At 34.0% G+C, this 72,089-nt stretch overlaps 3 protein-coding genes and 3 pseudogenes across 4 annotated transcripts; 3 read left to right on the top strand and 3 right to left on the bottom strand.

Moving 5' to 3' along the window:
* Positions 1 to 11,891: 11,891 nt before the first annotated feature.
* Positions 11,892 to 18,301, top strand: LOC120115578 (annotated as a pseudogene).
* Positions 15,060 to 25,189, bottom strand: LOC120115577. Of its 2 annotated transcripts, none has more exons than XM_039136246.1 (3): positions 23,389 to 25,181; positions 22,634 to 22,806; positions 15,060 to 15,070 (listed from the first exon to the last, which is right to left on the bottom strand). In XM_039136246.1, the coding sequence occupies exons 1-3, from the start codon at positions 24,805 to 24,807 to the stop codon at positions 15,067 to 15,069; spliced, it is 1,596 nt and encodes a 531-aa protein (XP_038992177.1). In that variant the 5' UTR covers positions 24,808 to 25,181; the 3' UTR covers positions 15,060 to 15,066. The 2 variants fall into 2 exon arrangements, with proteins under 2 accessions (XP_038992177.1, XP_038992176.1); XM_039136245.1 differs by lacking the exon at positions 15,060 to 15,070 and adding an exon at positions 22,103 to 22,512 and having other exon boundaries at positions 22,695 to 22,806; positions 23,389 to 25,189.
* LOC120115579 lies at positions 19,354 to 20,074 on the bottom strand (annotated as a pseudogene).
* A 1,438-nt stretch (positions 25,190 to 26,627) lies between the features above and the next one.
* Positions 26,628 to 28,397, bottom strand: LOC120115581 (copper transport protein ATX1-like). Its single transcript, XM_039136247.1, has 3 exons — positions 28,217 to 28,397; positions 27,619 to 27,694; positions 26,628 to 26,928 (listed from the first exon to the last, which is right to left on the bottom strand). The coding sequence occupies exons 1-3, from the start codon at positions 28,223 to 28,225 to the stop codon at positions 26,780 to 26,782; spliced, it is 234 nt and encodes a 77-aa protein (XP_038992178.1). The 5' UTR covers positions 28,226 to 28,397; the 3' UTR covers positions 26,628 to 26,779.
* A 14,727-nt stretch (positions 28,398 to 43,124) lies between these two features.
* LOC120115576 (deubiquitinase OTUD6B-like) lies at positions 43,125 to 45,065 on the top strand. The gene is made up of 5 exons (XM_039136244.1): positions 43,125 to 43,717; positions 43,818 to 43,939; positions 44,095 to 44,135; positions 44,238 to 44,336; positions 44,684 to 45,065. Exons 1-5 carry the CDS (start codon positions 43,201 to 43,203, stop codon positions 44,853 to 44,855), a joined length of 951 nt encoding a protein of 316 aa, XP_038992175.1. The 5' UTR covers positions 43,125 to 43,200; the 3' UTR covers positions 44,856 to 45,065.
* A 10,600-nt stretch (positions 45,066 to 55,665) lies between these two features.
* On the top strand, positions 55,666 to 60,331 carry LOC120115535 (annotated as a pseudogene).
* The last annotated feature ends 11,758 nt before the right edge of the window (positions 60,332 to 72,089 follow it).

The following is a 72,089-nucleotide window of genomic DNA, read 5'->3' as shown; positions in this document are numbered from 1 at the left end:
TAAAAGTAAAAAATAAAAATATGGCACATATCACTTAATGGATTTTTTTTAATGATAAACACCTAAAAATGCAACAGATAAAACATTAAACACCTATTTAGAGACTAAAAATTAACTTTAAATATAATTTGGACATTTATCTTTACTTCCGTTTTAAAAAAAACACATATGGCATTAAATTATTTACTCCACCATAGAATTTAATTATACTAAATATAATATTTTAATTTTTTATTAATTTTTAAAAATTTAACTTGATCAAATATATTTAATTAAAATTTATTTAAAAATAATTTATTTTTAACAAAAATAAAACAATTAATTTTTTAATTCGATTTTATCGAATACCTACCTTTATTTACTCTACTTCCTGTACAATTTGGGGACCTTTGGGCTTGAGTTTGTTTGAGTACCTCTATCCATTTTTTTATTTGGCGGCTGGCTTTTGGTTGTTTTTGGGTCCCATTCTGAATCAGTACTGTCTTTTGTCCTGGAATGAAATCTTCACATGATAAGTAATAAAAATTAGGTTTAAGTTCACCTTTACTAGATTCAATTTATTATTTTTGTTTTATCTTATTTTTATATTAATATAGTCCCTAAAATTATTTAATTGCGTCATTCTATATTATATCTCAACTTAAAATTTTAAATTATAAATCATTAAATATGGTTCAAAGTATAGAGGTTATAAGACTACGATTTAAGGTTTAGGATTTATAATTTAAGATTTTAAGTTAAGGGTAGGGTATATAATGATACAATTGAGTTTCAATATCTAAATTGATGCGAAAATACGATAGGTGAGAACATAATAAATTGAGTCTACTACAGGGACGAAAGTTACTCATTTACCTAAAAATAATATGGGGGAAATAAATTAATTTTAAACAATAATTGTTAAAGTAATTTATGTTAGATAAAGTTTTTGTTATGATTTTAGTATTAAAGATAAAATGAAAAAAATGATAATATAATTTTTTTAAATAATACAGGGTGATTACAAGATAGTATATGTTCTGAATTTTTTAATCAATTGACAATACACATACACCTTACAGACACGACAGCTCGAATCTAAGACTTCTAAGAAAAGCAACATCCTTTTATTATTTAATAAATTATTGATAATATAAAATTTTAATACGAAAATTTTATATTTATATAATTTTTATATAATCTGATGTGATTATAAATAATTTAGAAATTTTAATCTATAATAATGTATATACATCTTGTAAATATAATTATTTATTTTTATTAATTTAGAGTTGTCATAACTATTTTTTTAAATAATTAAATTTAAAAATAATTATGACTTTAATTTTGAAAATTTGGGATTTTGATAAATTTTAAATTTGGAGTCACCATCAACCTTTGGGTTAGATATGTCAAATACTTAAAAAAATATTTTTTAAAATAATTTTAAGAAAAATCATTTTCTAAAACAAAAATTTGGCACGTATAACTAGAAATTTATTTTCAGAGTTCTAGAGTCGGTTACGCATGGAAAATGCTTAACATTCTCACAACGTCCAAAATTGGTATCTGATCGCTTATACGTTGTTGTTACAGTGGAATTTACAAGTTCGAGTCAAAAATTAAAACATGATCTTTTGTATTGGATATTGATTAATTTATTCGAATTATTTAAAATTGCACAAAAATGAACTCAATTTATTAGTTCGCTTTTCGTTCAAATATCGTCAAATTACACTACTTTCAAATAGTACTTTTCATGCCCATTCTACGACAAATGTTTTTGAAAATCATTCGAGCAAGAGATAAAAATATTGAAATAGATACTTTATGAATTAAAATAAAATGAATAAAATAAAATAGATGTACATATGTACATACGTACAAACGAAAACTTAGTGGAATACATAAATGTACAACGTTTAAAATAGATTAAGTATGCATATGCATATATTAAAAGTACAGGACTATAATGAACAAATGAAGGAATTAAATATATAATAAATAAAATACATATGCACGAATATGTATAGAGGCAAAGCAAATATATATATATATAGATAGATTAATGCGTAAAAGAATATATGTACATATAATACATAAACAAATAAATAAATATGTACATATAATACATAGATAAATAATAAATATGTACATTACACATAAAATATTTACATTACTATATTATATAGACTTAATAAAAGGTAAAAGAAATATCAAATAAGAATATATGAACATACATGATATACACATGAGTAAAATTAGGGCAAAAATACATATTTATTTAATACGCATTCATAGAGTATAAACTAATATATAGTCAATAAAAAATGCCCAAATGTAAAAAATAAAAAAATGCGTTAATCACAAAATTAGGACGAAAATAAAATACAAAACATATAGTAGGCTTAAAATAGAAGAAATCATAATTTGCATTAGTGACCAAATTACAAGCTTACACACGTTATAGGAGCTAAGGAGCGAATAGTCTAGTGAATCTAAACGGTAGCATTTTTATGGGGTATTTAACCATCATTATAGGGTTAAGAAGCCTAACGCTCATTTGTTTCTCTTCAGCGTCATTTTTAACAAAAACAAAGAGATTTTTTTTGAAAACACTCCCCCAAAATGAATAGGTATTCTTGATTCTACAGATTTCGACGAGTCTCTGTCGCAAAGACTGTCATCGACGACCTCCGAACACCGCTCGCAGGTGACAGTAAAGTGGAAGGAGGCCACCACTCGAAGTCAATTTTCACCATGAGTATGGATCCGTGGTTAGTTTGTCAAGATATGGGTTAGAATGATGCAAATCTAGAGAAGAATCTTCAAAATAGCCCCAACTCCGACAAGTTTCCTTCTCCCCACCGAAGAAACGAACAAGATAAGCTTCTTCTTTCTTTCTTTTCTTTTTTGGTTTTCAATTTCCTCTTCGTTTTTTCTTTTGTGGGTTTATTTTGAATGGTTTTTTGCTATGATTTTCGGCTTTGAAGATCCCCTCTTTCTATCTCTTTTTTTTATTGATTCTTGATGTCTATTCTCTCTCTTGTTTTTTGTTCTGATAAAAAAGGTCCCTATTGAATCTATGATTTCATGTAATGGTAGTCTCTACGCTTTTAGTGAAGGTAGAGGCATAGGGGTTATGATGGTGCTCCTAGATTTTCGAGATTTAATCTCTTTTTAATGGGTTAGATTTGGTTTTATTTTATTAGATTTGTTTTGATTTCATTGTTGATGTGAGATGATGATGTTGAGGTGGTTGGACGACTGGTCATCAACAGTGGTGGCTTCGAAATCGAAAACGACAGTAGGAGTGCCTCCAACGACTGTGGTGGTGCATGTGGCTAAGGTTTCAGAAACTCTAAAATAATTGGGGCTAGGGTTTGTTGTAATGGCCTTGGTCTGTAACTGGGCCTTCTTATAATGAGCTTTGGTCTTGCAAATGAAATAAAATGTATTAATATTATTAAAATAATAATAATAATAATAATAATAATAATAATAATAAAAAACGTTGGACTAAAAATGGTGTCAACAACTTCCCCTATTTTCTCATTGGTGTGAAGACACAAATATGACAAAGACAACCAGACAATATTTTTCATTCGATTGCATCTTTTGTTTTGAAATTTAATATTGTTTCAAGTGAGACTGAAAATGATTTTTATCTCAAGAGAGATTTTTCAAAGTTTTGCTTCAAGGGAAACATTTTCAAAAGGATTGAAATTTATAATGTCAGAAGTTGTGCTCTCAAGAAAAATAAATTTTTAAACAAGAAAAAATGTGTTTCAAGAGAAACGAGGTCAATGTTTTGGGTTCCAAAGAAAACTGTCTCAAACGAGGCAAAATTCGTTTCAAAAGAAATTATCTCATAAGAGATAAAATTTTCCTTTTGAGAGAAAACTGATTCAAGTGAGACAATTTGTTTCAGTTTGTGTTTCAAGGGAAACTGTGATAAGCAAGATGAAGTTTTGCTTCAAGAGAAACAATCTCAAAGTATACAAACGGTCTTTTCCTTCACGTTGAAGAAGTCTAATCGTTTTTTGATGAGTTGACACTTCATTTGAGAATGCCGGGATTGTTAATGACATCGTTCCTTCGTGTTGAGGACGATTAGTCATATTTGAGAGATTGTAAATGAAGATAACATTGTTCCTTTGCATTGAGGAAGTCTGATTACCTAGAGTTAATTTGATTTTGGAAATGACATTTCTCCTATGTGATGAGGATATTTGGTCGCTTTTGAGTATTTTCTTGATATTAAATATGATGGCGACATTGCTCATTCGCATTCAAGAGGTCTAGTCTGTAGACGACATTGTTCCTTCGTGTTGAGGACATCTAATTGTATTTGGATAATTATGCCTATAGAGACAACATTGTTCATTCTCATTGAGGAAATTTGATTTTGTAAATGGCATTGCTCCTACGTGATGAAGAAATCTAGTCGCTTTTGATTGATTTGCTCGGTGTCAAATCTAATGATGGCATTGCTCTTTCATGTTGAGGATGTCTAGTCATGATTGAAAGATGATTGATCTACTACTAAGTTGGATTTCCTGGATCATGTTTGAAAATTTCATATGTTATGATTCCTTGTGTGTTTCATATGTGATATATCTTAAAAATGATCTAATGTGATTGTGATGAATATTTGATGCAATTTTGCATGTTTGATATGGGAACTAATACTTCATCGCTTTAGGTGAACGATCTTCAGCCATAACAGATGAAATTTCCCCTATTGTCTGTTTTGGTGGCCTTGGTCCTTATACTATTTAACCTTGGTGGCCAAGTCCTTGTGCTATTTGGTGCTTAGTCGCGGTAAACAATCTGCTTACTACTGCATTTGATTTATCTTTTCTAACTTGATCGAAGAACCATGCTTTTTGTGAAGGTCAAATCTTCTTGAAATGATTCGATAGATTAAGATCCCACATGGGGTATCCATTGCAATTATTGACTTAGGTCAATTTGTTCTTCTTGCCCCAACAAATTTTGTCCAAAAAATTCAGATTTTCTTGTACCGATTCTAAGCACGAGCTTCTATATTTTAGAGACATGTGTCAATTGCCAAGATCTACTCTAAAGAGATTATTTTGTTTGAAAATGTTTTTCTTCCTCTTTCTGTATTTCAAAAGGTGAAAAAGTTTGATGAACAAGTTTTGAAAATGTTTTAAGAAAGGATTTTGAATAATGTTTGATGAAAGAATTTAGAAAAATGTTTGAAGTTTTAAAAAAAGTGCCCCTTATTTTTTGTTCACAATTGAGACAATTTATAAAACAAGATTTCATTGAGTATCAAAAAAATTAATTGCTCTTTTTAATTTTTCAAAGTTATGATTCATTGACAAGTGTCAAGATTAATGCTAACTTTGAGGTTTAGGTTAATTTTGGGAAGGTGATGGTATTTTAGGGTAGCTTCTTTAGTCAAGATCTAGCATTTTCGATTCTCTAGTGTTTGTTGATCTGATGGAGTAACTATTATGCTCATCTTCTGGATATGTTCACTGGTTCTCAGCTCTTTTGAGCACTTTCGGGTTGTGCAATGTGTAACACCCTAATTTAGTTCGACCGGAAAATCACCAGATTACGATGTCACACAGGATCACCAGGGTGGCTAACCCAAAATTTTTCTTTAAAACAACTGTAAAATACCATATAAAATTTATCCCAAGTAAAATAAAATAAAGTGTTTTAATTCAAAGTTTACAAAATATGGGGAGGTCCCAAATTATCTAGAATAAATATATTGAGTTTAAAAATCAAAATAGAGTTACATCTGAATACAAAGGGTCTATAATAATACATGTCCTCTAAACTAAATCAAGACGTACTCTGGTACCCTGACTATACTGGAATATCTAGTGACAATAACGCTCCTCGATCGACCTCCTAAGAACCTACACACGTAAACAAATTCTAAACCCTGAGCTTATGAGCTCAATGTCTCACTAATAATTGTATTATACTACATGCATTCACTAAATGTGCATGCTAGTGGCACGTGAATAAAGACATGGAAATACTGATTTAATATGTTTAAGTAGGCATCATGGTGTGGCTGAGGGTTCTGCATCTCGGAGCTCACACATCCCTCTAGTATTTCTATATACCTTTGGGTATCTAAGGTGAGATCTGGAACTATATCGGAAGCAAACACTCGACCAACTTACTCCGTCGAGTTTTGGGGCATATGTGCCCATCTGGAAACTAAATGTCTGCTAAAGTAACTTGGGTGTCCTGACTATGTCCCTATCATCAAATAAGGCTAGTTTTATATCACATTGACTATTATTGTTTCTAACTATTATGAGTTTATTACTGTTATCACTTGTAGTTTTATTTTATAGCGTTTTGGTGTTATTGGGTCCCTCAAATCTAACCCTTAAACCTTTGAGTTTTTTTACCCACAATTATTTTTGGGTACTAATACTAAGCTCCCAAGTATCGATATTGGCCTCTAGGTATCGATACTAACCTCTGGATATCAATACGACTGACTTATTGAAGGTTGATAACAAAATGACTGGTATCGATACTCTTTCTTGAGTATCGATACTCTTTCTTGAGTATCGATACTCTTTCTTGAGTATCGATACTTCTGGCATGTGGTATCGATACTTTCTTGAGTACATATATTAAATTTGACTTTGATGTTTTAAAAAATGCCTAGGTATCGATACCCCTATTGGGGAGTATCGATACTCTACCATTGGTATAGATATAAAAAATGTCTACTAAATTATGCTAAGTAAACTTGATATCGATACCACCCTACAATTATTGATACCTTACCTACAATATTAATACTCATTGCATGATTATCGATATCTCTAACCCAAAATTCCTTTATTTTTAACAACTGAAGAACAATGTCGGTACTATTCTTCTAGTACCAATACTCGTACCCAGAAATACCCTATTTTGGCTACGAAAATGTCTCCCCAACACTCTCAAACATCCTACTGAGGTCCCCAAATTTTATTAAAATATTATGTATGTTAAAGGAGATCATAATAGGTCTTTTAACGTGATGAAAACATCAAAAGATGTAATCTACCATGGACATGCTTTATAGTTCATGCAACCTACCAAAACACACCTAGTGATCTACATGTGGTAGAGTTGAGTTAGAAGTGAGTTGCCTAGAATCCTAAGCTATTGGGAGTTCCTTCAACTCAACCGAGGGTGAGCTTTTCCTTTCCCTTGCACTGGGAGCTTTCTTCAACCTCTCTCACTAGACAAAGATTAAACACAAGGATTACTAACGTTACTAGGGAGTTTAGAACATTCCTTGAGGCTTGAATCTCCCAAAATAAGTTGGTTTCACTTAGGTTTCTAAAACCCCCACTAAACCCATATTTGGGAGCCATAACCAAAACTTGATAGATTGGTTTTGAATTGAAGCTTGGAAGGAGAAGATTAAAGTTTTTACCTTGATGTTGCTGCACAAGGTTTGAAATGGGATAAAACTTTCACCTTTTTTTAGATGTTAGGGAAACAGTGGAGTTTGAAATGGAGGAGAAAGAAGATAAAAGTATGGAGAAAATGAGATATGAGAAAGGGTTGTCAGGCATGAGATTATCTCCATTAATGTCAGCATACAACTGTTGGTTTTAAAGTGTTTGAAGGAAAACACAGAGATGTTGGTTATGATCATCCTTTGATCGTGAGTACACTAGGATGTTGTCTATGAGCACCACTACGAACTAATCTAGGTAGGGGTGAAAGACTCAGTTCATCAAGTCCATGAATGTCTCCGGGGCGTTAGTGAGTCCAAACGATATTACTAGGAATTCATAATGATCGTATCTCATATTGAAAGTTATTTTTGCTACATCGATATCATTTACTTTCAACTGGTAATAGCCTAACGACAAGTCAATCTTGGAGAACACATGCTCCATTCAGCTAGTCGAAGAGGTCATCTGTTCTAAGAAGTGGATAGTAGTTTTTTATGGTTAACTTGTTCAATTGTCTATAGTTGATGTACAACCTTATCGACTAATCCTTCTTTTTAACAAACAAGACTGACACTCTCCATGGAGAAATGCTCGGTCATTTGAAACTCTTCTCTAGTAAATCTTGAATTTGAGTCTTTAATTCTTTCAATTTTGTTTGTGCCATGCAGTAGGGAGCAATGTACACCAGATCTGAACCCAACATTACCTCAATGTCAAAATCTAGCTCACGATTGGGTGGTAAACCCGACAACTCCTCTAGGAAAACATTAGGGAAATCTCTCACTGCTAAGATATTCTTAAGTGTTATAAATAAAGTTCGAGTGTCGACTACATGAGAAAAAAAGGCCTCACAATTATGGTCGATCATCCGCTAAGCTTTTATAGTTGACACAATCCTCGATCGACCAAACTTATCACTAGTCATCACTTACTTGGTTCCATTGTTTGCTCTGAGCTTAAGTTGCCTAAATTTACACTTTAAACTGGCGTCATGCTCGGATATCCAATCCATACCTAAGATCATGTCAAACTCTTGGAAAGGTAACTTTATTAAGTCTTCTAGGTAGGTTTGACCCTGAATTTCTATAGAGTATCACCTCTAAATCTTGTCTACTATAACATCTAGGCCTAGAGGGACCGATACTCAAACTCCTACATCTAAGTATTTGGATGAGATTTATATCTCTTGAACTAAGTTGGAGTATATATAAGAGTAGGTGGAAATGGGGTCTATCAATGCAATAGTTGTAATGGAGAATACTGTGAATGTACCTGATATCATGTTTACTTGATAACATTCCTCCTGGGCTCTCACCGTATATTATTAGGAGGCTACCCTCGGCTCTATACCAACAAATGAGTTGGCCGTCCTTATGTTCTGCTGTTCAGAAGTAGTGCTACCACCTCTGACTAGCCCTCAGCCTTTCTTACAAACGATGTTAACCTCTGGGTCGACGCCGGAGTCACCCCTAAGACCTTAGACAATATCTAACAAAATGATCTAATGAGCTCCAATTGAAGCAACCTCTCGATCTTTGCTGGCATGTCCCTAGGTGTCGCATCCTACACTGAGCACAAATAGGATGAGTGAAGACTCTGGTTGACTCACTGATACTAGCTATAAAGACTAAAGTCAAGGGTCTCCTCCTAGACTCATATCTAGCCCCTCGATTTGAACTCTGTCTAGTCCTTCTCGACTGCGCTACTATGGGTCTCTATTAACCCTAACTATCTATGGCCCTCTTGGACGAAGTCTGCGATGATCTGACTATCTCGATGACTCTCATTGATTGACATACCACCTCGTTCGAATGTTGGGCCCTCCTACTCACGATCCTCTCAACCGCCTTCACTTGGTGAGATAACTGGGAAAAGATCCTAAGAGAGCCGACTGTAAGGTGAAACAAAATGTTGAGGTGTAGGCTTTCTCTGAATCTGCGGCAGTGATGCTCCTCTATCGGGACCAACTTTGTAGAATACAAACTCAGCCAGAGAAACTCTTCTCATACTTCATCACTGAGCGATCCCTTTAAACCAATTTCAGAAACTACTCTCTCAAATCATTGGTCTGAGTCTTACCAATGTATTCCTAACGAAACTCTGCTATGAACTGCTCCCAAGATGGCCTCTCTAGCTCCAGCGCCATCTCTATCGTCTCCTACAAATCTATGGTGTCTAACAAGCATTTTATTTTGTTAATAATTTTTTATTAATTAATCCATGTTACCTCTTTAATAGTGCTAATTTGGGTTATTCATGTTTAAATCTGTGTAGGACTCTATTTTTCCAGAAAACATCAACTAAAGACATACTAGGTTCGAGCTTTGTAGACATCTTTTGTTTTCCATAAGCTTCACGACCCCAAATATTCATAAAAGACATACTAGGTCGCTTCCCAGTCCATATCTCATATGGTGTCGTTTGAACTGATTTAGATGGAACACGATTTAGTGTGAAGTAGTTGTTTTGAGTGCACATCCCCAAAAGAAGTCGAAAGATCACTATGACTCATCATCGATCGAACCATGTCTAACAGTGTTCGATTCATTCTCTCAGAAATCTTATTCCACCGTGGTGTACTAGGTGGTGTAAGTTGTGAGACAATCCCACACTCTCTCAGGAGTTCATCAAATTATGCTAAAGTATTCTCCACCTGAATCCTATCTTAATCATTTGCATCTCACTACTTATATTGAGATATGTTCAATATTAGTCTTTATAGTGCAACCGGTTACAGAACATGTTTAATTGTATCAAAACATATAATAATATATATATTGAGATAGTAATGATCTCAAGTCGGAGGATCATACATATAGTCATCACCATGAGCAATGTTGTGACCATCAATAATAATCCAAGACATATGCTCATAGTGGGTCAATCCAATATGTCATTCTCTAACAACATATTCATGTATCGATTCTGACATCTCTATGTCAATGACAATTCATTGTCATCAATCAATAACACGTTAATCTTAAACATATTATTATTGTCCATACCCATAATAATATTTGACTAAGGATATTTAATAATAATCATATTATTATATGGACTTTATTATCTTTCAGTTTATATTAGACTCATATATATATAACTAAAAATAATAGTGGCAATGCCTTTATTCAATAAAATCGGTAAATAATGTGTCTATACAATCATTATATGATGGTCTTTTGGACATACTCTAACAACATAGTAGTAATAACCAGTTAAATTATTGCACTGTGGACTTAGTTCGATTAATTAGTCTTAAAGAAACATGCAATCGCTTGAAGGTGACGTGGTTAATACCATGCAAAGCTCTAAACCGCCGCCTTCCTCCCATAATGTGATTCATACCGGTATGGAGCAGTCCCCTAGTCATGTTCTAGAATTGAAGAAAATGGAGGTGATAAGCTTAAATGGCTTGGATTTTTTCATTCTTTTGCTCACCCTATGTTCGATTTTTCTTTGAGTGCATGTGTGCAGATCATTCAAACAACAGTGGATCCTATCACCATAAAACCATCAAATTTAATAAGGGATATAGCCCTCCAAATTCAATATCTTCCTCCCGAATGAACCAGCCTAATCTTTGATGACAAACGGTAACCAAGGGGCGATTAACACTCTACGTGGTAAGGAACAAAGGTGTTAAGGTCAAGAATAATGCTCAGTCAAACCTTGCTTAAAGAGGCAATGATAAATGTTGTCAAGAATATCCAAGATCATATATGGCCTCAATTGAAGGCGACCTGTCCGAGCATTAAAGACGCTAGTAATATCTAGTATACGTAGCTTCGTCCCATTTCCTCTCCTTTTCTCATGAATTTTACGTTTTTAACGTGAATTGTCAAGGGTGTGGTGGGTCTAAATTTTCAAAGTATTCAAAGAATACAAGTTAGATCACAAGCCGTTCGTTGCTGCTCTATTAAAGTCGTAGGTCAGCGACAGTAAAACTGACCAAGTTATTTCCAAGTTGGGTATAATATATCTTTTAGAGTGAAAGTGATTGACTTTTCGGGAGAAATTTGACTCCTTTGAAACCAAACTCATTCCATCGAGGTGATTGCAGCGCATCCTCAATTCATCCATGCGAAAGTCAATGACGATACTCTTTTAACTCCTATTTTGGTTACTATTGTGTATGGTAATCCTCGCAACAACAAATATAAGGCCCTTTGGAGGGATTTAAGTGAAATTTCTATTCATAGTGGTAATGCTTGGATTATAACTGGTGACTTTAATGCTATTTTATCTTCTAATGATAAATCTGGTGGTGCCAGAAAGGGTGCTGGTTACATGTTGTTCTATGATTTTATTATTCATTTTAAACTCTTTCATCGCCAGTTTACTTGGGTTCCATTGCTTTTCCTTTGTATTATTCTCCGCCATAATAATAATAATAAAATAAAGGAACAATAAATTTATTATATAAATAGAAGTAATTATTGAATAAATGGCGTCTTTTCCGTCCTTCTCTCCCACTCTTCCCGTTCCCCCCAATCCCCAAACCCTAACCCTACCCCTACCCCTACCCCCGTCAACCCACAAATTTCTCATGCAATTCACCCACCTTACTTTCCCTCTCCCCTCCATAGATTCTTCTCTCCACGAACCATAGCTTCGATTCTCTTCTTCCTTTCAATTGGTGGTATATAGAGCCCTCAAGAAGGAAACCCCCGTTATTCGTTCCACCATGGAAGGCTCTGTGGTGGAGGATCTTGGCGCGCCGGAGTCGTGGGAGTTCGCTGATTTGGACGCTACCACGAGCCGATTGATACTTTCTTCGAACAAGGAATCCAAGCCCGAATTCCCCGATTCTACTTCTTCGGCTTCGGCTTCTGGTTCGTCGGATTAGAAGGTGGTTTCGGAGGATGCCATCAACCAGGTTGATAAGTTCCTCCGCGAGGCTATCCAAAACCCCCTCGAGCGCTTTTCCAGTTAGTCTCTTTCCTTTCCTGTTTTGCAGATGATTCGTTAGGGTTTCTGGATTTAGGGATTGGTCAGTGCATATTCCTTTGTTATTGTCTCTCCCTACGTCTGATCCAGTGTGTTTCTTCACTAGGCCTTTGATTAGAAAACAAAAATAGGAATGAAAATTATTGTATTTTTCTGGGTAACTAATTATGTTTTTGGTGCATGCTGATATGTTGTTTAATAATAAATATCCTAAATTGAAATATTTTAATCCACCTTTAATTTTCATGCTTGATTACTCTGGAGTACTTAACTTTACAATGGTGCAATTGGTATGCCAACATTGCCGGTGACCTTTTCATGACTGATTATGTTCAAATGACTAGAATGAATGTTTTGAACTTAGTCTGGATTTGGTGAGAAATTTTTATTAGATATCATTAAGGTATCCTTAGAACTTAGAAGATTCTTGGCTATTTCATAATAGCATAATAGATTGGCTCTCTTTTAAAAGTTGGCCATTTAAGAATATGCTTGTGGAAGGAGTAAATAAAGTATGCACTGGTGGAACAAGTTGAAAGTAGATCATACGTTAGATTGAATAATCATATTCAGATTTTTATTAGATATCATTAAGGTATCCTTAGAACTTAGAAGATTCTTGGCTATTTCATAATAGCATAATAGATTGGTTATCTTTTAAAAGTTGGCCATTTAAGAATATGCTTGTGGAAGGAGTAAATAAAGTATGCACTGGTGGAACAAGTTGAAAGTAGATCATACGTGAGATTGAATAATCATATTCAGGCATTTGTTCATTTGAAAACTATTGTATCTTCATAGCATGAGTGGTCTGCATCTTTCATTGTATGAGCAAGAGTGTTCATTTATTCTCATAGACTGAGATTTCTTAATGTCTTCAGTTCAGTCCTGAAGATGGAACAAGATGTTGAAAAATTTATCCGAGATCCTTCACAGCAGCAATTTGATTTCCAACAGCTGCCTACATCATACTTAAGGTTGGCTGCACATCGCATCGCACAGCATTACTCATTGCAGTCAATGGTTTTATCAGACAATAATTTACCTGATGGTTCTGGCTCCAGAATCATCGTCTGCAAGACTTCTGAATGTAGGCTTCCTCGTATCCTCCTGGCAGACATCCCTGTAAATTTACCATCAGAAGACCCTGGTGTTCTTAAGATGGCCATTAAACAGAGGCCGCAGAAGAAAAGGTCTCAGCTTGTGAACAATTCAAATTCTTCGAAATCAAACAGCTCCAAAAGCGTGGAAGAAAGAAAAGAGGAGTATAACTAAGCTCGAGCAAGGATATTTAACTCTAATAACTCTAGCAGTTGTCCTAGTGGAAAACAAGCAAGTGAACCAAGGTTGGAGGATGTTTCGTACTATGGTTCCTCAGGGATGCCAAATATGGAAGAGAGATCTGTCTCAGTGGTTTCTGATGTAAATTCTGGTAGTGGTTTGATTGATTACTCTTCAAGTAGTAGTAGGTCAGCTAGAAGTAGGACAGAGAAGGAGCCAATTGGTTGGAGCAAACCGCATAATAGGGTGGCCATCTTTCGGGATCGTGAGACTGACCACAAGGACCCTGATTATGACAGGAACTATGATAGGTATGCCCTTCTGTTTTAATATTTTTCCCATGCAGGGTATTTTATTTTCTGATTTTTTGCCAGGGATTTCAAACATAGCAGGGATTCATTGAAGTTAATATTGAAAATTATGTTGCAACTTGAAAGGGATTAAATGCTTTATTCTCATAGAACAAAGCTTTAGAACAATTTCTCTTTACTTTTCAATTTTGAGTGAACGAGTCTTGATTGCTGAGTCTCAATTCTTATAACGAGTAAATGAGTCTTGAATGACTGCAATGGGTATCTCTGTTTTTGTTTCCAGCAGGGTCTTATATTTTCTGATATATGGCCAGGGGTTTCAAACTTAGCAGGATTGATATTGGTTTTAAAAAGCGTGCCTTAGGCGTTTTTGGGCGCAAAGAAATTCGCCTTGCCTAAGGCGGAGCGCGATACAGAAAGCCCACCAGGCGGCATCGCCTTTTGTAACTTTTTGGTGAGGCGCCAGGCGCGCAGCTTTGCCGCTTTGTGCATCTGACCCTTTTTTCATTCTTTTGCTCACCCTGTTTTTCATTCTCTTTTTTCACCCTGTTGTTCTGCCACTTCTGCATCCTTATCCCTTCACTTTTCTTTTTTGTCTTATTCTAATATAATAAATAGAATAAATCATTTCAGAAAAAATGGTAGAAATAGAATAGTGCCGCCTTATTCCTCACCCTTTTTTTATAATTATATAGTGCAGCCTTAGGTTATCTGATAATTATATTGACATTTCTAGAACAAATATCCTTCCCAACTGTAATTTTTTATTCAAAATTTTTTATTTACGCAGTTAATTATTTTATTTAATATACTCATATACTTATATTAACTTTAAAAATAAATCATTATAATTCATTATTTATAATGATAAAATTTGATATAAAATAATAACTAAATAACATATTTGCATATTTTTAAATAAAATAATAGGAGATTCTAGTATTTTATTTTAAAATTAAAAATAATTAAAATAATTAAAATAATTAATTTAACTTAGAAATCAAAATACATCACTAATATTAATTTATTCATTAAGTTTTTCGGACTTAAATAAACAATCATTAATTTATTATAGTATAACCCTAACTTAGTATTAAAGTGTTTTGAAAACCAAGGTTTTGTAAATGGTAGAAATGGGTTTGACTCTTGAGGAGGGAACAGGTAATGGTGAAAGAACATAGTGTGATAAGAAGATTAAGTGTTTCAGGATTCAACCAGTGGTTAATTGGTGTAGATATGTTCTAGAATTTGTTTATAAAATTTTTTTAGCATAAAAGGTGCGCCTTGCCTATGAAAGGTGTGTGCCTTCATCCTACGCTTAGGCTCTAGGGACCCTTTGCGCTTTAATAACCAAGGGATTCATTGAAGTTAATACTGAAAGTTATGATGTGACCGTAAAGGGAGTAACTGTTTTACTCTCATAGAGCAAGGCTTTTAAACAATTTCTCATTACTTCTCAATTATGAGTGAATGATTCATTCTTTTCATCTGTAGATGCCCATTCATATGTTTATAATTCCTGCTCTTCATTGTTATTGTTGATCTTTATGCTTCTAAAGATCAGATATCATTTTTCGTTAAACCTTTCATAAATTCTCTTTATTTGTATCAATTGAACACACTTTCTTTTCATTATCATTTTCTTTTTTGATACCATTCTATGTATGTAGGCAAGTCTGTACTGGTATACTCTTTCTCTCTGAGAAGGAATAAAAAAGTAATTTACTATTTAAATACAATTTGTACATCTATTAATTAGAAAATTAGAGATAATTGGTAGAAAAACTTCATAATGGTGTGAGAGGAAAGGATTGATAGTGCTACTGATAGTTTTGGACACTTTATAAGTTTTCTAACAATAAAAAGATCAGCAGTTTCTGTTTTTTGTTGGATCATAATTTGGGGGGTGTTTTTAGATGAAAAGCTTAACGATATCAAAATGTATTTTCAAATCCGCTAGCTGCTAAGATATGTGTTGGATTGACCTATATTGTTTGTATTTCTTTTTATATTTCATATTTATGAACTACTTAGGTATTGCAAAACCATTTTTTTCTTCGTGAGGCAGAAGTTTATATGGTGATTGTTTTTCTTCAGGTACATGCAAAGATTTGATCCTGGGTTTGAGTTCAATATTGGACCATACACAATGCAGCCTACGTACACCCCTGCAATTAACTACAACACTGAATTCCCACAACTTGGATCTACTCATCGGCCTCAAATATGTACTGAACACCAACCTCATTCTCTCCCACAACATACACCTGGGCCCTGGGTAGCTCCACCAACTCCTACAGGAATCAGTTATGGTCATCCTGAAACAATGATGCCACCTTTTAATCCTAATTATGTTGGCGCACACTCTACATCTGCCATATATTTGCATTCTTCTCAGTATCCTCTTCAGCGTCCTGGAATGCCTTTCATCCACCCTCATAAGCATGTTCACCAGCCTTTTTCACAGGTAGAGCAATGTCACAACTCTCCTTCCTAATGTCAGTAAATGCACTCATTTTTGTTCCTTCTTCTTAGGCATGCTTTTGCTCACTTTTTTTAGTACACTTCATTTTAAGGGATTCAAACAACATTTCTGTTTTTCATCATCACTTACGCATGTGCAGTGAACAACAGAAGTTTACCTGCTATGTTTTAAATTGAATCTTGAAAATTTTGGTCTATATAGAACTATTATAACCATGTTTAAGTAGCCCCCATGTTAAAAAGGGAGCAAGGCGCACTAAGGTGATAGGGGTTTTATAGCCAAGGTGTAAGGCGCGCGCCTTATTGAAATAAGGCACACTTTTTGAAAATAAAAGATACAGGTTTTTTCCAGTTGTATAGTCAAGCAAAAAGAATAGTTCACGCAATGTAAACACCAAAGAGTACTCATCATTGGGATTGTATGTATTAGGATTTACGGTTTAGGGTTTAACTTTCATTTGATTAATGTTATTTTTGTGTGCCCCCCTCTTTTGGCCCAAGTTAGTATGTAAAACATAATTAAAAAAATTTAAAAAAAGACAAAAAGAACAAAATAAATTGAACAGGCGCACCTTTCTGCACCCCAGCGCCTGGTGTGCCTTGCTGCGCTTCATTGAAATATCCTCGCCTAGACCCAATTAGGCGTTTCATCCTCGCCTTGCCTTTAGAGCCTAGGCGTGCCTTAGCTGCGCCTTTTTAAACATTGAGTAGCCTTTCTTCCTTTCTCTTCATTTCCATTTTATCTTTCAGTATTTTTATTGTACACATTGTTCACCCAAAGGTGAAAGGTAGACCAATTAACCCAACAGTAAAATCTTAAATATGCCAGATGCTTTCATCTAATTTTTATGCACAGTGTTGGAAGGGATTTTCAGATACCTATCTTAAGGTTTCTTATTCTACTTTGCCTTGAAGACGCCTGCAAACCCCTGCATATAAACAGAATTTACATGTTGGCCTTATAATTGTAACAAAATTCGCTGTGTTATGTCTTGTGTAAAACGAGGTGGGTTGAACTGGGGAGGGATAGAAAGGAACAAAAATTGAAAATAAAATTTGTTTCTTTAGTTTATAGCTCTGACTATGGTCTTGAATGATTGAATTTTTACAGCCTCATCAACATCAGCCTAATGCTAGTTTTTGGATTAGCCCGGCCCCAGTGAGGGGCTTGGGCCATGCCTGCACCCTGCCAGGAAAACAATGATCTGGAACTGCTGAATCAATGTTGTTCAAGTTATCTAAACTGGCAGGAGTGCAGGCATAGAAAGCCGGGGTGAGCTGGACATGATTTTGATGGAAATATGCATCGATCCACTACCTCTCTCGGTTTATCTGGGAGCTTCTGTATCTTTGGCAAAGGTAGCATAAGCTCATTTGGTGTGTAGCATATTCATTGCTTTTGATGATGATGATGACGACGAAGATGAAAATTAGATGAGACTTCTTGGATCTAAGAATGTAATCACTCATCAACGATGAAGGTATTCCTCTCATTCATTCCCTTCTCCAAAGAAAACATAATATTCCGAACTGCATTAATGTTCATTTTTTGGCCATTATCCTTATAAATGTATCTGTTATAAAGGGGAATTGAGAAGATACTATCTTTTGAAGTGGGCAAATTGCTAATGTCCTGTGAGGGCTTTCAACGTGCAGCATCTCCTGTTGTGTACGGGTAAAAGCTTTTGCCTTGAAATAATATGCCTTTACTGGAAAAGTTGTTTGCTGCAATAATAAAGCGGACATCATTATGTACCATATAACTATTTGATCCAAGCATATTTTGAACCTTTTGATTACTATCAGCTAGTATTCGTGGTCTTTCTTGATTTACTTGCATACACTTGTTTTGTGGTTATTTTGTGCATAGAAAAACGACTAGTGTTTTCTATTGGTGTCTTTACGCATTGTATGTATTGATAGAATGCTATATATGCTCTTTGAGACCACAGTTTACCTGCAGCTCTTTGTTCAAGATTATCATGTCTGATCGGTTTGGAATGCATCATTTTGAAATTATCACTTTGCTAAAATACATTTGGAAGTAAACTCTTTTCCTAGAAATATACACTATTTTCTACATCAAAATATTGTTTTTTATTTTTTATTTATCAAAATGTTACATTTTAGTGTCTTACAAACAAAGGTACGCCGCTCTTTTCTAAAATATTAAACATCATGTCAGTGATTTTCTTTTAAAAAAATGTGTTTTGTGCGTTTTTACATTTACTCTTATTTAGTGATTGATGATAATGTTTATTCGTGCTTGGCTTGTGTATGTGTTAATGTTAACAGGGGTTTTTGACGTATATGTTTTTTTTCTCTTGAAATAGAACTATTTAACATTGTTTGTGTCATGTATGTAAAAGAGTGTTTAACCATCTATGTTTTTCTAATTTTAAAAAATAATATCATCTTAATAAATAATTAAAAATGGATATTATTCTATTATTTAATCATGAAAAAAATGATATATTTAAGTAATTTAAGGACAATATTTTTTTTATTATTGTTGCAATGTCATCAATTTAATGGAATGATAGTGTGATTAATTTGTTATAAATATAATGTCGGTGATTATTTTTTTATAAATCGATAATATTGTTAGTAATTAATTTTATAATTAGTAACTAATTTTTTAGTTTTAAAATATTAATGCGAAAAATGAAAATTTAGTCAAACATAAAAGGGTGTTTAGTTAACGGAATGTAAGATTATTTTTTAGAATAATATTATTAGAATGTAATATTACTTTGGGAATGTTAGACTACATTGGTTTGTCTAGCAAGAATGTCAAATCTCCAATATCATAACCAAAACATAAATATTATCCTCAAACTACATATCGGATCAGAACCAAAATTTAAGAGGGGCTAAACTATTCTGTCCCAAGGTAAAAACACGTAATTCATAAAGTTTTAAACACGAAGATCAGAAATACCTCAATAGAAGGAGCCTAGTACTTTCCCACCAACATTCTTTCTTCTAGCTTCTTCATGGTCCATTATTCCAGCAGATGTACAATATGCCCAAACTGCAATCAAAACACAACCGTATACATCACATTTCGATGAAAGGATCAATGTTTCTTCGGACAAACCCTTAATAATGCATATGAAAACATTCCAATGAGGGGAAAATTCTTGATGAAGTTTCTAAGCTAACCTGTCTTGAAGGAAGTAGCCTAGCAGTCCAACCCTCGATTTCTTTCACTCCCATGTCAAAACGAGGACTGATGACCCCACAGTTGATAAGCCTTCCGTTCAGTTCAACCACATTTTACCAGCTCTGTGATCATCGACATACTCAAACTCTCCGATATAACCGGTAGTGCTCAATATTAGTATATAGATCAAAAGAAGAGATGGATGTGAAAAATGGGTAGAGATTATATTCGAAAGTTTAAACAAACCATGCTTCTGCATGACCAAAAGGAACTTGATGATCACCTCTGAGGAAGGCCTGATCATGACCTGGCGTTTGCCCCTCTTCTCAGCATTGTACATGCTCTTCAGTGCATCATTCAAAACGCTGACCCTCACAATCCTTCCAAATACAGGTCACTGCTGCTTTTACATCAAATTAAGCATCTACTTACAGTTTTTAAGAAACTCACTCTCGAACTCTATATTTATCAAATATTTGAGTATTCCACTATAGACAAGGACCACAAGGAAATAATTTATATTGACTAATAAAAAGATCACATGTTTTATAAATAAACTAGACAATAATTTAAAGTTATAATACATGTCTTGAGTTATAATATATGCACACGCATACATAACGCATCTCCGTGCCCTAGTCGGATTGAATACAAGGGTTTTAACACCTAGACTGTGTCATGCAGTTTTGACAACACAGCTAATAAACAACCATCACTTTCCTACAGTAATAACAGCATTTCCGGTGATCCAATATCTTAATTCAAACGAGGAATCGTTTCTATTCAATAAACCCAACTTTCTAATCAGAGCTTACATAGTGACAGGACGAAGCAGAGGAAAATAAATTAAGGGCACAAAAAGTTTTGACCCATAGGTGGAAAAAGTGTACTCTTCACTTCCCCAGAAACACGAGATCATTTCAGTTTCATATCTTTTACAAGGAACGAAAAATCAACGACGAAACCTAATCAAATGTGTAAATAAACCATGAGGCGTTAAATGAGAAGAAAAGGAAAACCCCAAAGATATTTATGTATAGAAAAGCGAGGGAGTGAGTGTGCTGCTTACCCGAAAACAAAAGCCGGTGGCCGAGTCTGAAGAGTAGTGAAAGGAAAGACAAAAATACCGTGAAGCTAGGTTTCGGCTTTAAACTTTAGATTTTGGTTTTAGGGGCTTTGAATTGAATTTGTGGGCATTTGAAACTCAGATATGGGTCTCATCATAAAAAGGCCAAGAAAATTGTACAAAATTATGCTTTGCAATGCTATAAAAGTATATCCAACACGACTAATAATCGGGTGAGAGATGAAATTTTTTAAGTAAGATAATAAATTCAAATCTTAACTTTTGTGAACAGAAAATTTTGAATTAATGTAAGTCTCATAATAGATCTTTATAAAATTTAATCTAAAATAATCAATTAATAGATTGATATTAATATTTAAACTAAAGAAAATTAACTAGAGATCATTTGATATCAACTCATTTTTAATTTTTTTTATATATTTTTACGTAATCTTAAATAAAATAGTAGGTATAGTTGGTATATAAAGTATTTTCAACATTTTTATATAATTATTAATATTTAATTTATTGATTGATTAATCTAAATAAAATTTTGTAGAAATATATTATAAGAGTGATTCTGCAAAACAAAATTCATTTTGTGACATTTAAATATAACAATAGAAATAGAATTACATCCCAACTTAATTCAATTAAGATTGAAAAAAAGATAAAGACGAATAGTTTTCTTTACAATATATATATATATATATATTGAATGTAAAAAAAAAATCAAAGAAATAATAAGCAAAAGATTTCTCATACATAACCTAATTGCCAGAAAGAACTTCTTCATTGCTATAAATTTGATGTTTGTAACTACAGTATCAAAATTTAAATATATGATCTTACTTCAAAAATTTAATATCACATCTTATTAATCAATTAAAAATTATTAAATTTCAACATTTTAAATGATATAGATGTAATTCCTTTATATGTTTTTATTATAAATTAATTCTTAAACTTTTAAATATTATAATTTCACTTTTAAAATTATAACCTTAATTTTAAATTTCAAATATCTTACATTTTTTTTTATGTTTTGACCTTCCTTCTATATTGATAGATAATTAATTATAAGAAACTTTTTATTTTGATCATCTGACTATAAATAATTAAGAATTAATCATTTAAATTATAAAAAATTACAAAATAATCACCAATAGATAAAAAATGATAATTTATACATTAAAATAATAACATTTTTAACCATCAATATTTACATATTATTTTAATTTTATCCCAATTCTAAAAAATTAACCTGCAGAATTTTAATATTATATCAATTTAATTCCTATTAATCCATTCTCATTCCCCTCCACTCACACCCTTCACCAAAAATACCAAAACCCCAAACCATACCGTACCTTCAACTTTAACAATGAGTTCAGAACTTCAACTGTAATTATCTCCTTTTTTCATATTTCTCTACCAAATATCTGGCAAAAACAATTTTGGTATGACATCAAGCTACATAGTAATACACAATGTACATTCAAATTCAATTAAAAAGCTATACATTATTACACTACTGTTAACCAAACTTGCCTTACTAGCTGACTACCGGCACCTCATCGACCAAAAAGTGGGTGACTGAATCTTCCGACGATTCGCCAAGGCTAGCAGTTTCAGCAATTCTGAGTGCTATAATAGCTTTGTATGTAACCATATCGGCATTTTGCATTAGCAACTGAGCATGCTGGCGACTCAAGATAGCTGATTCTATCGATCTCATTGCTGCGGCTCTAGCTTCTTCCAACTTAACCATTACATCCTCTTCTACCAATGCATCCTGTTCGGCTACCATGGCTACATGTATCAGGAATAATACAGTCTCAGCAACAAATCTGAAACAAAGTCGTATCAACACATACGCACTTTGAAATTTATAGCATGTAATCATTGATGACATGAAAACCCATATACAGACATAAAAAACAGACCAAAACTTGTATGGTACAGCATAACTGCTATAATCGAGTATAATTTACCTTGAAAAAAACTCGGTTGCTTCCCTCTTGCATGGCTAGCTTGACGCTTAAATGACCTCCTTTTACGTAGGAAAGGCTGTGGAACTATTGGAGCCTTCTTGACCCGATGACCCTGTTAGAATCAAGTCATTAATCTACAGGGAGTCAAGTATATACAATGTTTATTGCTCTACATGCACACCAAACACCAGAAAGAAGTGCTAGGAGACTGAACTGCCATGGCAGAAGTGATAAAAGTTTCGAATTTCAAGACATATGGGAAACAAAAAGGTATATATACTAGTCTTAAAGAAAAGTTCAGAGCAAGAACATATAGAGTTCTTCAATTGCGAAACAGATGCACAAGTTCACAACTTGACTGCGAAACAGATGCACAAGTTCACAACTTGACCACACAACCTGTTAACTTTTTCACTCTAAATTCTTAAAAATATTAATGTTGTATCACATTGCTACGGATGTGTAATTTATAGCAAGCAAATACAATTCTATGAACTCATTGCACGACAAAAATAGGAACCAAAACAAAAGAAATAGGCCTATAAATGAATGCTAAACTTGCTTAGAAGACAAGTTAGAATTTTCTTCACTTATAAAGGATAGTATACAATACTACGATGGGGAGTTCATTTTCCCAAATGAATGTACAATGGTTTTGACATGTATTTCCATAAAAAAAAATTCCACAATTTACCTGGAAAACTCTAAGCAGTGGTGATCGCCTTTGCTCCCTTTTTTTCAACCAGTAAGCATGAACAACTTCAACCACTCCACTAATATCCAGATCAGCAGCAGCAGCAATCACATTTGAGTGATCATCTGGGCTACAAAAACATGCCTTCTCGAAAGCATCAACCATCAACTCAAAACGATCCTCTGAAAGATGTTCACAATGACCATTTCCTTGAAAAAACTCATTATTGAACTTCTTTAACCATTCCTCATCTTCTGAATCCATGTCATAGTTAGCAGTCCTCTTTGCCAAGGTTCTTGACACCTCATCACCATCAAATGAGATATATGAATCCGGTCTTCGAAACAGCACACTAGGTTTACCCTCATACCCTGATACTTCACGAACCCCAGGAACAGGAATCACTCTACAAGTTGAAGCAGGAACATTGCGCTCATTACATTCCTTGTAAAGATCCTTGAAAAGGATCCAATCTTGCCGATTTGGAAACTCGAGCTTCAAGGTATCATCCCCGGTCCAAATCATAGCTCTTGTGAAGCGATTGAGTGAGGGTGGCCTCATAAATTTATCTGCCTTCTGTGCATACTTAGTCTTATTGTCCTTTTTCACTACAAAAAGCCATTCTTTTGATGCAGAGAGCTCTAAAGTGACGATTGCTCCTTCTTCCCTGTAACATTTATCAGGTTCAATGATCAATACATTGGCAGAGCATTGAAATGAATCCGACTCCATCTCTACCTTCGGCATTAAATCCGATATTGAAGAGCTTGCATCACTCAAGTCTGACCCCGAACTGCGGATTGAACTCCTAAGCTTGTTTTTAGAAACTACGGATGAAAAAGGAATCCCATTCCTCCTGCTACTTATCAAATCAGACATCAGAGCTCCAGTAGAATTAGGGTTTCTAGCTCTCATTTTCCTCAGCGAGCTCCTCCTCTTCTGAATACTGCTTCGAACTGTTAGTTTCGAAGCTCTAAAACATGGATGCGAAACGACTTTGCTCCCAAATTTATTGAATTCAAGCACAGTAGAACCAACCGGCGGCTCCGATTTTTCCGAAAGATGACACTTTTGAACAGCGTTTCTCTTCCTTTTTCTCGTATAAACAATCCCAAACATCTTATCTACAGAGCCACCATTGTTTTTGGCTTCAGCTTTCAGTTTCCTGGACCGTTTCTTTGGATTCTCTTCGCGGCACAGTCTTTTGGGTTTCTGATTTACGTCTGCAGGAGACTTATGTACTTCACTCTTTGGGGTCTTTTTCACCGAGTTGTTGAACTCAACGCCGTCGTTGAAGCGCCTCTTGGGCTTTACTTCGCCGGAATCTTGCCGGAGTTTCCTCCCGGAACGAAGAACCCGGGCATCCGAGCTCTTCATACCGCAAACCCGTGTGCTCCGTTTCATCCCCACAGAAGGCATCGCCGCCCGGAGATAAACACTGGTCGCACGCACTTCCTACCCCGAACCCAACGAGTTGACTCAGTAGCCGACTCGACTCGAAAGAGTAAAAAAGAAAAGGAAAAAACAACCCCGAAAAGCCCCCACCCAACCGACCACCTCGTGAAATACAACAGAACGTTAGCAAATATACACACAACGGATGACCCTCCATCTAAGAAGCAGATCCATACCCATAAGTGAAGAAATTCACACACACACAAAATCAGTGACTCGGGAAAATTAGGAGAAACCCAGACCGTTTTGACTCGGCTACACGATTTTTTTTAATTTTCGTTTTGCTTACGAAAGAAGAAAACTTGTAAAGATAACTACAATAGAGTAAATAGTAAACAAGAACAGAGAAAAGACAATATTTCACTAACGAAGATCGTCCAACTCCAAATTAAAATTAAAATTACATCCACAAAATACTTACAAAACACACAGAAAGATCTTGGTTCTTTACAAAGATAGAGAGGAGATTTCTAGAGGGAGAAAAGAGAGTCTCTCTCTAGAAATCGAAGAGAGAGAAAACAGGCTTCAGGTGTTTCACGTAAGTCTTGTTCTTTTGAGATAGAGATGGAGGCTAGGGTTTATGATGATGTGATAAAAAAAAACCACTGGGAGGGAAAATCAAGAGAGTAAAGGGCGGAAAATAATTGGAAAAGAGAAATCGATTTGCCGAGTGATGGAAACCGTTGACTTATGGAACGGACGGTGGAGATCATTGGGTGGCTCCAATGACTGGGCCGTTTTTGCCCTCTAGTTTTAGGAGGGATAGGGGATATTTTTCTCTCCGGGTTGTGTGCTTGAAAGTACTAGAATAGCCTTCGGTAATTATGGTGGAAGGTTATGGTCTGTAGGAGTTTCTAACCCACCCGAATTCGATTCAATAATTTAACTTTTACTTGTACTAACCGGAGCCGAGTTTAAAAGAATTTAGGCCTTGCCATTGAGGGTGAATGTGGGTTATACTTGAGTCTCTCGGCTTATTTGACGTGGTATTTTGAGTCATTGCCAAGTGAATAGGCGTGTAATAGATTGGATCAATGAACTCAATTGGGTGTGTGTCAGAGGTTGAAGGATAAGCTCTTATGCTCTTGGGACTGAGATTCACATGGAATGGTGATTTAGAAAGCGACAAATCAAAGAAATCATAAAGTTACAATTGTAGGTGAATCCTATAAAATAGGATTATTTTAAACTCAATTTTTCTTTTAAAAATGGACTACTCTGATTCGAGTTTATTCTTTTAGAAAAATAACCTGATTAGATCAAATTAAGTTTGATCAATTGCTCATCCCGTAATATGGGAGTTTTAAGAGAGGAAACTCCGTGAACGCGTTTATGAGGGTAAATTGGGAAGTTAAAAAGGGGAACGTGGAGCAGTAAAAACCGACTACAAAGATCCTACGCCTTTACCTTTTTATTTGTATTATAATACTTGATTAAAATAAATAAAGGTTTATAAAAATATTTTTTATAATTTAAATCGGATAAACTACACAAATGATTACTAATATTTGAGTAATTATTCATTTTAACCACGGATATTTTAACAGTCATTAATCGATCACTAAAATTATCGTTTGTTATAAATTGACCACTAATGCTACATTTGTTACAAACCGTGAAGTGAACACACCTAATGACTGATTCTATTGTTTGCGCACAATCAATTTGGATGCGGAGAACTTCGTAACCAAAGTTATTAACCCTCCTACTTATATTTGATGACCAGTCCATTCAATGACAACGACAGACAATACAAACTGAGATTCTTTAAAAAAAAAGTATCCGAGTTAAAAGCAGAGAAATATCATAAGGTAATCATCTTCCATTTTGGTACCATCACAAGCACCCAAGAGCTTATCATATGCATTCAACAATTTATATGACGGTTTTAAAATGCTATAATCACATCGATCAAGTAGAGCAACCGTGGGGCATTTTAAGTCGTTGCAACAGCTTCGGCCGGAGCTTCCCACAAGGTGGTCTTCTTTCCGGTCTTCGACACGGTTTGCAGAACCACATCAGGCTGGACGTTGCCCTTCACGGTCACTTTCTGCTCCTTCAAGTCTACTTCATATGATTCCACACCTGAATATTAGATTTATGGCAAAATATATGATGAACGTTAGTGATTATTATTCTAATTCTTCAACTCACACGCCTGAAAGCAAAAAGAAGATAATCTTTTACACATGTGTACTAAAGAAACAGGAATTCAACATCTAGAAATATTATTCTAAAATGGCATAATACTAAATTTTCCCCTTAACAAGTTTGTATATATATAATTCAATAAATATTTTTTTGTTTCAACCATAGGGTTTGACCCTTGTAGGTTCATATAACATTAACAGTATATTAGAACAAGGACATCTAACAATGCACTATTGCTATACATGAAGTCATGATTCGACTTAACCTTTCATATCTAGATTGAACACAAGTCATGAAATGGTCACATTTGTATAGTCTATCTAATGTCTTTTGATATTTTGAGTAGATTATAATATACAAGTATGATATCTCATATCAACTTATTCGAACATTTCTAATCTTAATCAAATAGTCTAAAATATTACTCTTGTTAAGAATGAGGGAATATTATGGTAATGTTAACCGACAGTCAATCTATTTTGATGATATAGTGTGACATGTTACAGACTCCAACGTAAGTCTATGATATAAGATGTTAAACTTAATTTATGATAATTTTGAGCACCAAAGACATATCATCGGAAATGAACAAAGTGTTAAAAGAATGCAAGAGTTACAACACACCTTGCATTTTCCCCAAAACTCTCTTGACGGCTCCAACGCAGCCTTCACATGACATGCCAACCTTGAGAACAACAGTCTGCAATTCAACCGAATCGAAATGCGGTTCATCACATTAACATCAAAAGAAACCTTACAAAAGCAGTGTTCAACAACTATGGACCACAACAAAACAACGTGAAAACATACGATTAGAATTTAGACGCTTTGGAAATCGGAAATGGTTTACGGAAACCATTCAAAAGAATTTGGTGGTCCACCAACACAGGTAGAATGTCCTAATTCAATGAACAAAAGTAGCAGATAATCTAGATTACCACCATTTAGAGATTTATAGACGTTCTAAAAATCCATAAATTTGATTTCAACGATGCCCAAATCATACAATATCTTCCATAAACCCACAAATACCAAATCAATCAAAGTTTCATATAATGATCGGAACTTGAATCCTAAAATTAAACAGACCCAGAAACCAGAAAACAAGAATGAAAGCTTATCCATAGAATTCTGCCAAAAATTGAAAACCAAATACAAATTTCAAAAAATTAAGCCAAAAGAAAATTTGAATCAGAAAAGGAAAAGGAAAAAAAAAAGTTACCTGATACATGGCGTTAGGTTTGGAAATTCAAAGAGGGGAAGGAAAAAGGAGAAGATATTGTTGAGCGTGTGGGGTATGATGCAACGAAGATCGAGAGGGTGGAATTTTATAGCAGAATCATTGGAAGGCGATGGTGGCCTGGACCATTTCTTCCATCTTCAACGAATTCAAACCCCCGACCTTTTTCAACTGTTCTCTGTTTTCCCCATTTTTTTTTAAATAACTTACATCAATACTGTTGAATTTCGTAATTTACACCACTAAAATTTTAATTTTATCACTTTATAATATTAAATTTTAATTTTACGTTTAATTATGTCACTCCATCATTAAATTAATAAAATAAAAATAACATTGTTAACGGTTAATGACTTGACTTATCACTAAGAATAGACGTGAGACTCAAACTCAATGAATTTTGACCTAATACGACTCTATTTAGTTAGTTTTTTTAATTCGAGTTTAGATCTAGTTATTGTTTTTTTTTTAATTTAAACATGCTTTCATTCATTAAAGGAAGCATCTTCAGTTACAATAGCAGTAATAAAATAGAGAAGTATGCTTTTAAAGTGCAGTGGTTGGGATGTGAGAGAAATAAAATTAGCTAATACATATGAGGCACCATTAGTCTCCCGATGAGTGTAACTAACAGTGGACCTGAGGATGATCATCAAAGAGTTGTCTAACTTCAGACAAGTAGAATCGTAAGACAGAACGATCTGAAGAGTGGTTCATTAGCTGATTAACCACGTTAAAAGCATCACTCTTGACCACTACACTCAAGAACTCCATTTTAACCGCCATCCGAACTCTATGGCAAAGAGCTTGTGCTTCAACCAAACTAGCACTCACCCCCACCAGTACAAGGGAAAGCACGACCAACAATGACAGAACCGACACTATCATGTGCCACAAGCCCTACTATTGGGGAACCGAGTTACTGCGGACAAGTACCATCAACATTGATCTTTATGGTCCCTTAGGGGGCTTCGACTAGCGACTGTCGTGACTTAGTGAATAAGACACAATTGGCTTAGCTGAAGAGGATGACATCGTTGAGAAATAAAATGTTTGCAGAGTTTTAATGGAAGATATTAGATGCCAACTCGGTAAGAGTCGCGCTTCATGATAAAACAATGTTCTGGTGGTGCCAAATATCCCAAAGGAGTATGAGAAGTGTTGTGAAGCGTTGGACAGATAAGGAAAACATGAGAAATTCTAACCAATCACCACATGAGTTAAACTAAAAAAAATATCATTAGAGATAAATCTAGCTGAATCCAATATCGAATGAACCTCAAAATAATCCCTCAGAGCATGAAGAACAGTTTCATCAGAAGACCCACATAAACAACATTGCCTATTGAAAACCCCGACTAAAAATAAATATCGACCCATGAATGTGCTTCGTGCGATGCCAAATAATCAAACTTGTGGAAGCATAAGTAGACGAGTCAAGAACAACCATAACTGAGAGGTAGGAAGTGAAGCAAAATGTATGTGTAATAACCTCAAATATCTAGACCGAACCAAGTAGGACCTAGAAGAGTGTCCAATTCCGATAATGGTGTTGATTGTCATAGGAGAAATAAGGCATTGTAAAAATTGATGTGCATCATTTGGTGAAAAACAACTTCACACCAGATCTTTATTCCAAACAGGGTAATTTGTGAGCGTGAAATCGTCGAATAAGGTATGGCTAGGAGAATCATCCGTGGGTAGAGTATTGAGATATACGGGTGATGTGCCAACCCATCCTTCCCGAAGAAGTAGAACTCTACTGTTAATACCAATATGCCAAAAGAAACCATTGTTGAAAATTTGTTTTGAATAATGCATCGAAAGTTGCATTATAAGTTGGCAGTAATATACACCGAAAGTTGCACCAAAATTGTTGAAAAAATGACATGGTAAAATTTCTCAATTAGTTCATGTACTTTAGGGTATTTACAAGATTAGTCCTTAAGCTTCAACTATAAATACCTTAACCCATTTAGCTTCAAAACCATCCCAAATCATTCTAGGTTTCTCCCAATACTAGAGAATTTAGAGAGTTTTCTTGAGAGTTGTTTTTTCCTTTTTATCAAGAGAGAATTGTCATTGTTTTCTCCTTGTTAGATTGAGAGAAATTGTAATTCCTATTTTCTTATAGTGAAATTCTTCTATTTTTACCCGTGGTTTTTGCCCTATATTATTTAGGGGTTTTCCACGTAAAATTTGTGTCTTCTTTATCTTCATTTTTATTTTTCTCAAATTATCAGTTACGATTTTGCTCTATCCGATAACCGTATTCCATAACAATTGGTATCAGAGCCAGATTTAAGTATGTAATATATTTATTGTCTTTGTAGTTGCCACCAAAAGGTGGATCCTCAAACATAAGAAAGTAAGAATGTATTACACATTCTTTGAAGGTTCCAGAGAACTATTCACAATAGTAAAATAGTGGGAGCTATCCGTAATAGAAGCTAATACAATGAAATTTGATATTGAAAAGTTCAATGGGAGAAATTTCTTATTGTGGAAATTGAAGATGAGGGTTATTCTAAGGAAAAATAGTTGTCTAGCAGCTATCACTGAAAGGCCGGTAGATTTCACAGATGACAACAAATGGATCGAAATGGACGGGAATGCTATGACAAACTTTCATCTAGCATTAGCAGATGAAGTATTATCAAGCATCGAGGAGGAGAAGACATCTACGTAGATATGGGATCATCTCACCAAACTGTACGAGACCATATCGTTGCACAATAAAATTTTCCTTAAGAGGAAACTGTACACTCTTCGTATGCCAGAATCTACTTCAGTGATGAAGTACTTAAACACACTAAACACTTTATTTTCTCAGCTTACATCCTTAAGATATACAATAGGAGAACAAGAACGCGCTGAACTTCTAATTCAAAGTCTACCTGATTCGTATGTCAACTCATCATCAACTTGACAAACAGTAATATCATCAGCCTAGTCTTCGATGACGTTGTAGCTGCTGTTCTACAAGAAGAAAATCGACGCAAGATCAAGGAAGACAGACAAGTAAATATGTAACAAGCAGAAGCGTTGACAACGATGAAAGGGAGATCAATAGAACGTGGCCAAAACAACAGTCACTAACATGGTAGATCTAAGTCGAGAAGCAAAAAGAATTTAAAGTGCTACAACTGTGGAAAGAATGGTTACTTGAAGAAGGATTGTTAGAGTCTAAGTAAAAAACTCTAATCCACAAGGCAATACTGCAAACACTTCAGATGATGTAGATGTTCTATGTTGTGAAGCGTCAACCACCGTGGAAGGCAGAAAAAGATTTACAGAAATATGGCTCATTGATTCGGGAGCAACATATCACATGACCTCAAGAAGAGATTGGTTCCATCATTATGAACATATCTTAGGAGGATCTGTGTATATATGCAATGATCATGCCTTAGAGATCGTTAGCGTTGGAACCATCAAATTGAAGATGTATGATGGAACAATTAAAGTTGTTTGAGATGTGCGGTTCTTGAAAGGCTTGAAGAAAATTTTATCATCCTATGGATTGTTGGATAAAAATGCAAGCAAGATTGAAACATGAAAAGGAATAATGAAGGTGTTCAGTTGAGCGCTTGTGGTGATGAAAGGCAAAAAGATAATAGTAAACTTGTACATGCTGAAGGGAGAGACTTTGCTAGAAGTAGAAGCCTCTGTTGCCTCATGTAGTTCAGATTATACAATGCTATGGCATCAGAAACTAGGACACATGTCAGAACAAGGAATGAAAGTCCTAGTGGAGCAAAAGTTACTTTTAGGCTTAACAAATGTATCACTTACTTTGTGTGAGCATTGCATAACAAGTAAGCAGCAACGATTGAAACACGTCAAATTCTAGAGGCAAAAGTGTTCTAGAATTAATTCATTCTAACGTATGGCAAGCACCCGTTACATCTCTAGACGTAACAAAATACTTTGTCTCATTTATTGATGACTACTCCAAGAGATGTAGGGTATACTCTATTAAGAAGAAGTCAGATGTGTTTTCAACTTTCAAAAACTTCAAATTGCGGGTGGAACTTGATTTTGGAAATAAGATCAAGTGTTTCAGAACAAATAATGGAGGAGAATACACAAGTGAAGAAATTAATGACTTTTACAGGAAAGAAGGCATCAAAAAACAGTTCACAGTGGCGAACTCTCCTCAAAAAATGGAGTGGCAGAGTGAATGAACATAACCTTGTTAGAAAGAACAAGAGCAATGTTGAGGGCTGCAGGCCTAGAAAAATCATTTTGGACAGAAGCAGTTAATATCGCCTGTTATTCGGTGAATCGTGCTCTATCAACTACAATAGAGCTAAAGACATCAATGGAGATGTGGACTGGTAAACCAGCTGATTACTCAAACCTCCATGTATTTGGAAGTATTGTATATGTGATGTACAACTCCCAAGAAATTTTAAAGTTGGATCCAAAATCTAGGAAATGCAAATTCTTGGGGTATGCTGATGGTGTAAAGGGGTATCGCTTATGGGATCCCACTTCCCGCAAAGTGATCATCAGCATGGATGTTATCTTTGTAGAAGATAAACTAAAAATAAAAGAAGACGACAATAGCGTTGAAAAGTCAGAGACTACACAGATACATATGGAAAAGGAGTTTGAACGAGGAGAATCTTCTGAAGTAGAAACAACACATAATGAACAAGAACCAGAGAGTTCTGAAGCTTCAACAACTTGCCAATCAAATTGTGTGAAAAGACGTCCCAATTGCCACTCAGATTATGTTACAGAAGGAAATATTGCATACTGTCTTTTAACAGAGGACGATGAGCCATCAACATACCGGGAGGCAATAAACAGCTCAGATGTTTCACTGTATATCATGGCGATGCAAGAAGAAATTGAAGCCCTTCATAAAAATAATACATGGGACCTTGTGCCACTACAACAAGGAAGGAAGCCAATTGGTAACAAATGGGTCTTTAAAATCAAGCGAAATGGTAACGATTAAGTGGATAGGTATCGTACAAGACTGGTGATAAAAGGATATGCTCAAAAAGAATGTATTGATTTCAATGAAATATTTTCTCATGTGGTTCGACTAACAATAGTTCGAGTAGTCTTGAAAATGTGTGCTACATTGAATTTACATCTAGAGCAGCTAGATGTTAAAACAACTTTTCTTCATGGAAATCTTGAAGAAGAGATTTATATGCTCCAGCCTGAAGGTTTTGAAGAAGAAGAAAAGAAAAACTTGGTTTGCAGGTTGAACAAATCTTTGTACGGTCTAAAGCAGGCACCGAGGTGTTGGTATAAGAGATTTGATTCCTTCATTATGTGCCTTGGATACAACAGACTTAATGCAGACCCTTATGCTTATTTCAAGAGGCTTGGTGATAATGATTTTGTTATATTACTGTTGTATGTGGATGACATGTTGGTTGTAAGACCCAACAATGATCATATTGAAGAATTGAAGGCACATATGGCTACGAAATTTGAAATGAAGGACTTAGGATTGGAAAACAAGATTCTAGGGATACAAATTCACCGAGACAAAAGTAATAGAAAGATTTGGCTTTCACAAAAGAATTACTTGAAGAAGATCTTGTCACGATTCAACATGCAAGATTGTAAGCCAATTTCTACCCCTCTTACTATTAACTTCAAATTATCCTCCAGTATGAGTCCTAGCAGTAAAGAAGAGAGGATGGAGATGTCTCGAGTACCGTATGCATCAGCAGTGGGAAGTTTAATGCTCGCTATGATATGCACAAGACTAGACATTGCACAAGCAGTGAGAGTGGTTAGTCGGTACATGGCGAATCCAGGCAAAGAGCATTGGAATACAGTATAGAGGATCTTGATATACATCAAAGGGACCTCAAATGTTGCACTATGTTATATAGGATCAAACTTACTTATCAATGGGTATGTCGATTCTGACTATGCAGGGGATTTGGATAAAAGCAAATCTACTACAGGATATGTGTTTAAAGTTGCTGGTGGAGCTGTAAGCTGGGTTTCAAAAATGCAGTCAATTGTGGCTACATCCACAACAGAGGCAGAATATGTAGCGGCTACACAATCCAGTAAAGAAGCAATTTGATTGAAGATGCTATTGGAGGAGCTTGGGCACAATCAAGAGTATGTCTCTCTATTTTGTGACAGTCAAAACGCCTTGCATCTAGCAAGGAATCCAACATTTCATTCAAGGAAAAAACACATACAAGTTCAGTACCATTTCATTCGTGAAAATGTGGAAGAAGGGACGATAGATATGCATAAAGTCCATACCAAAGACAACATAACAGATTTCATGACGAAGGCAATCAATGTTGATAAATTTACTTGGTGTCGATCTTCTTGTGGCCTGTTAGAGACGTAAGCAACATGATGGTACAAGGTAGAAAGAATGGTGTGAAGATATGATTGTTCCAATAAAATCTTCAAGTGGGAGATTGTTGAAAATTTGTTTTGAATAATACACCAAAAGTTGCATTGTAAGTTGGCAGCAATATACACCGAAAGTTGCACCAAAATTGTTGAAAAAATGGCATGGTAAAATTTCTCAATTAGTTCATGTACTTTAGGGTATTTATAAGATTAGTCCTTAAGCTTCAACTATAAATACCCTAACCCATTTAGCTTCAAAACCATCCCAAATCATTCTAGCTTTCTCCCAATACTAGAGAATTTAGAGAGTTTTCTTGAGAGTTGTTTTCTCATTTTTATCAAGAGAGAATTGTCATTGTTTTCTCCTTGTTAGATTGATAGAAGTTGTAATTCATATTTTCTCATAGTGAAATTCTTCTATCTTTGTCTGTGGTTTTTACCCTATATTATTAAGGGTTTTTCACGTAAAATTTGTGTCTTTTTTACCTTAATTTTTATTTTTCTCAAATTATCAGTTGCGATTTTGCTCTATTCAATAACCGTATTCCACAACAACCATCCCGTAGTTCACACAGGGCAATGAATATACCTCGCCAAGTAAAGGATGGACATGTGCATAGACTAGCAGTGAAGATGTCGCCCGACGAAAAATATTTAGCAGCAAGTACTCGTGTGACAAGACTGTCTGAATTGGTAATAAAATGTCAAATATTTTTCCCTAACATGACAATGTTAAACACTCAAAAATCATGAAACTAAGCACGTCCACTCTCTTTGGAAGGCATATAGTATCCCATGATACTAATGGCCACCCTCGATTTGAAGGATAACCAGACCACCAATAGGAACGAAGAATCGAAACCATGTCATCCACCATCCCATCAGGAAGCAAATAACAACCCATAACATAAGTAGGAAGCGCTTGACGACAGACTTGATAAAAACCATACGTCTGCCAATAGGATAGTAAATTCTGTCAAACTGCGAGCTCGATAGTCCACTTTGTCCCGGAGAAATTCAAAAGACTGAATTCTATTATGACCGATAACAAGCGACATACCCATATAATGCCCCAGATCAGACACACAAGCAACACCTAACCAATAGCTTAGGTGAGTTCGAATATCCTGAGGAGTAGAAGGACTGTAATATATGCTCAATTTTGCAAAGTTTACCTTTTGCCCGGAGCAACTTTTATAGAGATAAAGAACTGTCCTAACACGTTGGAATTCAGAATAAATTCCTCACTCTTGGACCACCTCGACAAGAACTAATACCTTGAATTCGTTGGAGTGTTGTTCAAAATGAAGAAGGGAAGACAAGCTCTGGGCACAAAGAACAAATAAAAACGTAGATAAAGAATCCCCTAGCGTAGTCCACGGTTAGGAGAGAAACTATCTGAAAGACAACCATTAATTCTAATCTGATAAGAAACAGTCGACACACATGACATGATCAAAGTAACCCAACTGTCTGCAAAACTAATATAGAGAAGCATGGCACGAAGAAAGGACCGTTCTACACGGTCGTATGCATTTTTCATGTCTAATTTCAGGGCGGCACCCAACTATTACACAATTGACCAGACTTTAGAGAGTTGAACAACTCATGAGCAATCAAATATTATCTGAAATTACTCTACCCGGAACAAAAGCTCCTTGATTATCACCAATGCACACGGGAAAAAGTGGCCAAAAGCGATTAACAAGTACCTTTGCAACTATTTTATAAATAACAATACATAATGCAATGGGGCGGAACTGTTTCAAATTCACTGGTTTAACAATCTTTGGAATAAGTATAAGCATTGTTTTATTAATCCTTAATATGGACGCACGACCCTCTAACAACGTAAGACAAAGGTCGAGGACATCTCCCCCAGCTAAAGGCCAGAAGGACCGATAAAAACTATTAGGTAGGCTATCTATACTAGGGGCTTTCCGAGGATCGATTTGCAGCGTGGATTTTCTCCTTTGAATAAGCAGTAATCAATGACGCGTTCCTGCACTCGGTCACAACTAGTGTCACAATGTGGAGTAACGCAGCAGGAGATGAAGGCAACAATATAGTTAACAAATCAGAATAAAAGGCCATAGCTTCACTTTGAATATTGTCAATGTCATCAACCCACTCACCGGTGCCAATATATAATCCTCGAATTGTGCGTTTTTTGATGTTGAGATGAGCAGAAATAGAAATAAGATGTGTTCCGATCACCCCGCGTAAGCCAATTGACCCTCGATCTTTGTTGCCAATAGTGTTCTAAAGTAACGAGGCGCCGTTAAAGGCCCTCTTTCAAGAGAGCAAACTGCCGCAAATCATCAGCAAACATCAATCCTTATAGAAGCTGACCAAGTTGGTTTCTAAGCGAAGCAATATAACATTTGTTGCTTGCATATTTATTAATGAGTTTGTATCGAGTTAGGTTTTTTAGATTATGAGTTCGAATGGAGTCGAGTTTGAGTTTATGATGAAAAATATTTGATTCGACCAAAAAATGATATAATTATATCATATATATTTAAGGATAATTATAATAATACTCCTATATATATTAATTTTATTTAGATCCCTAATTTACCAAATAAAATTAAGAATTATATATATATGCGCGCGCGCGTGTGCAGGTCGAGTCTCAGGTCGAATAAAATTCCCTTAAACTTAGGTCAAGTTGGTTTCAGGTGGAAGCTAAATTTGTATCAAACCAAATCATATTTATCGAAAATTTGACTCAACCCGACTCATACCCATCCCTACATATCACACCAAAACGATGTTATTTTGGCGATTGCTATTAATATCCAAAATAACGTCGATTTAGATACTAAATTCTAAAAACATATAGATTTTGTTATTAAACTTTTAAACAATATATTTTTTTATCACTACACGTTCCTATTATTACCACCCTTCAATGATAATTTTTCTTCAATTGTATTATTAATATTGTCATGCCACAATAATTAATCAAAATTTAATTTATAAATAATCTATTTTGAATTTTAAGCTCAAATTCAATCAATGATCATGATATTTAAAACTTTATATTCATATTTTAAACCCAACCCAAAAAACTACAAAGACTAAAACAATCTAACAACAAAACCTTATCTTTTGTAACACCCCAATTTTTCTCAATCTCAAACTCTAAATTTTGGGATTTTTGTTTGAATCCCTAAAATTGAGTTTATTACCTAATTGAAATTTTAGAAAATTCGGTGATCATTTTGCAAATAAAATAAAAATTTTGATCATTTTGAAAACCCTAAATAGTTTAGGAATCAACCCATGCGACTTAACTATTTACTTTATGAAACAATTCTTGCCTCAACTTCTTTCATGCGGTGTTAGACCATGATTCAGCAGTGAAGCCAGCTGTCCAGTATGTGCTGATTGCGTGGTAGTGTGAAGATGAGGTTTGTTGAGGTTTCGTTATACAACTAGCACCTTGGTTAGCAAGTTATAGACACGTCATGTTTATCCTTTGTATAGTCCTATATAGTATGTTTGTAAGCACAAAAAAAGCAAGAGTGAAAATATTGTTTGCATCATCGTTTTTTTTAATATAACATGGTATCAAGAGTTTTCGATTTGGGGCTGTGAGGTTTTCTGTTCATGGCTGGTACGACCTCGGATTCTGTTGTGAATGGCTCGGAGGCTCTCTCCGGTGCTGGGAAGACCTTCACTAACAAGAAGGTTAGCATTTTACTTGACGAGTTTAACTTTTTGTTGTGGAAACAACAAATTCTTCTTGCTGCTCGGGGCCATCGTCTAGAGAAGTTGCTGATCGGTGAGGCTCAACCACCTGCTGCTACGATTGTTGATAGTGATGGCTCGATCACTGAAAATGAAGAGTTTGAAATATTTAAAGCTCAAGGCAGTGCCTTAGCTTCATGGCTGCTTTCCACCATCAGCCATTCTCTTCTTCCTCAACTCGTGGGGGCTGATACTTCTTCTGAGAACTGGAAAACCGTGAATTCCTTTTTTGCTAGTAAGTCAACTACAACTCTCATGAATCTTCATTACAAATTGAAGACGATCATTAAGGGTGAACTTAGTATGCGTGCCTATATTTCTCAAGTTAAGGAAGTGTGTGATGCACTTGCTGCATGTGGTAGTCCTATTTCCGAGTTTGAACGTATAGCCACCATTCTCAATGGGTTGCCGTCTGAATATCGTCCGTTCATCGCTGTTATTACGGCCAACCGCGAACCTTTTACTCTTGATGGCATTATTTCCGTCCTTGTTGATGCAGAAACTTAGCAAAAGAGTTTTGAACATTTTGATTATTTGCACATTAGTGCTAATGTTGCCTAGGTTGATCCTGGGTCATCGAGTGCTAATCGGAGGACTTCCTCTAGTGGCCAACAATCTAATAACTCTCAAGCTGTTGCTGGTGGTCGTGGTCGGGGGAGAAGCAAGTTACAGTGTCAGTTATTGGAAAGACGGGCCACTTGGTTGATCGGTGCTGGTACCGATTCGATCAGACATTTCTTGGTGTGTCTGCTTCGAAGAATAGACCTTCGGCAGGGAATACATCTCCTTCCGTTAATGTTTGTCATTATCAGAATAATGCTTCCAGCCATGCCTATAACTGTGCTGATTTTTCTATTCCTCGCTCTGTGGTGTCTTCTGGTCAAGGTCGTGGGAATGCTCCTGTGCATGGCAATCGTGGAGATCCTTCTGCATGGTTCGTTGATTCTGGTGCAACGCACCATGTGACAGCAAATGAAGAGGAACTCACTGATGGTACTAATTATAACGGTGCTGGTAATTTATTGGTTGGTAATGGTAATGCTTTATCTATTTCGAGAGTTGGTTGTTCCTCTCTTCAATCTTCTTCTCGGTCTTTAAAGCTAAATGATCTATTGCATGTACCTCATATAACTAAGAATCTCGTTTCGGTGTCCAAGCTTGCCAGAGACAACCGTGTTTATTTGGAGCTTCATGCCGATAGTTGTGTGGTTCGAGATGAAGATTCAGGTGATGTTTTGCTGCGTGGGAAGGAAGCTGGAGGTCTTTATGCTTTTACGTCCATTGGTTTGCTTAATGAAGCTGCTCGTCCTGAAGTTAATTCTGTTAAGTGTACTGAGTATGGTGTATGCCATGATCGCCTCGGTCACCCTTCACATGATGTTTTAGTTCGTTTAAAGAATAGTTGTAATGATGTCAGTTGGAAGCTTGAAAATAAAACTGAATCTTCTTTATGTATTCCTTGTCAACTGGGTAAGAGTCATGCATTACCTTTCCTTACATCAGACTCGGTTTACATCCACCATGATAAGCTATACCATGGTAGAACCGTGAAAGCATGAAAGTTGGACAAAATGCAATGAGTTTTACACGCAATAACAACCCTAAAAGAACTAAAACGCATAAAAACACCCCCGTTTTATATGATCTTTTAATTAGTTTTATTTTTATAATAATTAGTTATATTTTATTTAAAATTATTATATTTTACTGATTAAATTATTGTTACAAATTAACTGAGTATTAATTTAATTAAAAAAATAACAAAGCCCTTTAATTAATTAACTAAATATTTTTATAACTTGTTTGTATTAATTGGATATTTTAAATACTTTTGATAGTTTTAGTTTTGAAATTTAAGTTTCATACTTTTAATCTGATAAAATGAAATGACTCCTTAGAGTAAAGATTTATATTATGGTTGCGGCCGTGTTTTCGGTTGATTTACGTTTATCACATTTGAAAATATAATAAATACTATTGCAGTCACTACATATATCACAATTGAGATTTGTGTTTTTTAAATTCACACAACTTATTATGGAACATAATACTTTTAATTACCACAATGGGTTATTGAATTTTTTAATTTTAAAGTAATGGAATAATAACAGGAATAACAATCCATTTTTTCTCCTACCCGTTAAATTATGTTCGTGATTCACTGTTATTGTTGTGATTTCATTTCGCATCGCTATTTTTCACAATAGTATTTTCGGATAGTACTACTATCTAGGGATGGGTCGAGGGAGCACCCCTAAATTTTTGAATTTCTATATAATTTATATTTTGTTCTTTATATTTTTTTATTGATAATACTCTTGTTTTCGTTCTCCTAAAATTTTATAAGTTCACCCCTAACATAAAATCCTACATCCGTGTCGGTCACTGCCGCTATATAGCGGTCATTATTCCACTATTTGTCTGTAACTTAAATCCCTATCTTAGAGGACTTGGATTCAAGTAGTTGCACATGTAGGGAATGTATGCATTGTCAATGACTAAATGTTTTTTGAACAAATACGATCTTATAATCACTCTAAATAATTTAATTTTTTTTATTTATTGATCAAATAAGCATTCAATTTTTTTAAATAATTAAATCTCTTGACTATATCAACAATCAATCATAAATGAATTGTTATATGAATATTATTAACTGTCACATTAATATATTAATAGCCAACTATAATTTTTCAAATTCAATGGTTTAATAAGGTAAAATTTTGTAAAAAAAATATTCAGTTGATTTTTTTTTTGAAAAAATTTCTAACCCTTAAAACCCCACAAAATTTCTTTTTAAAGGGTAATTTTTTTATATTAGAAATATTATACGAATATGAGAAAATATATTTTTCTAGAAAATGTAAATTTTCAGTATGACTATTTTGCAATTACAAAAATTTTGTGGAAACATTCATTTGAAAATGACTTTTGATGGAGTTTTTCTTATGTGGTCGTCTCCCACTTTTTCACCAACTAATCCAAACGACAAGTATATGTAAGTACACGTTGCAGCCTTTACAATTGATATTGGTATGAAAAATATTATTTGTTTGGCGTTATCGTAAAAGTAGAATTTATTTTGATTATCGATATTTTAATTTTATAATTATTTTATTTAATATTAAATAATAGTATATTATTAATTTTTAATTAATCAACCTATTTTTATATTTATTTGTTTAATTTATTAAAAAAATGTCAACAGACAATACACAAATATATGTTTTTTACAACTAATATAAATTATTACTTTTATTTTTTTTAAATGATAATATGATGTCCAATAATTCAAAATTTAATGACATCCTTTTCACCTACCACAAAAGTGATATCATAAAATAATCAAAAGCAATCAAAGCTTAAAATTGGCTGCCCTGCTGTTTAAAACAAAAGCCATCTTTCACCTACTTAATATTATTAAGCTAACAATATATTATTAATACATCATATTTGGTAAGCTCATATTCTTTAGGGTAAATCAAGTCTTTTGCAATTCAGTTTTGTATTTGTTTTCACTTTGATCATCAAACTTTGAAATTTTTTAGTTTATCACAATTTTTAAAATTCATTTTTGGTCATCCAAAAGTGTCTTGCATCATTATTTTTTTAGTAAATTTAAGCAAAAAGAAAAACTAAAATTTTACTTTCAAAATCAGATATTTCGATTCCTTTTGGTTTATCAATATCTATTTTAAATTTTTTTAATTTATTGACAACGTACATATTCAACAAACATAATCACTAGAATCCAAAATCTCTAATATATATATATATATATATTACCATTAAAACCACTTGATAGATTGACGCACATTTAAATTTTATTCACATGCGAAGACAATAAGGGAAAAAATGTCATGTTTTATTTTTATTAAATTAATCTATATGTCATGTGATAAGGGTTATTATATAATATTTCGCTAAAAATATGAGATTTTTCCAACGTTTTCCGTGAATGTGGAGACCGGAGTCTTAATATTTTGTTTGACTTCACGTGCATTTGTTTAAATTTGTACGAGTAAACTATCCAAATGACCAATTTCATTTAATAAATGTTTACTTTTGGACATTAAATTTAAAAAGTAATATTATAATAACTTATATTATCAATTATATCATTTTAATCATTTATATTATTGATTTATAATATTTTTGTCACTGAGATACTAACGCTTTTAGTTGCTGTACCATATTATCATGGCCTTGTAGACCGGTGACCAACAAACATATAATTTTTGATCGGATTCATTTTATATTTTATTTAAAGTTTAAGAGTCAAATTAATATCTTATCTAAAATTTTAAAAGTTCAATTAATATTATCTAAAATTCAAATATCAAATTTAAAAATAACTCATTTTACTAATATTTCACATCATCAAACAGCCGACATTAAACATCTCAATGATCAAATCATGACAAATAGATAAGACGATAACAAAAGTCATCAAAATATTATAAATCAATAACATAGTTACAAAAGTGTTACATTTTTAAATTCAACGACCAAAAGAAAATACTTATAAAATAAAAGTGACCATATTGATAGTTTACCCAATCTTTTGAAAAGATATCGGTGAATTTACTTTGGTAGCCTCATCTGAAATACCTGAATGACACTCAATTGGTGATATTTGTCATTTAATATTTTAATAAAAGGCAAAAACAATTAATAAATATTTTACTAAGTGAAGTTTTTCTGGTGGACCTCACAATCCCTCCTCTCTATCTCGCCGTCAAAGAAAAAAAAGCAAATTTTCTGGAGAATTTGATTTAGTGTATATATATAAAGCTCGAATGTATGTAGGTTAACACTGTCTACATTTATCGGGGTTCATTAGCAATAGTTTGGTGATGATTGGTGTATTGTGTGCACGACCTCCTAAGCCTTGGATCCTCAACGCTCTTACTCTCATCTCTCACGGTGGTGGCTCAGCAGCTCACCACCACGATAATCGATTGTTGCATTGGCCCAGGCCTGATAATCGACGTTGTGGGCACCATACTACGGCTTGCCAGCTCGGTGGCTTGGAAAGGGGTGCGGCTTCTATATGGCATGCCATTTTGCCGTGCGGTGGAGACCGTGGAGGAGTAAAGAGTAGAGGGGAGGCGTGGAAGAATGTGGAGAGAAGGGGAGAAGGCTCCTGGAATGTGGCTTGGGATGCTAGACCTGCTCGGTGGCTTCATCGACCGGATTCTGCTTGGCTTCTCTTTGGAGTTTGCGCCTGTCTAGCACCAATGGTTGAATCGGTTGATGTTAATCTCGAGGATGATTTCAAAGCCGATAGTGTTGAATTGAATATCCTGGGTGCTGACGGAAATAATCGTTCATCTCCAATTGCTGCTGCTGCTGATAATTACAAAGTTACAGGTTAGTTGCAATAAATTAACAGTGATTGATTGCTAACAACTATTTTCAATTTTTAATATTAAAAACCCAAATTTGATGTATATTTAATCGATAATTGCAGGGATTTTAGCCGACGGGAGATGCCTTTTCAGAGCAATAGTTCATGGAGCTTGCTTGAGATCCGGAAAAGAAGCACCTGATGAGAATCGTCAAAGAGAACTTGCTGACGATTTGAGAGCTCAGGTAATTTAGGAAAACTTAAAATATAAAAACGTTTTAACTCCAAAAATAAATTACTCAAATACCGTTTAAATTACACATTAGCTTCATAGATTTCTTTTCTGATACATAGAAATGCTTCATAGTTTCGTTGTCCTCCCAAATGTTCAATTATGTAGGTTGTGGATGAGTTTTTGAAGAGGCGTGACGAAACCGAATGGTAAAGCTTTGTCTTTGTTATATCAGAAAAGTAATCCTTTTTTTTTCATTTTTATTTTGTCGTAGTTTTTATTAAGCATAGTATTTCATTCGATGTCCGCAGGTTTATCGAGGGCGATTTTGATTCGTATGTAAAAGAAATTCAACATCCTTATGTTTGGGGTGGAGAACCTGAGTTGTTGATGGCTTCTCATGTCTTGAAGTGAGTTTTATGCTACTTCTTACCTGCTTTACATCGTTAGAGCCCGAATAACATTGAATTTTGATTGGTTAATTGTCGTGCGATTACTGCAAGTTATATGCTTCCCTGCCAACCTGAAATCGTCATTTTGTGTTATCATGCTTTCATTAATCTTGTAAACATTGTGAATAAACTATGTTTAAGCCACTGTTTGATAGTTACTGCTTGAGCTTTTCGGTTGGCATGTGCCTTACGCATGAAACTAAGCTGATGTCCCGTAGAATGTTATCAAAGCAAAACCGTAGTTGTTCGTTCTTTTGCATTATCCGAATTGTATTTGACACACTATTTTCATTCATTGGACTCAGGATTCCGATATCAGTGTACATGGCTCACAGAAGTTCTCGTAATTTGATAAACATAGCAAACTATGGTGAAGAATACCAGAAGGACAATGAGACTCCTATTAATGTCCTTTTTCACGGGTATGGTCACTACGACATATTGGAGTCATTGCCAGAATTAATTTCCACCAAATAAAGACAAGTTTAGTCTTGTTGTATTATTTTGCATAAAAATAAGCTTGAGCTTATTCTAAATGGAGGAATTCCATTGAATCATGGAGGAGTCTATGATGTTTGATAAATTAGCTTGCATCTACCTCAGCTATTGCAATAAGGTCGATACAATTTTGTAACTTTCGAGGGTGTTTCATCACTTTTAGAACTCAATTGGTGAAACATAGTAGTTGCTTTGGTTCTTTTTAGAATATATTTTTGAATTCGAACTATTTGGTCTTGTTTTCAGCTTTTCTTTTCAACATGCTGTGTAAGTGTTTATTTTCCTCTGTTTGAGGGAGTTCATGAAGCCATTGTGGATTCACTTGATAGGTGCTTGAATCCTTGTTCACTTAAGCTTAATAAGTGTGCAAAATATGCAGGGAAATGAGAGAGAAAAAGCATTCATTTGATTGTGTAAATTCCTCTTGCTGCTGAGTTTCAAGTCCAATTGTCTAGATTAAGCCGTGTGTGAGTGTCGGATAGAGTATGTTTCGATGCGGGTATAATTAGATAGCATCGAATATGAGTACTTAGGATATCTGATTTGATTTGAACGGTGAAGATTTAAAGGCAGTACACTGCTAATCTTTTAGGCTGCCCCCTCTAACAAGGAAAGAGCAGTGGTTGGGGTTGGAAAGTTGAGGGCCAGAAGTAAAGAAATGGTATGGTTAGATGCATATACGTCCTTAATGATTAAGGATTTTGTTGCTTTCGAAACAGAGGAAATAAACTTTGGAAGTAGTAGTTGATTTGGGTAATCTAAAATGCAACTTGTTAATGTAAAATTGAAAAATGATAGAAATGATTGCAATCGAATTGAAAATGTTATCAAGAGTGTAACTTTTTAGGATGGATATATAATATTTTAGGTTGAATCGAAAATGTTACATTCTTCCTAACCTTTTCGATTGTAACTGAAATTGTTACAAATTATATAACTTCACTGATTGTAAATCCTAATATTACTATTATGGAACATTTTCGGTTGCAACTGAAACACATTAAAATTTATATAATATTTTAGATTGAACAAAATAATATTGAGTTGAAAATTATCTTAAATTAATGGTTGTATAATAGAACCACCCGTTGATTTGAGTATATTATCTTTGCTAGGGTATTAACCAAAAAAAAAATAGTTTATAATATTTTAAAATTTAAAATAAGTTATTGTATTATTTTTTATTTAAAAATTATCATTCTGTCTTTTACTTGGTAATTATAAAAAATATAATTTTTATTTTTTAGTCTCATGTTTATAATATTATAAGAGTCAAATTGATAAAAAATTGTAAATGTAAAAGATTTAAAAATTATGTCTTATTATAATTATAAAGTTAACAATAAATTAAACAAAAGTTAGGGAAAAATTTAAAATTTACAATGAAATAATATGTTAATTTTACAAAAATATACTATAAGAGTTAAATTTTAATATTTAAAATAGTATATTGAACATATTCAAATGTAAAATAATACATAAAATGTTTAACATATTTCACAAATCATTGATATCTTAAAACTTTTTTCCCCAATGTGTCTCACGTTATAAATTATGTATTATTTGGTCCCCAACCGTACTTCAACCACCAGCTGTCTTCATAAAATATGTTCAAAACCCTTGGAACCGTTTCCCGATAAATGAATTTAAAATGTTGTAAGAATGAGTATCGATAAGTACTACTAACGATAAACACTATTAATTTAATTTATAAAAAATTAAAATTTTAAAGTACTCAAGTATAATTATAATTAGTTAAAAAAATTAAAGGTAAAATATTTAAAATAAAGGGTAAACTATAAAAGTAATCACCGAACTATTACCCTTTCTCATTTTGACTATCATTTTTGAAACTTTGTCAATCAGGTCACTCAACTATTTAAATGCAATCAATTAAGCCACTTATCGTTAATATTTAACAAAAAAGCTGATGCGACAGTTAAAATATTTGATATAATTACAAATTTGGTCATTATTACTTATATGTTCTATCAATTTGGTCCTAATTTTAATAAATTAAAATAACTTTACTCTCAAATGGTGCCATGTTTAATGACAAGTGTAATGTCTTTGACCCAAAATCCGATTGGTGAAAAAATATATTAAATTAAAAAATAAATTAAAATAAATTTAATTGTCCAAACGGATGGTATCACATGCCATTACACTTGAGATCATTTGATTTGAGGGCTTATTTTAATTTATTAAAATTAGGACCAAATTGATAGAATATATAAGTAATAGTGACCAAATGTGTAATTATACCAAATATTTTAACTGCCACATTAGCTTCTTCATTAAATATTAACGGAAAGTGACTTAATTGAATGTATTTAAACAGTTGAGTGACTTGATTGACAAAATTTCAAAAATAGTGCTCAAAATGAAAAGGGACAATAGTTAGTGGTCACTGATATAGTTTACCCTTTATTTTAAATAATTTATCTTTAAATTTTAACTAATTTATAATTATACGTTGAACCCTTTAAAATTTTAAATTTTTATAAATTAAATTAATGGTGTTCATCGTTAGTAATACTTATTAGTGCTCGTCGAACGTTGTAAAATTTTCAAATGTTTTAAACGTACCTTTGAATTGCATTGTTATTTAATATTCAAAAATATTAATTTTATTCAAAATATTAATAGATTTTGGACTTGAATATTTAAAACTCAAAACGACCTTATCTCATTTTTTTCTTAAACAAAACTAAAGATTCTTGAGTGATGATGCACTCTACCGTAGATGGGAACTAGTAACGTACGCATAAATTTATGATAGGAGATACGGATTCAAGAAGTTATATTAAAAATTTTAAGAGTTGCAGAGTTATAAAATTTTCCTAAAATTTTAGAGAGTACGAAATTAAATAATAAATAAAAAATATAAATGAAGCAAGATATAAAGGAATTTGAAAATTCTAGGGAATGCAACTGCACTCCCTAGCACTCCTAGGTCCATCCCCAGGGAAACATCGAAAATTATCCGCCTAAAGGTTGTCCTCGATATAATTTTACTAAAGCATCTGTTATATAACTTTACTTGTGTGTAACGTGATGGAATTGTATCTCCTAATCTCTTTGAATGAACATTTGGATTAATTCATTATGAAATTGTTGTGCAATGTATTTGAATTTTTGAGCCACCCAAATAGTTTTAATGTTATCTATCTCAATCAAAAGCTTCTTAAAGTTCAATTGTCCAACATGCTTGAGTGTTTTATGGAGTGCCCAAAGTTTCGAAAGAATTACCAAGAGTTTTCTATGCTCCTGGAGAAAGAAAAAAAAAAAAAAACTAGCAACCTTCATAATACTTGAAAACCCACTTCATAGTTGCATCGTCTCCAATACCTAAGATAACCCCATCCATATTAATTTTAACCTAATTTACCCGTGTCCGTTGCCATGAAGTTGATGATTTTACTTTAGACCTCGGGACAACACATTTTTGAAGAACATGATCAATTATTGAAATATGTGTATAAGATAGTTTGTTATTTTAGTTAGAAGGTGGTTACGAGGCGGTTAGATGACTATCATATTATTTGTAAAGTATATATAGTGTAACACCCTAATCCAATTAGACCCGAAAATCCATGAATTACAATGTTACACGGACTACCGAAATAGTGACCCAAAATTTTCTTTTAAAACTGCTTATAAATCTCTAAAATTTAGACATTCATAATGTAATACAAAAACATAATAATAAACTAGATTTACAAATAATAGGGAGCTCCCAAAATACATCCTCAAATAATATAAAATACTAAGTTTCAAAAGTGTTATGACTAAATACATAACAATGTCCATTACAGTACACGCCCTTTAAAGATGACTCAAGACGTACTCTGAAAGATTTCTGAAAATCGGAATCTGTTGCACTAGAATATCTGATGACGATAGCTCCCCACCCTAAGAACTCGTGCACTGAAACACATTTCGAACGCTGAGCTTACGAGCTCAGTGCCTCACTGAAAACTGTACTATACTATATGCATTCACTAGATGAAGTGACAAGTGGCACAGGTCTGAGTGTACAACTATTGGACTTCTAATATATGACTAGTATCATGGTGCGACTGAGGGATTCTGCATCTCGGAGATCACGCACCCCTCTAGCACTACCGAAGCACTATCAGGTACTCTTGGGTGAGATATGGATTTCTGCATCGGAACGTACACCAACCGACTTACTCTGTCGAGTCTTAGGGCATCTGCGTCCAATCGGCTGCTATAGTGCCCTGACACTGACTTGGATCCACTAATTGTCGTATTTTTGCTAAAAGGAACTCGAGTGTCCTGATTGTTTCCCGAGCGTCAACCAAGGCTAGTTTTGTGTAAACCTAGCTATTTTTGTTTCTACTGTTATGATATTAATTATTGTTCTCGCTTGAAATCTTATTTGAGGATATACTGACATGTTGGGATATCTCGAGTCTAATTCCCTCAAAAACTGGTCTCTTTATCCAAAAACAGACTGAAAGTATATATACTAACCCAAGAGTATCGATATTCCTATAAAAGTTTGATACTTTATATAAGTACCGGTACTTTTAAACATTATGTTCTGCCTAGTTTCGAAACTTTCTGGGAGTTTTGAAACTATGATCCAAAGTATTGATACTCTTACCCAAAAACTCACGAGTTTGCCTGTGAAGAAGAACAAGTTTCGATACTATCCCTCTAGTATCGAAATTCAACATGTATAGAGCATAAAATAGGTGCAAAAACTCCTATATACTATTTCAAAGACCTTAGTGAGGTCCCCAAACATTATTAATGTTTTATGAAGATACAAAGGATCATAAATAAGGTTTTAGACATGTTTATAACTCTAAAACATGAAATATACCATGAGAATGCTTCAAGCTTATGCAACTTACTACATTTTATCTAAATGACTTACATATGGTATAGTTGAGTCAAGAGTGAGTTACCTTTGATGCTAAACTGCTGAAAACACCCAATGCTCAACCAAAGGTGATTTTCTCATTCCCTTTAGCTTTGAAACTTTCTCCAACTTCCCTCACTAAATAAGATTCAAAACAAAGATTACTAGATGAAAGTGAAGGCTAAAAAGGTTTTAAAAACACTTTCTATAGCTAGGAAACACTGAAAACGAGCTCGATTCTCTTTGCTTAAACCCCTTCAAAACTTGTTTTTTGTATCCATCACCAAACCTTATAAGAGTGGAATTGAAATGAAGCTTGAGAAGAGTAGAATGTAGCTTTTACCTTGGTTTAAAGGGATAAACTGGAGATAAACTAAAGCTCTCACCTTTGCTCAAGTTTTCTAAGAATGAAGGTAAAGTCTGGGAAGAAGAAAATGACAAATGAGAGTAGAGAAAATGAGGAAGGGAAAACGGACATGAAATCAGCTTTAATTAAAGGATTTCAACTTTATTTTTGAACAAAGGTATAATTGCTTCCTTGTTCCTTCAATTCTGACTGCAGATTAAAACACCCTTTTTAATCTATATTGGCTTACCTCATGCTCAATCCTCTTTAATTTGGGTCAAGGCTTCCTACAAGCTAATGAATTAAACTCGAGATTCGGGACGTTACATATAAATGCAGATTGTAAAGTTTATAATTGAATAAGAAAGTGGAAATATTCTTTATGATGGCTATAGTTTTTTTATATGGTATCGGGAGTCCATTAAGTTTTTGGGTCTATTTTTCTTTTCTCCTCTTTTTTCATTGTCTTCTCCAAATTCAGTTACCTTTCCCAATTTCTTCATTTTCTTCTATCGTCATGCATTCTTCGGAAGTTGCAGCTATTGATTCCAGTCATGCTCTCTTTCTTCATCCTTCTAACACCCTTGGTGCTCTTCTCGTTTTGCATCAACTAACTGGTATTGAGACCTATAATGTGTAGAGTCGTTCGATACGTATTACGCTTCTTACCAAAAATAAATTAGTGTTTATTGATGGCACTTACAAGAGGATCGATTTTAATGAGTCTTTGCAACCTCAATGGGATCGTTGCAATGGTATAGTACTCTTTTGGATCCTCAATTCTGTTAATAGTGAGTTGTCTAATGGGATTGTTTTTTCTTCTAGTGCTTCGATCATATGGCAAGAATTGTTTGATAAAGTTGATGGTTCGTGCGTCTTCTTCTTGCATCGTGAATTTTCCACTTTATCTCAAGGTGATTTGTCTATCTCGAGTTATTTTATGCTTTTGAAAGTTCTTTGGGAAGAATATAAGGTGTTGGGGCCGTTATTGTCTTGCACTTGTTATGCTACTCGGGAAACTCAGGCGCATGTTCTTCAACAATAATTATTTCAATTCCTAATAGAGATTAATGAAACATATGCTGTTGTGTGTAGTCAATTGCTTCTCATGCAAATTTTGTTGAATTCAATCAGGCTTACTCCATGTTTGCCCAAGAAGAATCCCAGTTACACATATGTCTGGTGTTTTCCCGATTTCGGATACTGTTGTAATGTATTCTAATTCAAATTCTTCTCATCGGTGTTTTTCTGATATTTGTAACCATTGCAAGATTAAAGACTAGAAGAAGGAAAATTGTACCGATTCATTGATTTTCCTTTTAATTTTAAGTTTATCAAGAAACGAGATGTTCAGGTGCCCATGGCGACCAAGTATGATCTTCCAGTAACTCAAGTTGTTGTTTCTGAGCCTTTGGTTCCTACTAGCACGTCTATGGCTCCTTCTCTTTCCCAAACTCAGTATAAAAAGCTTCTTAAGCTCATCAATCATGCACCACCGAAACCAACGATTAATTTTGCAGGTACTGCTCCTTATTATTCACTTGGTCATGATTCTCTTACATGGATTTTGGATACCGAGGCCACGGATCATATAACATCTGATTTCCAAAGTTTGGTAAATCCTATTTCATGTCTTTCCAATGATCATTTTGTTCGACTTATCGATGGAAATATTGTTCCCATCACTCATATTGGGTCGTATGCTTTTGATTCTCGCCATTCCATTCATAATGTCTTATTTGTCCGAACTTTCATCACAATCTTTTGTTTGTTTCAAAGTTTACCTGTGACCTTTATTGCCTTATAAGTTATAACCTTTTACCCTGATTTTTGTTTGCTATAGAATCTCTCAACTAGAAGGATGAAGAGGATTGGTAGGAGGTCTGGAGGCTTGTACCTGTTTCGATTCTTTTCAAGCCAATATGGTATTCCTGTTGCAGAATCCACTATTGTTTTGATTGTTCTCATGTTTCTTCTTTATATAAGAATTCTTGTCATCAATCTACTGTTATTCATACCAATCTTCCGCATACCCGTTTGGATCATGTTACGCTTAATAAAATATGAAAATTGCCTCCGTTTGCTGGTATTAAACTTAAAAGTGATTGTGTTCAGGATTGTTACACTTACATATGTCCTTTGGCTAAGCAGTCCATGGTCCCTTTTCCTATTAATTTATCAGTTTTTATTAAGCCTTTTCAATTAATTCACTTTGATCTTTAGGGCTCGTATAGGATTTCTACTCATTTTGGCCATCGTTTCTTTTTAACCATTGTTAATGATTTTAGGCGTATGACCTCGATCTATCTTTTAAAACTCAAGCCTGATGCTATACTATATCTTAAAGTGTTTTTTTTTCTCTTGATCGCAATCATTTTTCTTCTTCCATTCAAATAGTTCGTAGCGATAATGGATTTGAGTTTTTAATTGAGTGTGATATTTTTTCAAGTCTCTTGGTGTTATTCACCAGAGTAGTTGTATTCACACCCCTCAACAAAATGAGGTGGCTGAATGTAAATACAACACATGCACTTAGGTTCCATTCTAGTGTTCCAATAAAGCTTTGGGATGAATGCACTTTGGCTTATTAATCGGTTGCCTTCTTCGGTCCTTGGTTGGAAAACCACTTTTGAGTTGCTTCATAATAAACAAACCGGTCTTTCTCATCTTCTGGTAATTGGTTGCTTGTGTTATGTCACCTAAACTAAATTTAAAGACAAGTTTTCATCCCGAGCTATTCCTTCGATTTTCTTTGGATACTCACCCACTCAAAAAGGATATATATTATTTAACCTTGATAGTCATCAGTTTTTTTTTATTAGTCGAGATGTCCATTTTCACAAAACATGTTTCCTTTCAAATCCAATAAAAACTCTTATTCTCATTTTTTCTTATATTACCATACCATGTCTTCCAATGTTTCATCTGTGTCTTCAACCATGCCACTTGTGCTATTAAACACGCAACCCTCAAATATACAACTTACAAACACGCAACAGATGTTAGCTGATCCAACATCTGATGGACATTCAATTTCTCCAACTTCAAATTTGCAACCTTTGTTTGATGGACATTTTATGTCTCCATCTTCTTCCAACACACAACCAAACAGTGCTATAGATAACTCTATGCCTTGCGACCTTGGTTTTTTGGAGTCCCCATTTTTGCCTATTTATAGGTCATCTATGGTGTCCAGGCCTCCGAACTAGTTACAAGCCTACATTCATTCTTGTCAATCTGCTTCACTTCCGGGATCAAGTTCGTATCCTATTTCTAATTTATTTCTTATACTCATCCTTTCATATTGAATCTTTTCTTTCTACTACATCTTTGGTTGAGCCTAGTAATTGGGTACAAATTCAAGAAAATATGGGCTACTATGCCCTTGTTTAAAGAAGAGAAAAAATCAAGCAAGAAGCACATGAATAAGGTTGACAAAGTGTGTGGGAGATTGAAGCCACTGAATAAGTCCATAGCATGATCACTGAACTTTCACCCCTGACCGAGCCGCAAAGTCTCCGATATCTTAACTGCACCACACCCCTTGTTCATTTACATCACTCGACTTTCACTTCTGCCGTAGAAGATGATGCAAAAATCATACATAGTACAAGTTGTGTCATTACCTATAGCACTCGCAGGGGAACGGCATACCGAGGCATCAAAACAAACCAATATAAGGAATCCGATGCGACGATTCCCGAATGGTGAGCCAATTTCACAACACATATCCCCAAGAGAGGAATCACTATGTTCCTCAATGCTAAAATCCCAATAATCACAAACAGGCTAACTTCTTATCCATTTAAACCTCCCTGCATATCAGAAAACAGATAAGGCTACTTGTAATTACACCAGATGCCTTTGCTGAATTGTTTCATACTCCAACAAATATGCAGAAATCGGATCTGAAGTGGAAAAGACACGTGTTTTATGCTGTTTATAGAATGAAAATGCAAAAGGGCGCAGTTAAAAGTATTTTTCAAATTGCTGTAGGTGCAAACACCTTCTTCAGATCAATCTTTCTCATAGTCATCTTAAGATGCTGCATTATCTTCTAAAAAAAGCATTTAATCATATAAATGAATGACTTCCAATCAACATTTGCAACAAAGGTAGCACTGGATATGAAAATTTCAGTAGCATAAACCTTTTTCCCCCTCCCGTATTTCGTTCGAGGCGGTCGTCTTGTTCGAAATAATATTCAGAACCATGGCAATCTGTTGAAGGTAGTAAAGCTTCCCCTTCATTGCATGCATGCGGATGATGGTATACACATACAACCACATAAAAATGGCTCCTATCTGTAGATTCAGAGTAAACAACAGAGAAATTGGAACTGATAGTACATCCAATAACGGCAAACAGTTGAGGGGCATTTGGTTCCGGTAAAAAATTATCACTAGGGTGTGTTTGGTTGGAGGAATGTGAGATTCCCATGAGAATGAAATCTAGATTCCCATGGGAATGGAATCCACATTCCCCGTTTGGTTGGCCGAGAATGTCATTCCCGGTAATCTTACATTACCAATAGTGGATTTTTTGGGGTATATTACCAGGAATGTCATTACCTCCATTTTATTGTTGGATTACCGACGTTTTGAACTAAAATGCCCTTAATTTGTTTTTCAAAAATATACTTATTCTGTCATTGAATAATAAAAATTCTACGAAGGTTAAATTATAAATTTATCCTAAAACTATTTTAGATTTACAAAAAAAAATCTATAATTAAAATTTTATATGAAGTTCAGAGGTTAAATTAAAATTTTACCCTTTCATTAAACATTTTTATAATTTCAATTTTGTAAAAAAATTGTATAAATTTTATGAATTTAATTTTTTAAAGAAAATATATAAATATTTTTCAACTTGTTAAAAAAACAAATATATAATAAGGACAATTTGGTCAAATATACATTCCAATAATCTTTTATTCTTCTAACCAAACACGGTAATCTTACATTCCTGTTAAACCAACCAAACATAAAATACAACATTCCCAGTAATCATATTCCCTGTTAATCTTTTATTCTCACTGGTAATCTTACATTCCGTGAACCAAACGCATCCTAAGGGGTATAATCTTTTCCATAATTATATAACATATGTAAAGTTATTTTAATATTGTAATGACTATTATTTCAAAAAAGAAAAAGAAAAAGAATATTGTAATGACTATTTTATAATAATTTAATAAATATTAAAATATTTTTAATTTTCAAAACACTGATGATCAAAACAATCAGTTTTAAATTTTCAAAAGTTTCATTATCAAAACAATCATTTGAATATAATTGGGTGACCTATAGTGTATTTCATCCCATTCTAATTATAGTACAGTCAAAATCTATGGGTTGGACTTGTTCAATGTTGCCACCGGATTTATTTCTCCCTACACACAAGGATTTGTGAAGTGGTTTACAATCTCCGACAATTTCCACTAATTCGCCGCTTAAAATTATTACATAAATAACATGTACGATGATTGAGTATTAAATCGTTGTCCGGTTCTGTCATTCCTAAGAAGCCATTGATTCTCTCTGAAAATGAATTCAAATAACTTGTTTCTCGAAGAGCCCATGAGAATGGCTTCCATTCTTGAGCCATCAAAGCCTGCAAGTTTCTTTCTTTTTTTAAACTTCTTTTTGTTTATACTGTTTATCGATCTTCTGATTTTCTTTGTGATGAGTAATGTGAGGAGAAATCAAAAGAAGAAATGAGTAAAAACAAGAGAATTATAATATCATATGTATGATCTGAGAATGTGTTTGATCCTGGCATAATAAACAATCACGATCATTGTTTGTTTGATCCGAGACTTTGTTTGAACAGATTTACTTCTAATTAGTTAAAGGAACTTATGTATGCATGTACGTATGTGTGCATGTCCCTGCGTGTGGAAGTATGCGGATAGAATTTTATGTTAGAGTCAAATTTATAAATTTAGGGCGAAAATAGATTATAATAGAAAGTATAAAGAAAATACCTAAATTATGAGAATTGTAAATTTTAAGGCACCAACTCCTCTCGGTCCATCCATGTATTGTGTGTATATATCTATTTTTTTTAATCTTTTGAAGTTTTCGGATCATATTACTAATTTTTTGGTTGAATGTGGATTGCAGAGTTTCTTTCCTGCAATGACAAAATTGTGGGGACACTCGGTCCGAATTCGCGATCTGTTGAAATAATATCCAGTTGTCTTAAGGCTGGAATGTCTGGTATTACTTTTTCTTTTGGCTTTTGAATATTAATTTTGCATGATCATAGTCATGACAATGCAATTTTTTGTCTAATTTTGGCACCAAATATTAGTCCTTTTAGCTGTATTTTTGTTCATCGAAAGGCAGTTCAATTTACTTTTCCATGTTAGCTATTTGGATGATTATGCTTTGTTTTCTTCAGTGGCAAGGTTCGATTTTTCGTGGGGTGATACTGAATTTCACCAAGAGACAATGGAAAATCTGAAGGCTGCTGTTAAATTTACTAAGAAGCTTTGTGCTGTAAGCCTCCTTCGTACTTTCGTTTAAAACCGGCTTTTTATTTTCCTTCCGTCATTTTACTCCATTGAAGTCCTTTGTATGTTCACACAACAGTTCATCCTAGCCTAGAAGAATATGTTTTTTATTTTCCTTGTGATTTCAGATTATGCTCGATACCGGGGGTCCAGAATTGCAAGTAGTTAATAAATCTGAGCACCCGATTACCCTTGAGGCGGATACAAAAGTAATCCTCACCCCGGATCAAGATAAACAAGCTACTTCAAATCTACTACCAATAAATTTTCATGGTCTATATAAGGTCAGCAACTTTTTGTGAGGCTGTAAAATGGGTAAAAAGCATATGTATGAGCTCTTTTGTGTCCCATGAAATTTTCATGGTCTATATAGGTTGTATAGTAATGGAAGGGGATTTTCTTGTTCATCATCCATTTCTTCACATACTTGTTAACTGAATTTCTTTATCCATAGTAGATATGACCTTTTCGTTTTAGATTAGTAGTGCACCGGAAAGGACTTCGTTACCTCTCATATACTTTCCCTTGTCGTCTGGTTTCTCTAGCTGCCCTCTCTTTCTCATTCTACTACAGTAGTTGACTCTGTTCCATTTGGTACTTGCAGGCAGTTAAGAAGGGAGATACTATATTTATCGGCCAATACCTGTTTACCGGAAATGAAACTACTTCAGTGTGGTTAGAGGTAAGGGAAAAGGTTGCATCCGTTGCTAATGAAAAATATATTTCATAGAGAATGAGAAGTTAAAAGGTGTGGAAATTTAAGGGACATTAATGTGATTCGTGTCTTGGTTCAGGTTGATGAGTTGAAGGGTGAAGATGTGATTTGCCTGATCAAGAATTCCGCTACTCTGTCTGGGACATTGTATACCTTGCATGTCTCTCAAATTCGTATCGAAATGCCTACTTTAACTGATAAAGATATGGAGGTAATTTTCGTATTTCTGTTTGATTTTGGATGTGCAATGGTAGAACGAGTGTAAAAAACTACTATACCTTTTGTAATACTAGAAACAGAATAGTCCATTGCTGTTAGATGTTTGTTTAAATTATGTGGCAAGCCAATCCATCAAGTTTTCAATAGATTTTTTTTTTGTTTCTTTCACTCCAAGAACCTAAATAAAATGATCTCTCTGTTATCTCTTTGCTTGAAATCATTACTTCTAGCATTTGATCCAGCTCTTGTACCATCCATTTTGTTAATAGGCTTCGCTTATGTAGCATTATTAATAGATGCATATCTTGTACTTGTCGGAAATTACAAGACGCCTCTTAGAGTATGATCATTTTGTCTCCATGAAATTGTTTAATTTGTTTTGATCTAACTATGCAAGAAAGAAATAGCATAATATTTCTACTTTGAAGGCACTTTTCGAGATTTTGTTTACATGATTATTTTTTGTAACAGGTTATAAGCACCTGGGGTGTTCGAAACAACATAGACTTCCTTTCTTTGTCATATACCCGACAAGCGGAAGATGTTCGTCAAGTAAGAACTTCTTTACCTGGAGTTCATATTGTTTAATTATTTCAGTTTCCTCCCTTTGCATTTTCATCATTCTGGTTTCTTTAGAGTTGGTCCCAAATTCATAATATTTAGGTCTGCAGTTATGATTTCTTTCCATTTTACTAGCTACTCTTACCGTTTCTGTATGCAGGCTCGTTCTTTTCTTTCTAAACTGGGTGAGCTCAACCAGACTCAAATTTTTGCAAAGATCGAAAATATAGAGGTCAGATGAATATGAAGGCAGCTTCTAACACTCATTTGATTTGTACTTGATATCGGTTTGGAATCCGAACCTTGTCTTTTATCAACTGCTTGTAGGGGTTAACTCATTTTGATGAGATCTTACAAGAAGCAGATGGAATCATCTTTTCTCGAGGAACTCTCGGGGTAGATCTCCCTCCTGAGAAGGTTAGCTTTTTTCCCACTGGCAGTGCACCAAATAATTGTCCGAATATATTAGGCTTGATGATGTTGCTGATAGCTAGGAGGTATTGAGTGGCTACTAACTAGTTTCTTTTTCGTTCTTCCGTTTCGGATTTACAGGTGTTTCTATTTCAAAAAGCTTCTGTTTACAAGTGCAACATGATGGGAAAGCCTGCGGTGATCACTCGTGTCGTGGACAGTATGACAGACAACCTGAGACCTACTCGTGCTGAAGCAACTGATGTTGCTAATGCTGTTTTGGATGGTCGATTTTTGTTCACTTATGCAATGCCTCCTTTCTGATACCTTGATGTCAAGTTTGATTAATTCAATCTATTGGAATCTTATTTTCTGTCTACCTTTTGGATCAGGGAGTGATGCAATACTTTTAGGGGCAGAAACCTTGATTGGACTATACCCCGTCGAGACCGTCTCTACGGTCGGAAAAATTTGTGCAGAGGTGACTTCTATATTTCGGTTTACCCTTGATCAGGAAGCCTGTTTGTTTTTACTATCCTAAGAAGTTTTGTGGAACCACATATTGTGTCTGTTGTACTTATCTTATACATGAATGTTCATTCTTATCGGTTTCTCTTTGGCGTATGTAAGGGTCCGAGGGTTTGAGTTTTCGTTCCGATGAGCCTAAGGCTGATCATTGTATTGAACTCGGCCTCTATATGAAATTCTTTCTGCAGGCAGAAAAAGTTTTCAATCAAGACGTATACTTCAAGAAAACTGTCAAACATGTTGGAGAGCCAATGACTCATCTCGAATCCATTGCTTCTTCTGCGGTATTTACTTTTGATGCTTCCTCCTTTAAACTGTTTCTGTTTCTGTCTTTCCGTTCGATACTGTCGAAACAAGGTATTATAATAACAGGAATCTCTATCCTATTTATTGCCATATAATTGAGTTGTGTTCGTTGTAGGATAAGAATATGTATAAATTGGATATGCTATTTTGGGGTCAGTATATTTGGATTAGGCTTCCATAGTTATGGTATTAACTCGTGATTATGAGACTAAAGCGTCTGGAAGTCGAAATTTTGAGTCCCTCGTATGTATAAGCGTATTTAATGTACTACAGGTACGTGCGGCTATCAAGGTCAAAGCCTCTGCAATTATTTGCTTCACTTCATCCGGACAGGCAGCGAGGTTTGAGATCTTCGAGCATGGCATTCGAACATTATGCATATGCTTCTTTCTTTGCCAACTGATTGCTAGTTGTAACTTCAAACATTTTTGTACTAGTGCAGGCTGATTGCAAAGTACAGGCCATTAATGCCTGTGATATCTGTTGTCATCCCTCGGTTAAGGACGAATCAACTACGCTGGACTTTCTCCGGTGCTTTTGAGGTACGCCACTGGTTTATTCGGTCGAAAGCTTGAAATGAGTCTGTCACTCTTTCTTTTCTTCCAACCATTGCAGGCAAGGCAATCCCTCATTGTTAGAGGCCTTTTCTCCATGCTGGCTGACCCTCGACATCCGGTAAGCCATTTCTTCAGTACCATAGCATAAGATTTCATATGAATCTCGCAGCCTTCTCTACCGTACTAGGGTTTTGCAGGCGGAGTCGAAAAACGGCACGAACGATTCGGTTTTAAAGGTTGCTCTGGATCATGGAAAGGCCTCGGGTGTTATAAAGCCGCACGACCGTGTCGTCGTTTGCCAGAAGCTAGGTGATGCATCGGTGGTGAAGATCATTGAACTTGAAGATTAAAATCCAAGTTTGAAGTTAATGTTGATGAGATGTGCCACAGTTTTGCCGAGTCCATGACCTGAAAAAGGGCGTTAGTAGACGTGTATAAAATAAAACCTGCATCCTTCCATGATGAAATAAATGATATCTTCATAAAAATATATGCGATTAATCCAAAAATCAAGTCAATTAAAGTTTTAAATAATAGAATACGTAAAGACCTTGAAAATATTAAAAATCTTAAATATTACTAATATATGAATTTAATTTGATTAATATTATTATTTTTGATTCATTGCTTGTGTTAAAAAAATGTCTTAAAAGGACAAAAACTGACACCAAATAAATAGCACGAAATAAGCCTGACAATATATAATAAAAAAGCAACAACCAACTCAAAATAAACTGGGATAAGTTGCATTCTAATCCTTGATTTTGTTCATTTTTTCACATTGATATTTAAATATTTTCTAATTCACATTAGTACCCTCAATTTTTATTCACATTAGTGCTTAAACATATCTACATCCATCAAATTGGTACTTTTTTCTATAGCAATAAAAGAAAGTGATGTGACACTATGAAATTACATTACATCATCATTCAAAAATAATATATATATGTGATTATAAGAAACGGTAAGAAATCATAGAAAACTATATATATTAATTAAATTTTTTATAAATTTATAAAAATATATAAAAATTATAAGACTTAAAGCCGTTAAAAAATTATTAATGTGAGAAAAAGATAAGCTTGGGTACTAAAGTGGATACAAATTAATATTAATGTGAAAAAAAAAAAATTTGGTAACCAATTTTTAAAAAATTGATACTAATGTAAGAAAAAAAGACAAAATTGGGGGCTAAAATTTCTATTATCCCAAATAAATTTGACAAGTATCAACTTAAGAAGAAAGCTTGGCAATGGCAGGTGTCAACATAAGGCGAAACGGATGTAAGCACCTAATGTGAGTACCGTTCTAGTAGATTATAAAAATACACCTCTCTCAAAAATTGCACGTTTAGATTAAAATTAAAATTTTCATTTTGTTTAAAATAATAAGATAACAAAATTTGATTTGATTGAAAATTTTTAATTTTTTAAAATATAGTTATTAAATTAAATTATTTGAATTATTCAAGTCTGAGTCGAATTTGAATTATAAAATTCGAATAACAAAAAACTACAAATTTAATTAAATAGTTTGATAATTTTACCAATTTAATCTTGATTACATTATCTCTTCACTTTTTCAAACTATCAGTATTGTTTAACTTTTTTTTCTATTCGTAAAACTAAAGTTCGAGAGTTGATAATTTAGTTAAATAGTTTTATTAAATTACGTGTATAATTAACAATATATTAACAAAACGATCAAAGATTGAATGATATTAATAATTTGAGAAATAATATATATTATTTTATTTAATAAGTACTTTAAAACGTGAATTAAAATTTGAGGATCTATATATAAATTTTAAGAATTAATTTAAAATATAGATCATAATTTAAAATTTTCTTATATAATTACTATTTTTAAAATTTAAAAAATTAAATATTTTAAAAGGATATTTTGATGAATCATTTTAAATGATGGAGTTCACAGTTCTTATAGATAAATAAATGATACGAGTTGCATTTTTAGAAATTTGGTTATTAACTTTTTCTCAAAATTAATTAGGAAAATAGTAATCTTTCAACTATGAATTGTTGATTACAGTTGAGGGTGCCAGAAGAAGAAGACGACCAAGGAGGAAGTGGTTAGAGTGCTTGAGATCAGATTTGAAGGATTTAGCCCTTACTGAGAACATGACCTCTGATAGGAAATTATAAAGACTTAAGACTATGATAGCCGAGTAGTTGTGAGTCACAGCCATAGGGTGTAGCATCTCTGTTTTCTTTTTAATGCCTCTGTAGTAATTTCCATGACTTTTACTTTTTATTCGTTTCTGTCATTGGAATTTATGAAGGATTAGAATTAGGGTAGCGGAGTAGTGTTTCTTTAGTTTAGGTTTTAACCCATTTGACTTTATTACTTCTCATAACTTGCTATCGATGACTTCTGTGTATCATTCTCTTCATGTTTTCTCTTTCTAAATTTAGCCGGGAATTTCGTTACTGTCTATATGCAGAGATTTTTACACAAGGACTTATTTGCAGGGATTACTTCCCATTACAGACGCACGTATGAAAACTACATATGATGACTGTTCAACTATGTATTTATTAATTAATTTATTTATACATGCATTGGATTTTTATCTTTATTTTTTAATTTTTCTGACTGTCGGAGGTCTTCTACGGAAGTTGTCCTTAATTGGGCGTTGGGGACAGCCTACTACCCTACCTCCCCCTTACCCCATTGCATATGAGAATAGGGTTTTGTTTTTGTTATTGTTGTTTCAACTATGAATTGTTGAGATACATTACAGTTTGTCCAAAAACCCAATCAGTCTATTAGCTCAGTTGGTTAGAGTGTTGTGTTAATAACGCGAAGGTTATTGGTGCGAAACCTACATGTGCCATATAATCCATTCCTCCATGTTTTTCTTTAAACGACGTCGCTTCCTCCAAGACTAGTAGATTTTAAGATCTTGATGGTAATTCTGAATATTAGTTGTTTGTATTAGTAGATTCAACATGAGGATCTAATAATCTCCTACTCAATAACAGTACGGTGTTGATTTGAGTGCAAGTCATAGGCACCTGTTTCAGTCATCTAAACCTTCTTTATATACAAATGATAATGTACTTGTAGCTGCTTCGATAGTCCAGAGCACGGAGGAACACAAGATTTTGTTTTAGAAGAGATAAATTTATAAAATTTTAGATGAAATAAAAACAGATTTTCAATAGAAAATACAAAAGAATTATCTAAAATATATAGAATTTTAAATTTTTTTAAGGGAGACTATTGTCTTTATCTGTCCCGCCTAAGTCTATCCCCGATCCACATGTTGCGGCTGTTGGCTTGCTTGGTTTGGTTCCGGTGGGAGGAATTTGGTCCTTTGGAATAGAAACCATGCAAATGCTGCTTTCGAGTTAATGTCTGAAATTGCACATTTGTGAGGAGGAATGGGCTGCCAGGGTTTTATTTATGTAACCTGTTTTTCCCTTTTTGGATTTTGTTTATAGGTAGCAGGTTGAGTTTGAAGTTCATGGCATAATGTACATTAAGAGAATCTATGGCATAATGTACAATGATGATAAACTGAACTTATTAGAGTAGAAATTAACCCTTTTTGTTAACGTGTTTTGTCTCAACGACTAAATTATAATAAATCGATAATAGAAGTGATTGAAATATAAGTTTTAAAACTTAAATGATTAAAATAAGATAAAGTGAAATAAAAGTGACTTATGTAGCAGTTTACCCCAAAAAATGTCTTATCATAAATATCATCCCTAAGATTTTCCCACCCTTGTGAAAAAAATATTTTAGATAAACTTATAAAAGTTATATTGTTAATTTTATGGTTCAAACTCTGAAGAATGAATTCTTACATATTATAGTTTTTTTCGTTCTTATGAAATTTAACATTAGAGTTGTGTATAGTGATGACTATGGATGTGCATGGCACATAAGTGATGTAATTTGATATAACTGAATAGGATTAATTTTTTAATAAATTAAGTTTAATTCAATTTAGAGTTGAAATATTGATTTAATCATAGATAATTGTTTAATTATCTTTATATAATTAAAGATAATTATAATAATATATTATCTATATTTCAATTAGATTTCTATTTTCCAAATAAAAATGAAAAAATATATATATATATATATATATAAATTTTAAAGCACACTCGCACACCAAAACACACCACTAATGTGATACACTGATACACATCATTAATTAAATTATCTTTGTTAAATAAATATAAAAAAATATTGATCTATCCATAATTAATCCTTTATTATTATTGATTTTAAATTTTAATAAGAATAACTATAACATATAATTATTTTAGGAATTTTTATTTATTTAGGATAAGAACACTTAATTTGTATAAGTTACATATTCATCCATAAGCAATCATTTTTTTTCTCTTCTTTTTCTTTTTTCATGAACCTGCAAAAAGAATAATGGGCGATTGAGCATGCATGCACCCTCTACAGTTTATTGGTACAGTGGTGAAAAGTGTGACGGGAAGCAATATTGGTAGCCATAGATGACCGATTGGTAGAATAAACCATAACAGACTTGATTGTTTCTATGGACTTTTAGTCGTTTTGTGGTCATAAATTTTATTATGTTCAACAACTAATTTTTTTTATCAATGGGCTGTTTGTTTCGCACCTCTGAATGATTCAGCACAGAAGTACATTCTGAATGATTCAGAGCCATTATCAAACATCATGTCACATTCAGAGCTAATTCATATAGAGCCTCTGAATCATTCAACGCTTAATCATTCTGAAGTAAACAAACAACCCCTAATTTGCAATGATTACAATGTAATATTTGTTCTAAAGATTCTCAATTATTTGACAACAAAAACTCAACACTTTGCAGCCTTTGATTCTCGAACTTGAGACCTCTAGAGATAACAATCATCCCTTAACCACTAAGATAACTTGACTCGGACTAATTTTTTACATTTCCGTAATAAGCACTACTCTCAATTATCGTTAAAAATGCCTAAATGACACGTTAAAGACATCTTCCCATAAAAATCTTAGAATCTTAGAACAGTATAATCCGTTTAATATTGATTCTTCTTCTACATTTATATTGATCAAGACATAAAATTCAGTTATAATAAGATTCTTCTTAGGTAAGTTTCTTTTGTTTTCTATCCCTACAAATAAAAAGTAGGAAATAGAATTTTGGTTTTCCACCTAAATTTTGGTGATTTTATTTTTATTTTTCTTTCTTATCGCATTCGTCTGTGGTTAGTTGTTTCGATAACTACAACATTAATAAAGAATTTAAATAACAATTACAATATGATATTACCATTTTTGTTTCTTCTTCTAAATGTTAATGTATTGTTTGTTAATGTTGACTAAGCACCGAAAGGTGCATATTAAATGCACCGAAAAAAATGAGCTATTTTGTTGATTTTTTGGACAATGGCTAAATCATAATTTAGTCATTAAACTTTAGGGTATTTACAAATTAGTCCTTAGTTTTCAACTATAAATACCCTAGCTCATTTAGCTTCAAAATCATCCCAAAGCATTCTAGCTTTCTTCCAATACTAGAGAGATTTTAGAGAGTTTCTTGAGAGTTGTTTTCTCCTTTTATCTAGAGGAATTATCATTGTTTTCTCCTTGGTAGATCGAGAGGTTGTAATTCATATTTTCTCATAGTGAAATTCTTCTACCGTTGCCCGTGGTTTTTACCCTAAATATTTTAGGGGTTTTCTACGTAAATTTTGTGTCTCTTTTATCTTCAATTTTATTTTCTCAAATTATCAGTTGCAATTTTGCTCTATCTGATAGCCGTCTTCCGCAGCAATTGGTATCAGAGCTAGATTAGAGTGTGTAATATCTGCTTATTGTCTTTGTGGTTGCCACCAAAAGGTGGATCCTCCAACATAAGAAAGTAAGAAGGTATTACCCATTCTTTGAAGGTTTCAGAGAACTATTCACGATAGTGAAATAGTGGGAGCTATCCGTAATAGAAGCTATGACAACGAAATTTGATATTGAAAAATTCAATGGAGAAATTTCTCACTGTGGAAATTGAAGATGAAGGCCATCCTGAGGAAAGACGGGTGTCTAGCGGCTATCAATGAAAGGCCGGTGGATTTCGCAGATGACAACAAATGGAACGAGATGGACGGAAATGCTATGGCAAACTTTCATCTAGAATTAGCAGATGAAGTATTGTCAAGCATCGAGGAGAAGAAGACAGCTAAGGAGATATGGGATCATCTCACCAAATTGTACGAGGCCACATCGTTGCACAATAAAATTTTCCTTAAAAGGAAATTGTACACTCTCCCGTATGCCAGAATCTACTTCAGTGACAGAGCACTTAATACACTGAACACCTATTTTCTCAGCTTACATCCTTAAGCTGTAAAATAGGAGAACAAGAACGTGCTGAACTTCTACTTCAAAGTCTACGGATTCGTATGATCAACTCATCATCAACTTGACAACAATGTCACCAGTCTAGTCTTCGATGACGTTGCAGCTGCTGTTCTACAAGAAGAAAATCAGCGCAAGAACAAGGAAGACGGACAAGTAAATCTGCAACAAGCAGAGGCATTGACAACGATGAGAGGGAGATCAACAGAACGTGGCCAAAGCAGCAGTCACAAACATGGTAGATCGAAGTCGAGAAGCAAGAAGAATTTAAAGTGCTACAACTGTGGAAAGAATGGTCACTTGAAGAAGGATTGTTGGAGTCTCAATAAAAACTCCAATCCACAAGGCAATACCGCAAACACTTCAGATGATGGAGATGCTCTATGCTGTGAAGCGTCAACCACCGTGGAAGGAAGAAAACGATTTGCAGATATATGGATCATTGATTCAGGAGCAACATATCACATGACCTCAAGAAGAGAATGGTTCCATCATTATGAACCTGTCTCAGGAGGATCTGTTTATAGTTGTAATGATCATGCCTTAGATATCGTTGGCGTGGGAACCATCAAATTGAAGATGTATGATGGAACAATTAAAGTTGTTCGAGATGTGCGGCACGTGAAAGGCCTGAAGAAAAATTTATTATCCTACGGATTGTTGGATAATAATGCAAGCAAGATTGAAACACAAAAAGAAATCATGAAGGTGTTCCGTGGAGCGCTTGTGGTGCTGAAAGGCGAAAAGATAGCTGCAAACTTATACATGCTGAAGGGAGAGACTTTGCTAGAAGCAGAAGCCTCTGTTGCCTCATGTAGTTCAGATTCTGCAATGCTATGGCATAAGAAACTTGGACACATGTCAGAACAAGGAATGAAAGTCCTTATGGAGCAAAAGCTACTTCCCATCTTAATAAAGGTATCACTTCCTTTGTGTGAGCATTGTATAACAAGTAAGCAACACCGATTGAAATTCAACACATCAAATTCTAGAGGCAAAAGTGTTCTAGAATTGGTTCACTCTGACGTATGGCAAGCACCGGTCACATCCCTAGGCGGAGCAAAATACTTTGTCTCATTTATTGATGACTACTCCAGGAGATGTTGGGTGTACCCTATTAAGAAGAAGTCAGATGTGTTTGCAACTTTCAAAAACTTCAAAGCGCGGGTGGAACTTGATTCTGGAAATAAGATCAAGTGTTTCAAAACAGATAATGGAGGAGAATACAAGCGAAGAATTTGATGACTTTTGCAAGAGAAAGGCATCAAAAGACAGTTCACAGTGGCGAACACTCCTCAACAAATGGAGTGGCAGAGCGGATGAACAGAACCTTGTTAGAAAGAACACGAGCAATGTTGAGGGATGCAGGCCTAGAAAAATCATTCTGGGCAGAAGCAGTCAATACCGCCTGTTATTTGGTGTCGAATCGAGCTCCATCTGCATAGAGCTGAAGACACCAATGGAGATGTGGACTGGAACCAACTGATTATTCAAACCTCCATGTATTTGGAAGTATTGTGTACGTGATGTACAACTCCCAAGAAATCTCAAAGCTGGATCCAAAATCCAGGAAATACAATTCTTGGGGTATGGGAGTCAAGGGGTATCGCTTGTGGGATCCCACTGCCCGCAAAGTGACCATTAGCAGGGATGTTATCTTGTAGAAGATAAGCTACAAAGAAAAGAAGACGATGATAGCGCTGAAAGTCAGAGACTACACATACATGTGGAAAAGGAGGTTGAACAAGGAGATTCTTCTGACAGCACCAGCTGATGAACAAGAACCAGAGTTCTGAAACTCCAATAACTCGTCAATCAGATCGTGTGAGAAGACGTCCCAATTGGCACTCAGATTATGTTATAGAAGGTAATATTGCATACTGCCTTTTAACAGAGGACGGTGAGCCATCAACATACCAAGAAACAATAAACAACTCAGATGCTTCACTATGGATGATGGCGATGCAAGAGGAAATCGAAGCCCTTCATAAAAATAATACATGGGACCTTGTGCCACTACCACAAGGAAGGAAGCCAATTGGTAACAAATGGGTCTTCAAAATCAAGTGAAATGGTGACGATCAAGTTGAGAGGTATCGTGCAAGATTGGTAGTCAAAGGATATGCTCAAAAAGAATGTATTGATTTCAATGAAATATTTTCTCCTGTGGTTCGACTAACAACAGTTCGAGTAATTTTGGCAATGTGTGCTACATTGAACTTACATCTAGAGCAACTAGATGTTAAAACAGCTTTTCTTCATGGAAATCTTGAAGAAGAGATTTACATGCTCCAGCCTGAAGGATTTGAAGAAAAAGAAAAGAAGAACTTGGTTTGCAGGTTGAACAAATCTTTGTACGGTCTAAAGCAGGCGCCGAGGTGTTGGTATAAGAGATTTGATTCCTTCATTATGTGCCTTGGATACAACAGACTTAATGCAGACCCTTGTGCTTATTTTAAGAGGTCTGGTGATAACGATTTTGTTATATTGCTGTTGTATGTGGATGACATGTTGGTTGCAGGACCCAACAAAGATCATATTGAAGAATTGAAGGCACAACTGGCTAGGGAATTTGAAATGAAGGACTTGGGATCAGCAAACAAGATTATAGGGATGCAAATTCACCGAGACAGAAGTAATAGGAAGATTTGGCTTTCACAAAAGAATTACTTGAAGAAGATCTTGTCACGATTCAGCATGCAAGATTATAAGCCAACTTCTACCCCTATTCCTATTAACTTCAAATTATTCTCCAGTATGAGTCCTAGCAGTGAAGAAGAGAGGATGGAGATGTCTCGAGTACCGTATGCATCAGCAGTGGGAAGTTTAATGTTCGCTATGATATGCACAAGACCAGACATTGCACAAGCAGTGGGAGTGGTTAGTCGGTACATGGCGAATCCAGGCAAAGAGCATTGGAATACAGTGAAGAGGATCCTGAGATACATCAAAGGGACCTCAAAATGTTGCATTATGTTACGGAGGATCAAACTTACTAATCAATGGTTATGTAGATTCTGACTATGCAGGGGATTTGGATAAAAGCAAATCTACTACAGGATATGTGTTTAAAATTGCTGGTGGAGCTGTAAGTTGGGTTTCAAAATTGCAGTCAGTCGTGGCTACGTCCACAACAGAGGCAGAATATGTAGCAGCTACACAAGCCAGTAAAGAAGCAATTTGGTTGAAGATGTTATTGGAGGAGCTTGGGTACAATCAAGAGTATGTTTCTCTGTTTTGTGACAGTCAAAGCGCCTTGCATCTAGCAAGGAATCCATCATTTCATTCAAGGACAAAGCACATACGAGTTCAATACCATTTTCATTCGTGAAAAGGTGGAAGAAGGGATGGTAGATATGCATAAGATTCATACCAAAGACAACATAGCAGATTTCATGACGAAAGCGATCAATACCGATAAATTTACTTGGTGTCGATCCTCTTGTGGCCTGTCAGAGATGTAAGCAACATGATGGTACAAGGTAGAAAGAATGGTGTGAAGATATGATTGTTCCAATCAAATCTTCAAGTGGGAGATTGTTGACTAAGCACCGAAAGGTGCATATTAAATGCACCGAAAAAAATGAGCTGTTTTGTTGATTTTTTGGACAATGGCTAAATCATAATTTAGTCATTAAACTTTAGGGTATTTACAAATTAGTCCTTAGTTTTCAACTATAAATACCCTAGCTCATTTAGCTTCAAAATCATCCCAAAGCATTCTAGCTTTCTTCCAATACTAGAGAGATTTTAGAGAGTTTCTTGAGAGTTATTTTCTCCTTTTTATCTAGAGAGAATTATCATTGTTTTCTCCTTGGTAGATCGAGAGAGGTTGTAATTCCTATTTTCTCATAGTGAAATTCTTCTACCGTTGCCCGTGGTTTTTACCCTAAATATTTTAGGGGTTTTCCACGTAAATTTTGTGTCTCTTTTATCTTCAATTTTATTTTTCTCAAATTATCAGTTGCAATTTTGCTCTATCTGATAGCCGTCTTCCGCAACAGTTAAGTGTTATGTGATGATTTTAAGGGAAGCCTGTTATGGAGCTAAAACTGATGAAATATGCTTGGTTTGAAGAGGTTTTCAAAGTATGAAGGGAAGGATATGATGAAAAAAATATGAGTTCTACGGCTTATGTGCTAGAGGTGCTATGCACTTGTGCCTATCAACTGCATGTTGCAGTTCTTAAGAAAATTAATAAATGTTGTGTTGTAGGGCATTCTAGCTGAGCTCAGATCAGTTACGTTTGAGAATGTTTCTCTAAACAAGTTTTTCAATGAGCTTTTTCAACATAAAAGTATCTTTTTTAAACTTCTTGACTTTAGTCAATAAAAACTTTTCAAACGTGAATTTTTATTGAATTGAATTGTTCGAGAATGTTTATGTGTTTCGAAAAGAAATTTTGGACCAAAAACACTTTGATGGACATTCTCAAATGACCCCTTACTACAATAATGTTTATCTATTCAAATGATAATCATTATGTTAATTGTTAAATTTTCTGTCTCTTTATTGTTCCTAATTTTATAATTATGGTGTTTGTATAGGTTCTTAATGATCTTATTGACGTGGGGTTTAGTGATTGATAATGGCAAACTAATATTTTTCTGGGTTTTTTTATAATTTGATTAGTATTGTAAAATTTTGCTGTATTAATTGAGACGAATACATGATTTATATTAAAGAAGGTTAATTTATAATTTTTTTGAAAGAAATGAACTTGACTTTAGAAAAGATGAAAATAAATTATCAATAAAAAAATTAAAATATAAGAGGGCAACTACCCATCCGCCCCTCAGTCCAGTGCTATCTACATTTTATGCTCAATTTCTTGTCCTTCAAAGCTGCTTCATTCTGCCTAATGTTGTATATGCTTCCAATAGCATAATAACTATATAATTAAAGGGCAATTATCTATTTAGCATTTACACTATCAATTTTGATCTATTTTAGTACTTAAACTTTCAGTTTTTTCAAAATCATACTTTAAATTTAGTTTTTGTTTCATTTTAGTATTCGTCGTTAAAAAACTTTAATTTTTGTTTTATTTAGTACATTCATTCAAAATTTAACGTTAGTTTTGAAAAAAGTTAAAAGTTGGGTACTAAAACGGACCAAAACTAATACTTTAGGTACTAAATGTGTTAAGTTTTTAACGGCGAGTACTAAAATGAAATAAAAATTAAAATTATGGTTTTGAAAAAATTAAAAATTAAAAATTTAAGTACCAAAATAGATCAAAACTAATAATTTAGATATCATATATATGCAGTGTACTCGTAATTAAATTATAAAACTTTAAAGTTTTACGCTCTGTCAACAAATTCTTTTTTATATATAACCTATTCATGATTTGAAGATTCATCTAGTCCAATGGACTTGGTCTAGTTTTAAAATGGACAAAAAGTTTTAGTCTGCTAACCCAATCGAATTTAATTTAAATAAATTAAAAATATAATTTATTTAAAGTTATTTATATTTTTTTTGATTAAATTAAAGTTATTTATAAGAATACAATAATAAGTATATTTTTAATTAATTTTTTTTCATGTTATAGCTCCATTTTCTTTTTCTTGGTACAATGTTGGTGTCATGTGAAAGATGGTAAGATTATTACCTTTCAATCATGACTCTCTTTCTCTGTCCCCAAACATACAAATTGCATGAAATACAACAAAAATTGAGGCATTTAAAGTCCCCGTAAGTGTTAACCAACAAAATGGCTAGGATTCTAAGAAAATATTTTCCCGGAAAATCTGCAGGAATATATCAAAAGTC

This window comes from Hibiscus syriacus, unplaced genomic scaffold (assembly GCF_006381635.1).
Source record: "Hibiscus syriacus cultivar Baekdansim isolate YM2019G1 unplaced genomic scaffold, ASM638163v2 tig00110266_pilon, whole genome shotgun sequence".
NCBI classification, from domain to species: Eukaryota; Viridiplantae; Streptophyta; class Magnoliopsida; order Malvales; family Malvaceae; genus Hibiscus; species Hibiscus syriacus.
This window is presented reverse-complemented; position numbering and strand designations above follow the sequence as displayed.

Excerpts from the sequence above, each read along its gene's own strand:
- LOC120115577 (XM_039136245.1), bottom strand. The coding sequence starts at position 24,807 with ATGCCTTCTGTGGGGATGAAACGGAGCACACGGGTTTGCGGTATGAAG. Across the intron at positions 22,807-23,388 it reads CACTGCTTAGAGTTTTCCAG|GGTCATCGGGTCAAGAAGGC; the intron begins GTAAATTGTGGA and ends TGATTCTAACAG. Across the intron at positions 22,513-22,694 it reads GCAACCGAGTTTTTTTCAAG|CCATGGTAGCCGAACAGGAT; the intron begins GTAAATTATACT and ends TGATACATGTAG.
- LOC120115581 (XM_039136247.1), bottom strand. Across the intron at positions 26,929-27,618 it reads AGTTTTGGGGAAAATGCAAG|GTGTGGAATCATATGAAGTA; the intron begins GTGTGTTGTAAC and ends TCTAATATTCAG.
- LOC120115576 (XM_039136244.1), top strand. The coding sequence starts at position 43,201 with ATGATTGGTGTATTGTGTGCACGACCTCCTAAGCCTTGGATCCTCAAC. Across the intron at positions 44,136-44,237 it reads AGGCGTGACGAAACCGAATG|GTTTATCGAGGGCGATTTTG; the intron begins GTAAAGCTTTGT and ends CGATGTCCGCAG. Across the intron at positions 44,337-44,683 it reads ATGGCTTCTCATGTCTTGAA|GATTCCGATATCAGTGTACA; the intron begins GTGAGTTTTATG and ends CATTGGACTCAG.